This window comes from Mustelus asterias, unplaced genomic scaffold (assembly GCF_964213995.1).
Source record: "Mustelus asterias unplaced genomic scaffold, sMusAst1.hap1.1 HAP1_SCAFFOLD_2413, whole genome shotgun sequence".
Classification (NCBI taxonomy): Eukaryota; Metazoa; Chordata; class Chondrichthyes; order Carcharhiniformes; family Triakidae; genus Mustelus; species Mustelus asterias.
In genome coordinates, this window is record NW_027592358.1 from 1 (window position 1) to 56,788 (window position 56,788).

At 54.8% G+C, this 56,788-nt stretch overlaps 1 protein-coding gene across 1 annotated transcript; it reads right to left on the reverse strand.

Annotated features, from left to right (window-relative positions):
- Positions 1-7,450: 7,450 nt before the first annotated feature.
- On the reverse strand, positions 7,451-38,370 carry dpp3 (dipeptidyl-peptidase 3; the record flags this gene model as incomplete). The annotated part of the gene is given in 11 exon segments (XM_078207520.1): positions 7,451-7,617; positions 7,620-7,695; positions 9,872-9,932; positions 11,395-11,525; positions 14,749-14,879; positions 17,848-17,941; positions 20,024-20,098; positions 22,265-22,402; positions 27,164-27,253; positions 36,073-36,378; positions 38,301-38,370. Coding segments are annotated over 10 exon segments (1,233 nt in total), but the record flags the coding sequence as incomplete, so codon positions are not given.
- Positions 38,371-56,788: the final 18,418 nt, after the last annotated feature.

Consider the following 56,788-nt stretch of genomic DNA (forward strand, 5'->3'; position numbering starts at 1 on the left):
GTAACAGGTTCGAGAAGAGGGGCTGAATGGCCTCCTCCTGTCCCTGTGTAACAGGCTGGAAAGAGGGGGGCTGAATGGCCTCCTCCTGTTCCTGTGCAACAGGCTGGGAGAGAGAGAGAGGGGCTGAATGGCCTCCTGTTCTGTGTAACAGGCTCGTGGGAGGGGGGCTGAATGGCCTCCTCCTGTTCCTGTGTAACAGGCCGGGAGAGAGAGGGCTGAATGGCCTCCTCCTGTAACTGGCGGGAGGAGAGGGGCTGAATGGCCTCCTCCTGTTCCTATCCCACGCAGAATGTGAATCTCATCCAGGCTGACAGACTGATTTAACCCCCTGGGAGGGGCCCAGAGGTGAGCGAGTGCCAGGCTGAAGCAGGGTGGGGGGGTCACAGTGTCTGAGCTGCTGAGGGACAGAACGGGCGGGTCCGGGAGAGAGCAGCCGTCACAGAAACATTGCCAACCTCCCAGTTATTGACACAACCTTTCAGTGTAACTCTGCGCAGCTGTCTCAATGCTGCTCTATTCCAGAGCCCCGCTTGGTTTCACTCCACCTCACATTGTACTGTTCCCAGAAACTCTCCCCTTTCACTTTCATTACAGGCTCAAAGCACGAGGTGATTTGATATCCGTGGGAATCATTAACCCGTCCAGACTCGGCTGCTGTAGTTACCCTGCTCCCTCCTGTGGGTTCACTCTGAGACAGTGCAGCGCTCCCTCAGCACTGACCCTCCCACAGTGCGGCGCTCCCTCAGCACTGACCCTCCCACAGTGCGGCGCTCCCTCAGCACTGACCCTCCCAGTGCGGCGCTCCCTCAGCACTGACCCTCCCACAGTGCGGCGCTCCCTCAGCACTGACCCTCCCACAGTGCGGCGCTCCCTCAGCACTGACCCTCCCACAGTGCGGCGCACCCTCAGCACTGACCCTCCCACAGTGCGGCGCTCCCTCAGCACTGACCCTCCCACAGTGCGGCGCTCCCTCAGCACCGACCCTCCCACAGTGCGGCGTTCCCTCAGCACTGACCCTCCCACAGTGCGGCGCTCCCTCAGCATGGACCCTCCCACAGTGCGGCGCTCCCTCAGCACTGACCCTCCCGCAGTGCGGCGCTCCCTCAGCACTGACCCTCCCGCAGTGCGGCGCTCCCTCAGCACCGACCCTCCCGCAGTGCGGCGCTCCCTCAGCACCGACCCTCCCACAGTGCGGCACTCCCTCAGCACTGACCCTCCCACAGTGCGGAGCTCCCTCAGCACTGACCCTCCCACAGTGCGGCGCTCCCTCAGCACTGACCCTCCCACAGTGCGGCGCTCCCTCAGCACTGACCCTCCCACAGTGCGGCGCTCCCTCAGCACTGACCCTCCCACAGTGCGGCGCTCCCTCAGCACTGACCCTCCCACAGTGCGGCGCTCCCTCAGCACCGACCCTCCCACAGTGCGGCGCTCCCTCAGCACCGACCCTCCCACAGTGCAGCGCTCCCTCAGCACTGACCCTCCCACAGTGCGGCGCTCCCTCAGCATGACCCTCCCACAGTGCGGCGCTCCCTCAGCATGACCCTCCCACAGTGCGGCGCTCCCTCAGCACTGACCCTCCCACAGTGCGGTGCTCCCTCAGCACTGACCCTCCCACAGTGCGGTGCTCCCTCAGCACTGACCCTCCCACAGTGCAGCGTTCCCTCAGCACTGACCCTCCCACAGTGCAGCGTTCCCTCAGCACTGACCCTCCCACAGTGCGGCGCTCCCTCAGCACTGACCCTCCCACAGTGCGGCGCTCCCCAGCACCGACCCTCCCACAGTGCGGCGCGCCCTCGGCACTGACCCTCCCACAGTGCGGCGCTCCCTCAGCACTGACCCTCCCACAGTGCGGCGCTCCCTCAGCACCGACCCTCCCACAGTGCGGCGCTCCCTCAGCACCTACCCTCCCACAGTGCGGCGCTCCCTCAGCACTGACCCGCCCACAGTGCGGCGCTCCCTCAGCACTGACCCTCCCACAGTGCGGCGCTCCCTCAGCACCGACCCTCCCACAGTGCGGCGCTCCCTCAGCACCTACCCTCCCACAGTGCGGCGCTCCCTCAGCACTGACTCTCCCACAGTGCGGCGCTCCCTCAGCACTGACCCTCCCACAGTGCGGCGCTCCCTCAGCACTGACCCGCCCACAGTGCGGCGCTCCCTCAGCACCGACCCTCCCAGAGTGCGGCGCTCCCTCAGCACTGACCCTCCCACAGTGCGGCGCTCCCCTCAGCACTGACCCTCCCACAGTGCGGCGCTCCCTCAGCACGGACCCTCCCACAGTGCGGCGCTCCCTCAACACTGACCCTCCCGCAGTGCGGCGCTCCCTCAGCACCGACCCTCCCGCAGTGCGGCGCTCCCTCAGCACTGACCCTCCCACAGTGCGGCGCTCCCTCAGCACCGACCCACCCACAGTGCGGCGCTCCCTCAGCACTGACCCTCCCACAGTGCGGCGCTCCCTCAGCACTGACCCTCCCACAGTGCGGCGCTCCCTCAGCACTGACCCTCCCACAGTGCGGCGCTCCCTCAGCACTGACCCTCCCACAGTGCGGCGCTCCCTCAGCACTGACCCTCCCACAGTGCGGCGCTCCCTCAGCACTGACCCTCCCACAGTGCGGCGCTCCCTCAGCACTGACCCTCCCACAGTGCGGCGCACCCTCAGCACTGACCCTCCCACAGTGCGGCGCTCCCTCAGCACTGACCCTCCCACAGTGCGGCGCTCCCTCAGCACCGACCCTCCCACAGTGCGGCGTTCCCTCAGCACTGACCCTCCCACAGTGCGGCGCTCCCTCAGCATGGACCCTCCCACAGTGCGGCGCTCCCTCAGCACTGACCCTCCCGCAGTGCGGTGCTCCCTCAGCACTGACCCTCCCGCAGTGCGGCGCTCCCTCAGCACCGACCCTCCCGCAGTGCGGCGCTCCCTCAGCACCGACCCTCCCACAGTGCGGCACTCCCTCAGCACTGACCCTCCCACAGTGCGGAGCTCCCTCAGCACTGACCCTCCCACAGTGCGGCGCTCCCTCAGCACTGACCCTCCCACAGTGCGGCGCTCCCTCAGCACTGACCCTCCCACAGTGCGGCGCTCCCTCAGCACTGACCCTCCCACAGTGCGGCGCTCCCTCAGCACTGACCCTCCCACAGTGCGGCGCTCCCTCAGCACTGACCCTCCCACAGTGCGGCGCTCCCTCAGCACTGACCCTCCCACAGTGCGGCGCACCCTCAGCACTGACCCTCCCACAGTGCGGCGCACCCTCAGCACTGACCCTCCCACAGTGCGGCGCTCCCTCAGCACTGACCCTCCCACAGGGCGGCGCTCCCTCAGCACCGACCCTCCCACAGTGCGGCGTTCCCTCAGCACTGACCCTCCCACAGTGCGGCGCTCCCTCAGCATGGACCCTCCCACAGTGCGGCGCTCCCTCAGCACTGACCCTCCCGCAGTGCGGCGCTCCCTCAGCACTGACCCTCCCGCAGTGCGGCGCTCCCTCAGCACCGACCCTCCCGCAGTGCGGCGCTCCCTCAGCACCGACCCTCCCACAGTGCGGCACTCCCTCAGCACTGACCCTCCCACAGTGCGGAGCTCCCTCAGCACTGACCCTCCCACAGTGCGGCGCTCCCTCAGCACTGACCCTCCCACAGTGCGGCGCTCCCTCAGCACTGACCCTCCCACAGTGCGGCGCTCCCTCAGCACTGACCCTCCCACAGTGCGGCGCTCCCTCAGCACTGACCCTCCCACAGTGCGGCGCTCCCTCAGCACTGACCCTCCCACAGTGCGGCGCTCCCTCAGCACCGACCCTCCCACAGTGCGGCGCTCCCTCAGCACCGACCCTCCCACAGTGCAGCGCTCCCTCAGCACTGACCCTCCCACAGTGCGGCGCTCCCTCAGCATGACCCTCCCACAGTGCGGCGCTCCCTCAGCATGACCCTCCCACAGTGCGGCGCTCCCTCAGCGCTGACCCTCCCACAGTGCGGCGCTACCTCAGCACCGACCCTCCCGCAGTGCGGCGCTCCCTCAGCACCGACCCTCACACAGTGCGGCGCTCCCTCAGCACTGACCCTCACACAGTGCGGCGCTCCCTCAGCACTGACCCTCCCACAGTGCGGCGCTCCCTCAGCACTGACCCTCCCACAGTGCGGCGCGCCCTCAGCACTGACCCTCCCACAGTGTGGCGCTCCCTCAGCACTGACCCTCACACAGTGCGGCGCTCCCTCAGCACTGACCCTCCCACAGTGCGGCGCTCCCTCAGCATGACCCTCCCACAGTGCGGCGCTCCCTCAGCATGACCCTCCCACAGTGCGGCGCTCCCTCAGCGCTGACCCTCCCACAGTGCGGCGCTACCTCAGCACCGACCCTCCCGCAGTGCGGCGCTCCCTCAGCACCGACCCTCACACAGTGCGGCGCTCCCTCAGCACTGACCCTCACACAGTGCGGCGCTCCCTCAGCACTGACCCTCCCACAGTGCGGCGCTCCTCAGCACTGACCCTCCCACAGTGCGGCGCGCCCTCAGCACTGACCCTCCCACAGTGTGGCGCTCCCTCAGCACTGACCCTCCCACAGAGCGGCGCTCCCTCAGCACTGACCCTCCCACAGTGCGGCGCTCCCTCAGCACTGACCCTCCCACAGTGCGGCGCGCCCTCAGCACTGACCCTCCCACAGTGCAGCGTTCCCTCAGCACTGACACTCCCACAGTGCAGCGTTCCCTCAGCACTGACACTCCCACAGTGCAGCGTTCCCTCAGCACTGACCCTCCCACAGTGCAGCGTTCCCTCAGCACTGGACCCTCCCACAGTGCAGCGTTCCCTCAGCACTGACCCTCCCACAGAGCAGCGTCCCTCAGCACTGACCCTCCCACAGTGCAGCGTTCCCTCAGCACTGACCCTCCCCACAGTGCAGCGTTTCCCTCAGCACTGACCCTCCCACAGTGCGGCGCTCCCTCAGCACTGACCCTCCCACAGTGCGGCGCTCCCCAGCACCGACCCTCCCACAGTGCGGCGCGCCCTCGGCACTGACCCTCCCACAGTGCGGCGCTCCCTCAGCACTGACCCTCCCACAGTGCGGTGCTCCCTCAGCACCGACCCTCCCACAGTGCGGCGCTCCCTCAGCACCTACCCTCCCACAGTGCGGCGCTCCCTCAGCACTGACCCGCCCACAGTGCGGCGCTCCCTCAGCACTGACCCTCCCACAGTGCGGCGCTCCCTCAGCACCGACCCTCCCACAGTGCGGCGCTCCCTCAGCACCTACCCTCCCACAGTGCGGCGCTCCCTCAGCACTGACCCTCCCACAGTGCGGCGCTCCCTCAGCACCGACCCTCCCACAGTGCGGCGGCTCCCTCAGCACTGACCTCCCGCAGTGCGGCACTCCCTCAGCACCTACCCTCCCACAGTGCGGCGCTCCCTCAGCACTGACCCTCCCACAGTGCGGCGCTCCCTCAGCACGGACCCTCCCACAGTGCGGCGCTCCCTCAACACTGACCCTCCCGCAGTGCGGCGCTCCCTCAGCACCGACCCTCCCACAGTGCGGCGCTCCCTCAGCACTGACCCTCCCACAGTGCGGCGCTCCCCTCAGCACTGACTCTCCCACAGTGCGGCGCTCCCTCAGCACGGACCCTCCCACAGTGCGGCGTTCCCTCAGCACTGACCCTCCCACAATGCAGCGTTCCCTCAGCACTGACCCTCCCACAGTGCAGCGTTCCTCAGCACTGACCCTCCCACAGTGCGGTGCTCCCTCAGCACTGACCCTCCCACAGAGCAGCGTTCCCTCAGCACTGACCCTCCCACAGTGCGGCGCTCCCTCAGCACTGACCCTCCCACAGTGCGGCGCTCCCCTCAGCACTGACCCTCCCACAGTGCGGCGCTCCCTCAGCACGGACCCTCCCACAGTGCGGCGCTCCCTCAACACTGACCCTCCCGCAGTGCGGCGCTCCCTCAGCACCGACCCTCCCGCAGTGCGGCGCTCCCTCAGCACTGACCCTCCCACAGTGCGGCGCTCCCTCAGCACCGACCCACCCACAGTGCGGCGCTCCCTCAGCACTGACCCTCCCACAGTGCGGCGCTCCCTCAGCACTGACCCTCCCACAGTGCGGCGCTCCCTCAGCACTGAGCCTCCCACAGTGCGGCGCTCCCTCAGCACTGACCCTCCCACAGTGCGGCACTCCCTCAGCACTGACCCTCCCACAGTGCGGCGCTCCCTCAGCACTGACCCTCCCACAGTGCGGCACTCCCTCAGCACTGACCCTCCCACAGTGCGGCGCTCCCTCAGCACTGACCCTCCCACAGTGCGGCGCTTCCTCAGCACTGACCCGCCCACAGTGCGGCGCTCCCTCAGCACCGACCCTCCCACAGTGCGGCGCTCCCTCAGCACTGACCCTCCCACAGTGCGGCGCTCCCCTCAGCACTGACCCTCCCACAGTGCGGCGCTCCCTCAGCACGGACCCTCCCACAGTGCGGCGCTCCCTCAACACTGACCCTCCCGCAGTGCGGCGCTCCCTCAGCACCGACCCTCCCACAGTGTGGCGCTCCCTCAGCACTGACCCTCCCACAGTGCGGCGCTCCCCTCAGCACTGACCCTCCCACAGTGCGGCGCTCCCTCAGCACGGACCCTCCCACAGTGCGGCGTTCCCTCAGCACTGACCCTCCCACAATGCAGCGTTCCCTCAGCACTGACCCTCCCACAGTGCAGCGTTCCCTCAGCACTGACCTCCCACAGTGCGGTGCTCCCTCAGCACTGACCCTCCCACAGAGCAGCGTTCCCTCAGCACTGACCCTCCCACAGTGCAGCGTTCCCTCAGCACTGACCCTCCCACAGTGCAGCGTTCCCTCAGCACTGACCCTCCACAGTGCGGCGCTCCCTCAGCACTGACCCTCCCACAGTGCGGCGCTCCCCAGCACTGACCCTCCCACAGTGCGGCGCTCCCTCAGCACTGACCCTCCCACAGTGCGGCGCTCCCTCAGCACTGACCCTCCCACAGTGCGGCGCAGCCTCAGCACTGACCCTCCCACAGTGCGGCGCAGCCTCAGCACTGACCCTCCCACAGTGCGGCGCTCCCTCAGCACCGACCCTCCCACAGTGCGGCACTCCCTCAGCACCGACCCTCCCACAGTGCGGCGCTCCCTCAGCACTGACCCTCCCACAGTGCGGCGCAGCCTCAGCACTGACCCTCCCACAGTGCGGCGCTCCCTCAGCACTGACCCTCCCACAGTGCGGCGCTCCCTCAGCACCGACCCTCCACAGTGCGGCGCTCCCTCAGCACTGACCCTCCCACAGTGCAGCGCTCCCTCAGCACCGACCCTCCACAGTGCGGCGCTCCCTCAGCACCGACCCTCCCACAGTGCGGCGCTCCCTCAGCACTGACCCTCCCACAGTGCGGCGCTCCCTCAGCACCGACCCTCCCACAGTGCGGCGCTCCCTCAGCACTGACCCTCCCACAGTGCGGCGCTCCCTCAGCACTGACCCTCCCACCGTGCGGCGCAGCCTCAGGGTGGCAGCAGCTGCAGGAATCCGGCGGTGCTTACAGTTTGGGATGTTAATCCCAGCGGGAATGCCGCTTCCTGCGAACGTCAGCACGTCCAGTGAGGTGAAGTCCGGCTTCAGGAAGCGATCCTTCTCGAATTCCTTGGGCCAGGGAGTTCTGGGAGCAGGCGTTCCGCAGACGCCACCAGCTGGGCAAACTTGGCACTCATATCCTTATTCACCACGGCCACGAACCTGGGGTTGGGGGTGTGGGGGTAGAGACATAGTAGTCAGCCATTCAGCCCTTCGAGCCTGCTACCCCCATTCATTTTGATCATCGAATTCAATATCCTGATCCCCCGCCTTCCCCCCCCCCCAAAATCCCTCGATCCCATTAGCCCCAAGAGCGAGATCTAATTTCTTCCTGAAATCACACAACGTTTTGGCCTCAACTACTTTCTGTGGGAGTGAATTCCTCCACCCTCTGGGGGAAGAAATTTCTCGTCACCTCAGTTGGAACAAAGAAAGTTACAGCACAGAAAAGGCCTTTCGGCCCCTCCAAGCCTGCACCGACCATGCTGCCCACGACTGAACTAAAACCCCCTACCCTTCCGGGGACCGTATCCCTCCATTCCCATCCTATTCATGTACTTGTCCAGACGTCCCTTAAAAGTCACCATCGTATCCGCTTCCGCTACCTCCCTCGGCAGCGAGTTCCAGGCACCCACCACCCTCTGTGTAAAAAATCTGCCGCGTACATCTCCTTTAAACCTTGCCCCTCGCACCTTAAACCTGTGCCCCCCAGCAATTGACTCTTCCACCCTGGGAAAAAGCTTCTGACGATCCACTCTGTCCATGCCTCTCATAATCTTGTAGACTTCTATCAAGGCCTCCCCTCAACCTCCGTCGTTCAAGTGAGAACAAACCAAGTTTCTCCAACCTCTCCTCATAGCTAATGCCCTCCATACCAGGCAACATCCTGGTAAATCTTTTCTGTACCCTCTCCAAAGCCTCCTTCTGGTAGTGTGGCGACCAGAATTGAACACCATATTCCAAGTGCGGCCTAACTAAGGTTCCATAAGGTTTACCCATTATCCTCAAACTATGACCCCTAGTTCTATGACCTTTATCCTCAAACTGTGACACCATTGGGAACATTCTTTCTGAATCTCCCTGTCTAACCCTGTTAGAATTTTATAAGTTACTATGAGATCCCCTCTCACTCTTCTAAACTCCAGTGAATATAACACTGATCCAGAACTAACAACCACTGCCTAATCCCTGGGAAACAGCAGGAATCTCGCAAAGCCAAGAGAACCCATCGCCATTCTACCCCCCTCTCCAGCCCAATAGTCCCCCCTCCGTCACTGTGGACTGGGGCAGGACCACCGCGACCTGGGCTGTGCAGAAAGCTGCGACCCCCCATCCCACATACCACCATCCCCCCCCCCCCCACCGACCCACATCTCTCCCGCTCCTATCCCTCCCTCAGGACATCCCAAAGTGAAACACAGACCCCTCCCCCCCAGCCCCTCTCCCTCAGGACGTCCCAAAGTGTGTCGCACACAATGAAGGAGTTTTGTTTGAAGTCTGCTCACTGTTGTAATGTGGGAAAGGCAGCAGCCAATTTACACACAGCAAGATCCCACACACAGTAATGATCACATGACCGCACAGTGGCACTGCGGTTAGCGCTGCTACCTCACAGCGCCAGGGACCCGGATTCAATTCCCAGCTTGGGTCACTGTGTGAGGAGTTTGCACATTCTCCCCGTATCTGCGTGGGTTTCCTCCGGGCGCTCCGGTTTCCTCCCACACTCCAAAGATGTGCGGGTTAGGTGGATTGGCCATGCTAAATTGCCCCTTAGTGTATAAAGATGTGTGGGTTAGATGGATGGCCGTGCTAAATTGCCCCTTAGTGTCCAAAGATGTGCAGGTTAGGTGGATTGGCCATGCTAAATTGCCCCTTAGTGTATAAAGATGTGTGGGTTAGATGGATTGGCCGTGCTAAATTGCCCCTTAGTGTCCAAAGATGTGCAGGTTAGGTGTATTGGCCATGCTAAATTATCCCTTAGTGTCCAAAGATGTGCAGGTTAGGTGGATTGGCCATGCTAAAATTGCCCCTTCGTGTCAGAGGGACTAGCGACGGTAAAGCATGAGATTATGGAGTAGGGTCTGGATGGGATTCTTGTCAGTGTAGATTTGATGGGCTGAATGGCCTCCCTCTAGATCATCTGTTTTTAGTGATGTTGGTTTGAGGGAGAAATATTGCCCCGGGACACTGGGGAGATGTCCCCCCCCCCGCCCGGGCTCTTCTTCCAATAGTGGCTGTGGGATCTTTGACCTCCTGCCCCGAGAGGGCAGACGGAGCCTCGGTTTAATGTCTCATCCCGAGAGACAGCCCCTCCCCGACAGCGCTGACCAGACCATTACCTTCAAACTCTCCCCGCGAGCCGTACGGGTCTCGATAACTTTCGATGAACCCGATGTAGCTGTGGAAACAATGGAAGAGGAGAAATGGGTTAAGATGACCCTTGGCCAACAACGTCTCCCTTGTGCCACCTGCCTCATCTGTGCCCCACTCTGCCCCCCCATCACTGCTCGTTACCCCCACATTTATCCCCCTTCAACCGCCCCCCCCCCCCCCCCCCCCCCCTCCAGCACCAACGCCTGGCAGAGTTATCAATGCACAAATACAGAGATTTACAGCACGGAAACAGGCCCTTCGGCCCAACTTGTCCATGACGCCCTTTTTTTTAAGCCCCTAAGCTAATCCCAATTGCCCGCGTTTGGCCCATATCCCTCTATACCCATCTTACCCATGTAACTATCTAAAGGCTTTTTAAAAGAACAAAACTGTACCCGCCTCTACTACTACCTCTGGCAGCTTGTTCCAGACACTCACCACCCTCTGTGTGAAACAATTGCCCCTCTGGACACTTTTGTTTCTCTCCCCTCTCACCTTAAACCTACACCCTCTAGTTTTAGACTCCCCTACCTTTGGGAAAAGATGTTGACTATCTAGCTGATCTGAGCCCCTCATTATTTTATAGACCTCTATAAGATCATCCCTCAGCCTCCTACGCTCCAGAGAAAAAAAGTCCCAGTCTATCCAGCCTCTCCTTATAACTCAAACCATCAAGTTCCGGTAGCATCCTAGTAAATCTTTTCTGCGCTCTTTCTAGTTTAATAATATCCATTCCATAATAGTGACCAGAACTGTACACAGTATTCCAAGTGTGGCCTTACCAATGTCTTGTCCAACTTCAACAAGACGTCCCAACTCCTGTATTCAATGTTCTGACCAATGAAACCAAGCATGCCGAATGCCTTCTTCACCACTCTGTCCACCTGTGACTCCACTTTCAAGGAGCTATGAACCTGTTCCCCCAGATCTCTTTGTTCTGTAACTCTCCCCAGAAGACCATAAGACATAGGAGTAGAATTAGGCCACTCGGCCCATCGAGTCTGCTCCGCCATTCAATCATGGCTGATATTTTTCTCATCCCCATTCTCCTGCCTTTTCCCCATAACCCCATATCCCCTAATTAACAAGAACCTATCTATCTCTGTCTTAAAGACACTCATTGACCCGGCCTCCACAGCCTTCTGCGGCAAAGAGTTCCACAGATTCACCACTCTCTGCCTGAAGAAATTCCTCCTCATCTCTGTTTTAAAGGATCGTCCCTTTACCCCGAGGTTGTGCCCTCTGGTTCTAGTTTTTCCTACTAGTGGAAACATCCTCTCCACGTCCACTCTATCCAGGCCTCGCAGTATCCTGTAAGTTTCAATAAGATCCCACCCCCTCATCCTTCTAAACTCCACGGGTACAGACCCAGAGTCCTCAACCCCAAGGCTCAACGTGCAAAGCCCGCCCCAGTTGAACATCTCGTCTGCCAGATACCCGTGAGGTGATACAGGAGCCGCCAGAGGAAGCATGGGGCAATAGCTCACCTTTCCACGATGGGCCCTGCGTCTTTAATCCAGTGCTTGGAACCCTCTTTGTGAGCCTCGATGGAACCAGTGTTGAAACTTTGTATGTACCGCTCCAACATGGCCGCCACGTTGGGGGAAGCAGCGTGGTTCTGTTGAGATAACAGGCCGCAAGATAAAGCTGGGCAAACCACAGTGTTCACCCCACCCCTCCCTGACATGGCAGCTCAGAGCACCGGGCAGTCGCAGGAATCCGCACAAGCAGAGGGGAAAAGGCAGCTAATCCCACACCCGACATGGTGACAGTGGGTTAGCACTGCTGCCTCACAGCGCCAGGGACCCGGTTCGATTCCCAGCTTGGGTCACTGTCTGTGTGGGAGTCTGCACATTCCCCCCGTGTCTGCGTGGTTTTCCTCCGGGTGCTCCGGTTTCCTCCTACAGTCCAAAAGATGTGCGGGTTAGGTGGATTGGCCATGCTAAATTGCCCCTTAGTGTCAGGGGGACTAGCTGGGGTAAATGCATGGGGTTATAGGGATAGGAACTGGGTGGGATTGCGGTCGGTGCCGATCGATGGGCCGAATGGCCTCCTTCTGCACTTTAGGATTCTGTGATTCCCACAGCGCCAGGGACCCAGGTTCAATTCCCGGCTTGGGTCACTGTCTGTGCGGAGTCTGCACGTTCTCTCCCCGTGTCTGCGTGGGTTTCCTCCGGGTGCTCCGGTTTCCTCCCACAGTCTGAAAGACGTGCTGGTTAGATGCATTGGCCGTGCTAAATTCTCCCTCAGTGTAACCGGAACAGGCGCCGGAGTGTGGCAACTAGGGGATTTTCACAGGAACTTCACTGCAGTGTTAATGTAAGCTGACTTGTGACACTAACAAAATGAACTAAAAAAAACAGAATTGTACAGCTCACAAAACTCAGAATATCTCAAGTCCTCACAAGGGAGGGGGAATGTCTGTGGGACAGAGTGGGGAGCCAACATTTGGGGAGAGGGGCGAGAGAGACGCACAGACGGGGGGGACCAACATCTTGGGGGGGGGGGGGGAGGGGGGGGAGAAGAGAGATGCACAGATGGGGGGACCAACATCTGGCTGGGGGGGGAGACCTACAGATGGGGGGACCAACATCTGGCTGGGGGGGGGGGAGACCAACATCTGGCTGGGGGGGAGACCTACAGATGGGGGGACCAACATCTGGCTGGGGGGGTTGGGAGGAGGGAGAAGAGAGATGCACAGATGGGGGGACCAACATCTGGGGAAAGGTCGTAGAGGGACGCACAGATGGGGGGGGGGGGAACTAACATCTGGGGGGGACGGAGGAGAGAGAGACGCACAGATGGGGGGGACAAACATCTTTGGGGGGGGGGGAAGAGAACTAACATCTGGGGGGACGGGGGGGGACCAACATCTTAGAACATAGAACATTACAGCGCAGAACAGGCCCTTCGGCCCACGATGTTGCACCGACCAGTTAAAAAAAAACTGTGACCCTCCAACCTAAACCAATTTCTTTTCGTCCATGAACCTATCTACGGATCTCTTAAACGCCCCCAAACTAGGCGCATTTACTACTGATGCTGGCAGGGCATTCCAATCCCTCACCACCCTCTGGGTAAAGAACCTACCCCTGACATCGGTTCTATAACTACCCCCCCTCAATTTAAAGCCATGCCCCCTCGTGCTGGATTTCTCCATCAGAGGAAAAAGGCTATCACTATCCACCCTATCTAAACCTCTAATCATCTTATATGTTTCAATAAGATCCCCTCTTAGCCGCCGCCTTTCCAGCGAAAACAATCCCAAATCCCTCAGCCTCTCCTCATAGGATCTCCCCTCCATACCAGGCAACATCCTGGTAAACCTCCTCTGCACCCTCTCCAAAGCCTCCACATCCTTCCTGTAATGTGGGGACCAGAACTGCACACAGTACTCCAAGTGCGGCCGCACCAGAGTTGTGTACAGTTGCAACATAACGCTACGACTCCTAAATTCAATCCCCCTACCAATAAACGCCAAGACACCATATGCCTTCTTAACAACCTTATCTACTTGATTCCCAACTTTCAGGGATCTATGCACACATACACCTAGATCCCTCTGCTCCTCCACACTATTCAAAGTCCTCCCGTTAGCCCTATACTCAACACATCTGTTATTCCTACCAAAGTGAATTACCTCACACTTCTCCGCATTAAACTCCATCCGCCACCTCTCGGCCCAACTTTGCAACCTGTCTAAGTCTTCCTGCAAACTACGACACCCTTCCTCACTGTCTACCACACCACCGACTTTGGTGTCATCAGCAAATTTGCTAATCCACCCAACTATACCCTCATCCAGATCATTAATAAATATTACAAACAGCAGTGGCCCCAAAACAGATCCCTGAGGTACACCACTTGTAACCGCACTCCATGATGAATATTTACTATCAACCACCACCCTCTGTTTCCTATCCGCTAGCCAATTCCTGATCCAATTTCCTAGATCACCCCCAATCCCATACATCTGCATTTTCTGCAGAAGCCTACCATGGTGAACCTTGTCAAACGCCTTACTAAAATCCATATATACCACGTCCACTGCCTTGCCCCCATCCACCTCCTTGGTCACTTTCTCAAAAAACTCAATAAGGTTAGTAAGGCACGACCTACCTGCCACAAAACCATGCTGACTATCACCTATCAATTCATTACTCTCCAAATAACTATAAATCCTATCCCTTATAATTTTTTCCAACATCTTGCCGACAACAGAAGTGAGACTCACCGGTCTATAATTCCCGGGGATGTCTCTGTTCCCCTTCTTAAACAATGGGACAACATTCGCTAACCTCCAATCTTCTGGTACTATACCAGAGGCCAACGACGACCTGAAGATCAGAGCCAGAGGCTCTGCAATCACTTCTCTTGCCTCCCAGAGAATCCTTGGATAAATCCCATCCGGACCAGGGGATTTATCTATTTTCAGACCCTCCAGAATATCCTGCACATCCTCCTTATCAACTGTAATCTTGGGGGAGGGGGGAGAGAGACGCACAGACGGGAGGAACTAACATCTGGGGGGGACGGAGGAGAGAGAGGCGCACAGATGGGGGGGACAAACATCTTTGGGGGGGGGGCGAAGGGGGAAGAGAGACCCACAGACAGGGGGACCAACATCTGGGGGAGGGGACAGAGGAGAGAGAGATGCACAGGTGGGAGGACCAACATCTGGGGGGAGAGAGACCCACAGATGGGGGGAACCAACATCTGGGGGGCCAGAGGAGAGAGAGAGAGACGCACGGGGTTGTGGGGGGAGTGACTTTGCTTCTCCAGTCACAGATGCCCCCCGGCACACTGAATTTTTCCGGAATATTCTCTACGGCCCAGCGCACCTTGGCTTTCTCCAGACTCTCCACAACTTTCTTCATCAGCGGAGCGTAATCACCTCTGACCACGCGGAACGTGACTCCATCAAACTCGAAAACTCCACACTTGTGATCCGCCTCTCCCTCCTGCGGGGCGTCTATCAGAGAGAGTACTTCAAAATCATTCAAAAAAACACAGACCACAGGACAAGAGGAGCACAAAAGATTCCCCCGGAATGGGGAAACCAGGACTAACAAGATCCAATCCTTACACAGAGAAAAGGTTCAGAAAATTAAACACAATAGCACGCAGTGGCAGACCTGTATAACACTGGGGTACAGTACTGGTGGGGACGGGTCTGTCACTGTCGAACACTGGGGTACAGTACTGGGGGGACGGGTCTGTCACTGTATAACACTGGGGTACAGTACTGGTGGAGACGGGTCTGTCACTGTATAACACTGGGGTACAGTACTGGTGGGGACGGGTCTGTCACTGTATAACACTGGGGTACAGTACTGGTGGGGACGGGTCTGTCGCTGTATAACACTGGGGTACAGTACTGGTGGGGACGGGTCTATCGCTGTATAACACTGGGGTACAGTACTGGTGGGGACGGGTCTGTCGCTGTATAACACTGGGGTACAGTACTGGTGGGGACGGGTCTGTCGCTGTATAACACTGGGGTACAGTACTGGTGGGGACAGGTCTGTCACTGTATAACACTGGGGTACGGTACTGGTGGGGACGGGTCTGTCACTGTATAACACTGGGGTACAGTACTGGTGGGGACAGGTCTGTCACTGTATAACACTGGGGTACAGTACTGGTGGGGACGGGTCTGTCACTGTATAACACTGGGGTACAGTACTGGTGGGGACAGGTCTGTCACTGTATAACACTGGGGTACAGTACTGGTGGGGACAGGTCTGTCACTGTATAACACTGGGGTACGGTACTGGTGGGGACGGGTCTGTCACTGTATAACACTGGGGTACAGTACTGGTGGGGACAGGTCTGTCACTGTATAACACTGGGGTACAGTACTGGTGGGGACGGGTCTGTCACTGTATAACACTGGGGTACAGTACTGGTGGGGACGGGTCTGTCACTGTATAACACTGGGGTACTGTACTGGTGGGGACGGGTCTATCACTGTATAACACTGGGGTACAGTACTGGTGGGGACAGGTCCGTCACTGTATAACACTGGGGTACAGTACTGGTGGGGACGGGTCTGTCACTGTATAACACTGGGGTACAGTACTGGTGGGGACGGGTCTGTCACTGTATAACACTGGGGTACAGTACTGGTGGGGACGGGTCTGTCACTGTATAACACTGGGGTACAGTACTGGTGGGGACGGGTCTGTCACTGTATAACACTGGGGTACAGTACTGGTGGGGACGGGTCTATCACTGTATAACACTGGGGTACAGTACTGGTGGGGACGGGTCTGTCGCTGTATAACACTGGGGTACAGTACTGGTGGGGACGGGTCTATCACTGTATAACACTGGGGTACAGTAGTGGTGGGGACGGGTCTGTCGCTGTATAACACTGGGGTACAGTACTGGTAGGGACGGGTCTGTCACTGTATAACACTGGGGTTCAGTGCTGGTGGGGACAGGTCTGTCACTATATAACACTGGGGTACGGTACTGGTGGGGACGGGTCTGTCACTGTATAACACTGGGGTACAGTACTGGTGGGGACAGGTCTGTCACTGTATAACACTGGGGTACAGTACTGGTGGGGACAGGTCTGTCACTGTATAACACTGGGGTACAGTACTGGTGGGGACAAGTCTGTCACTGTATAACACTGGGGTACAGTACTGGTGGGGACGGGTCTGTCACTGTATAACACTGGGGTACAGTACTGGTGGGGACGGGTCTGTCACTATATAACACTGGGGTACGGTACTGGTGGGGACGGGTCTGTCACTGTATAACACTGGGGTACAGTACTGGTGGGGACAGGTCTGTCACTGTATAACACTGGGGTACAGTACTGGTGGGGACAGGTCTGTCACTGTATAACACTGGGGTACAGTACTGGTGGGGACAAGTCTGTCACTGTATAACACTGGGGTACAGTACTGGTGGGGACGGGTCTGTCACTGTATAACACTGGGGTACAGTACTGGTGGGGACGGGTCTGTCACTGTATAACACTGGGGTACAGTACTGGTGGGGACGGGTCTGTCACGGTATAACACTGGGGTACAGTACTGGTGGGGACGGGTCTGTCACTGTATAACACTGGGGTACAGGACTGGTGGGGACAGGTCTGTCACTGTATAACACTGGGGTACAGTACTGGTGGGGTCAGGTCTGTCACTGTATAACACTGGGGTACAGTACTGGTGGGGACGGGTCTGTCACTGTATAACACTGGGGTACAGTACTGGTGGGGACGGGTCTGTCACTGTATAACACTGGGGTACAGTACTGGTGGGGACGGGTCTGTCACTGTATAACACTGGGGTACAGTACTGGTGGGGACGGGTCTGTCACTGTATAACACTGGGGTACACTACTGGTGGGGACGGGTCTGTCACTGTATAACACTGGGGTACAGTACTGGTGGGGACGGGTCTGTCACTGTATAACACTGGGGTACAGTACTGGTGGGGACGGGTCTGTCACTGTATAACACTGGGGTACAGTACTGGTGGGGATGGGTCTGTCACTGTATAACACTGGGGTACAGTACTGGTGGGGATGGGTCTGTCACTGTATAACACTGGGGTACAGTACTGGTGGGGATGGGTCTGTCACTGTATAACACTGGGGTACAGTACTGGTGGGGACGGGTCTGTCACTGTATAACACTGGGGTACAGTACTGGTGGGGATGGGTCTGTCACTGTATAACACTGGGGTACAGTACTGGTGGGGACGGGTCTGTCACTGTATAACACTGGGGTACAGTACTGGTGGGGACGGGTCTGTCACTGTATAACACTGGGGTACATTGCGAGTACAGAGTAATGGTCCATCTCGGTGTAACTTTGTGTGTGTCCCATTCAGCACACACTGCGGCACTTGTCCACAACAGTCCAGCATGAAGGGGAGGGAAGTCAGTGGAAGAGAAAGTCACTCCATCTGTAAACACCTTACCATCCTTAATTGCGGAGGCCAGCCTGACCTCGTAGACGGGTTTTCCGTTAGGTCCCGCTGTTTTAAACAGACGAGTGTTGTACGCACTGATGCCCTGAGAGTAGAGAGAGAAAAATAAAATCAATCAACACTCCTTCTAGTCCCTCGGACTGGGGGAAGGAGCAGAGGGGGGAGTGGGCAAACGAGAGAGGGGCGCACATTCACAAGCGCGCACAGTGGGATGTTTGAGCAGTGGCACAGCGGGTTAGCACTGCTGCCTCACAGGGACCCGGGTTCGATTCCCGGCTTGGGTCACTGTCTGTGCGGAGTCAGCACGTTCTCCCCGTCTCTGCGTGGGTTTCCTCCCACAGAACAAAGAACAGTACAGCACAGGAAACAGGCCCTTCGACCCTCCAAGCCTGGGCCACTCCTTGGTCCAACTCGACCATTCGTTTGTATCCCTCCATTCCCAGGCTGCTCATGTGACTATCCAGGTAAGTCTTAAACGATGTCAGCGTGCCTGCCTCCACCACCCTACTTACATAAGAACATAAGAACAAAAGAAATAGGAGCAGGAGTAGGCCATCTAGCCCCTCGAGCCTGCCCCGCCATTCAATAAGATCATGGCTGATCTGACGTGGATCAGTACCACTTACCCGCCTGATCCCCATAACCCTTAATTCCCTTACCGATCAGGAATCCATCCATCCGCGCTTTAAACATATTCAGCGAGGTAGCCTCCACCACCTCAGTGGGCAGAGAATTCCAGAGATTCACCACCCTCTGGGAGAAGAAGTTCCTCCTCAACTCTGTCTTAAACCGACCCCCCTTTATTTTGAGGCTGTGTCCTCTAGTTTTAACTTCCTTACTAAGTGGAAAGAATCTCTCCGCCTCCACCCTATCCAGCCCCCGCATTATCTTATAAGTCTCCATAAGATCCCCCCTCATCCTTCTAAACTCCAACGAGTACAAACCCAATCTCCTCAGCCTCTCCTCATAATCCAAACCCCTCATCTCCGGTATCAACCTGGTGAACCTTCTCTGCACTCCCTCCAATGCCAATATATCCTTCCTCATATAAGGGGACCAATACTGCACACAGTATTCCAGCTGCGGCCTCACCAATGCCCTGTACAGGTGCATCAAGACATCCCTGCTTTTATATTCTATCCCCTTCGCAATATAGGCCAACATCCCATTTGCCTTCTTGATCACCTGTTGTACCTGCAGACTGGGCTTTTGCGTCTCATGCACAAGGATCCCCAGGTCCCTTTGCACGGTAGCATGTTTTAATTTGTTTCCATTGAGATAATAATCCCATTTGTTATTATTTCCTCCAAAGTGTATAACCTCGCATTTCTCAACGTTATACTCCATTTGCCATATCCTCGCCCACTCACTCAGCCTGTCCAAATCTCTCTGCAGATCTTCTCCGTCCTCCACACGATTCACTTTTCCACTTATCTTTGTGTCGTCTGCAAACTTCGTTACCCTACACTCCGTCCCCTCCTCCAGATCATCTATATAAATGGTAAACAGTTGCGGCCCGAGTACCGATCCCTGCGGCACGCCACTAGTTACCTTCCTCCAACCGGAAAAACACCCATTTATTCCGACTCTTTGCTTCCTGTCGGATAGCCAGTCCCCAATCCACTTGAACACACTACCCCCAACTCCGTGTGCCAGCGCATTCCAGGCCCCCACCTCCCTCTGTGTAAAAAAACGTCCCTCTGATATCTGAGTTATACCTCGCCCCTCTCACCTTCGCCCCTCTCACCTTGAGCCCGTGACCCCTTGTGATCGTCACCTCCGACCTGGGAAAAAGCTTCCCACTGTTCACCCTATCTATACCCTTCATAATTTTGTACACCTCTATTACAAAGAACAATACGGCACAGGAACAGACCCTTCGGCCCTCCAAGCCCGTACTAAAGTCCATATAGACGACATCCATTATTAGGTCTCCCCTCATTCTCCGTCTTTCCAAAGAACAAAGAACAGTACAGCACAGGAAACAGTCCGAAAGACGTGCTGGTTAGGGCGCTAAATTCTCCCTCGGTGTAACCCGAACAGGCGCCGGAGTGTGGCGACTAGGGGGATTTTCACAGTAACTTCACTGCAGTGTTAATGTAAGCCTTACTTGTGACACTAATAAATAAACTTTACTTTTATGTTCCTTCCCGAAAAAGTCACCCACCTTGGAATCCAGGAATTTCTGCGCCAGCTCCGCATCCTTCAGCTCACAGTTACCCGAGAAGTAGGTGGTGATGCCCTGGGGGGGGGGTGGGGGGGAAAGGAGAATGTTATGAGGCTCGGAGAGTGTAGCTACATTGCAGGCAGCTGGTTATACACCTCGCCCAAACATCACACTTTCTCGACACAACGCCATCAGACTGCCAACAGAGATAAGGAGGGGGTGTAGGGGCTGGAGGAGGTTACAGAGATAGGGAGGGGGTGTCGGGGCTGGAGGGGGTTACAGAGATAGGGAGGGGGTGTAGGGGCTGGAGGAGGTTACAGAGATAGGGAGGGGGTGTGTGGGCATCTCTGCACCTCGGGAAACATATCCAAGGCAATTCACGGCGAGAGAATTTTGATTCAAAAACCAACACCGAGACACGGGGAGATATTAGATTCAAATCTTGTTCAAAGCAGTAGGTTCGATCGCATCTTGATCAATAGGAGAGGATTAAGGGATGGAATTAGAGCTCCACCCCCCCAGGCAGCTGAAGGCACGGCCGCCAATGGCGGAGCGATGGGAATCGGGGGATGCTCGAGAGGCCGGAATTGGAGGAGCGCAGAGATCTCGGAGGGTTGTAGGGGGCTGGAGGAGGTTACAGAGAAAGGGAGGGTGTGTCGGGGTCTGGAGGAGGTTACAGAGAAAGGGAGGGTGTGTCGGGGTCTGGAGGAGGTTACAGAGATAGGGAGGGGGGTGTAGGGGCCTTGAGGAGGTTACAGAGATAGGGAGGGTGTGTCGGGGGCTGGAGGAGGTTACAGAGATAGGGAGGGCGATGTAGGGGCTGGAGGAGGTTACAGAGATAGGGAGGGGGGTGTACGGGGCTGGAGGAGGTTACAGAGATAGGGAGGGGGTGTAGGGGCTGGAGGAGGTTACAGAGATAGGGAGGGCGATGTAGGGGCTGGAGGAGGTTACAGAGATAGGGAGGGGGCGCAGGGGCTGGAGGAGGTTACAGAGATAGGGAGGAGGGTGTAGGGGCCTTGAGGAGGTTACAGAGATAGGGAGGGTATGTCGGGGGCTGGAGGAGGTTACAGAGATAGGGAGGGGGTGTAGGGGGGGCTGGAGGAGGTTACAGAGATAGGGAGGGGGGTGTACGGGGCTGGAGGAGGTTACAGAGATAGGGAGGGGGTGTAGGGGCTGGTGGAGGTTACAGAGATATGGAGGGGGTGTAGGGACTGGAGGGGGTTACAGAGATAAGGAGGGGGTGTAGGGGCTGGAGGGGGTTACAGAGATAGGGAGGGGGTGTAGGGGCTGGAGGAGGTTACAGAGATAGGGAGGGGGTGTGTGGGCTGGAGGAGGTTACAGAGATAGGGAGGGGGTGTAGGGGCTGGAGGCGGTTACAGAGATAAGGAGGGGGTGTAGGGGCTGGAGGGGGTTACAGAGATAGGGAGGGGGTGTGTGGGCTGGAGGAGGTTACAGAGATAGGGAGGGGGTGTAGGGGCTGGAGGAGGTTACAGAGATAGGGAGGGGGTGAAGGGGCTGGAGGGGGTTACAGAGATAGGGAGGGGGTGTAGGTGCTGGAGGAGGTTACAGAGATAGGGAGGAGGTGTAGGGGCTGGAGGGGGTTACAGAGATAGGGAGGGGGTGTGTGGGCTGGAGGAGGTTACAGAGATAGGGAGGGGGTGTAGGGGCTGGAGGAGGTTACAGAGATAGGGAGGGGGTGAAGGGGCTGGAGGGGGTTACAGAGATAGGGAGGGGGTGTAGGGGCTGGAGGAGGTTACAGAGATAGGGAGGAGGTGTGTAGGGGCTGGAGGAGGTTACAGAGATATGGAGGGGGGTATCGGGGCTGGAGGTGGTTAGGGAGATAGGGCGGGGAGTTGGGGCCACAGGTCAGAGGGCGTTGGGTGAGGGTGGTGTTGGGGGGAGGGGGGGCTTCAATGGGCAAGGATTCCACAGCTTCACCAGTGAAGAAAGTTCTCCTCACCTCAGCCCTAAATAGTTTTCCCACCCCGCCCCCCTTGTTCTCGGCCCCCCCAGCCAGAGGGAACAATATCCCTGCATCCAGCCTGAATCTTATAGGGTGTCCCCTTTTATTCTCCTAAACCCGTGAATACAGGCCCGGTCGACCCAATCTCTCTTCCGTGACGCTCCCGCCATCCCAAGGAATCAGACCGCTGTACCTCCGCTGCCCTCCCTCTCTGGCGAGTATAATTCTTGACCCCCGATGTAGGAAACCAGCGGACGGTCGGTTAAAAACCGCCTTACCTTCGTCCCGAGGCCTAGCTGTTTCTGCCTGTCGTCCAGGGAGTACATGAGCTGGCCGCACACCTTCCACAGGCTCTCCACCTCTTCCGGCTTCTGCTTGTAGGCCGCACTCTGCCACACCAGATCTTTCAGCTTCTCCTGCGGGACAGGGAGAGAACGGCCATTAGAGGGTGGGGGGAAAAACCCTCACCGGCGCGGAGACGGTTGCACAACCCACACAGCTTAAATAGTCCACGGACTGAGACAGGAGGAGGCTATATTGACAGTATCCAAAATGGCCGACGCCTTGGCTTGACAAGGTGGCTCTTTCTCCACTCCACCCTGTGCTGAAGCCTCCCCAGCGGTGAGGGGTGGTGTGTGTGTGTGTGTGTGTGTGTGTGTGGGGAGGGTGGCGCGGTTAACATTAACCTCATCAAGCTTCTTGAAAGTGGAGTCACAGGTGGACAGAGTGGTGAAGAAGGCATTCGGCATGCTTGGTTTCATCGGTCAGAACATTGAATACAGGAGTTGGGACGTCTTGTTGAAGTTGTACAAGACATTGGTAAGGCCTCACTTGGAATACTGTGTGCAGTTCTGGTCACCCGATTATAGAAAGGATATTATTAAACTAGAAAGAGCGCAGAAAAGATTTACTAGGATGCTACCGGGACTTGATGGTTTGAGTTATAAGGAGAGGCTGGATAGACTGGGACTTTTTTCTCTGGAGCGTAGGAGGCTGAGGGGTGATCTTATAGAGGTCTATACAATAATGAGGGGCACAGATCAGCTAGATAGTCAATATCTTTTCCCAAAGGTAGGGGAGTCTAAAACTAGAGGGCATAGGTTTAAGGTGAGAGGGGAGAGATACAAAAGTGTCCAGAGGGGCAATTTTTTCACGCAGAGGGTGGTGAGTGTCTGGAACGAGCTGCCAGAGAGAGTCATAGAGATTTACAGCATGGAAACAGGCCCTTCGGCCCAACTTGTCCATGCCGCCCTTTTTTAAAAAACTTCTAAGTTCGTCCCAATTGCCTGCGTTTGGCCCATATCCCTCTATACCCGTCTTACCCATGTAACTGTCCAAAGGCTTTTTAAAAGACAAAAGTCTACCCAGACTCTCCTTATAACTCAATCCATCAAGTCCTGGTAGCATCCTAGTAAATCCTTTCTGCACTCTTTCTAATTTAATAATATCCTTTCTATAATAGGGTGACCAGAACTGTACACAGTATTCCAAGTGTGGCCTTACCAATGTCTTGTACAACTTCAATAAGACGTCCCAACTCCTGTATTCAATGTTCTGACCGATGAAACCAAGCATGCCGAATGCCTTCTTCACCACTCTGTCCACCTGTGACTCCACTTTCAAGGAGCTATGAACCTGTACCCCTCGATCTCTTTGTTCTGTAACTCTCCCCAATGCCCTACCATTAACTGAGTAAGTCCTGCCATGGTTCAATCTACCAAAATGCATCACCTCGCATTTGTCTAAATTAAACTCCATCTGCCATTCGTCAGCCCACTGGTCCAATTGATCAAGATCCCGCTGCAATTGGAGATAACTTTCTTCACTGTCCAGTATGCCACCAACCTTGGTATCATCTGCAAACTTACTAACCATGCCTCCTATATTCTCATCCAAATCATTAATATAAATGACAAACAACAGTGGACCCAGCACTGATCCTTGAGGCACACCACTGGTCACAGGCCTCCAGTTTGAAAAACAACTCTACAACCACCCTCTGGCTTCTGTCAAGAAGCCAATTTTGTATCCATTTCGATACCTCACCCTGGATCCCGTGAGATTTAACCTTATGCAACAACCTACCATGTGGTACCTTGTCAAAGACCTTGCTAAAGTCCATGTAGACAACATCAACTGCACTGCCCTCATCTACCTTCTTGGTTACCCCTTCAAAAAACTCAATCAAATTTGAGAGACATGATTTTCCACTCACAAAGCCACGCTGACTGTCCCTAATCAGTCCTTGCGTCTCTAAATGCCTGTAGATCCTGTCTCTCAAAATACCTTCCAACAATTTACCCACCACAGATGTGAGGCTCACCGGCCTGTAGTTCCCAGGCTTTTCCCTGCAGCCCTTTTTAAACAAAGGCACAACATTTGCCACTCTCCAATCTTCAGGCACCTCACCCGTGACTATCGATGATTCAAATATCTCGGCTAGGGGACCCGCAATTTCCTCCCTATCCTCATGTCCTGGGATACACTTCATCAGGTCCCGGGGATTTATCTACCTTGATGCGCTTTAAGACTTCCAGCACCTCCTTCTCTGTAATATATACACTCCTCAAGACATCACTATTTCCGCAAGTTCCCTAACATCCATACTTTTCTCAACAGTAAATACTGATGAGAAATATTCATTTAGGGTCTCACCCATCTCTTGTGGATCCGCACATAGATGACCTTGTTGATCCTTAAGAGGCCCTACTCTCTCCCTTGTTACTCTTTTGCCCTTTATGTATTTGTAGAATCTCTTTGGATTCTCCTTTGCCTTATCTGCCAAAGCAATCTCGTGTCCCCTTTTTGCCCTCCTGATTTCTCTAACTCTACTCCTACATCCCCTGTACTCTTCAAGGGATCCACTTGATCCCAGCTGTCTATGCATGTCATGTGCCTCTTTCTTCTTCTTGACCAGGGTCTCAATATCCCGAGTTATCCAAAGTTCCCGACTTCTGCCAGCCTTGCCCTTCACTCCAAGAGGAATGTGTTTACCCTGAACCTTGGTTAACACACTTCTGAAAGCCTCCCACTTACCAGACGTCCCTTTGCCTTCCCACAGACTCCCCCAATTAACTTTTGAAAGTTCCTGCCTGATACCATCAAAATTGCCTTTGCCCCAATTTAGAATTTTAACTTTTGGGCCAGACCCATCATTCTCCATAGCTATCTTAAAACTAATAGAATTATGGTCACTGGTCCCAAAGTGATCCCTCACTAACACTTCTGTCACCTGCCCTTCCTTATTTCCCAAGAGGAGGTCAAGTTTTGCCCCCTCTCTAGTTGGGCCATCCACATACTGAATGAGAAATTCCTCCTGAACACACTCAACAAATTTCTCTCCATCCAACCCTCTAATACTATGGCTGTCCCAGTCAATGTTGGGAAAGTTAAAATCTCCGACTATTACCACCCTGCTTTTCTTGGAGTTATCTATAATCTCCTTACATATTTGCTCCTCAATTTCCCACCAACTATTTGGGGCTCTCTAGTACAACCCTATCAAAGTGATTTCCCCCTTCTTATTTCTCAGTTCTACCCATATAGACTCAGTGGCCAAACCCTCAGATATATCCCCCCTCAGTATAGCCCCAGTCTACTCACTCAGTCTCCTCATAAGCCAACCCTCTCAACTCCGGAATCAACCTCGTGAATCTCCTCTGCACCCCCTCCAGTGCCAGTATATCCTTTCTCAAGTAAGGAGACCAAAACTGTACACAGTAACTCCAGGTGTGGCCTCACCAGCACCTTATACAGCTGCAACATAACCTCGCTGTTTTTAAACTCCATCCCTCTCGCAATGAAGGACAAAATTCCATTTGCCTTCTTAATTCCCTGCTGCACCTGCAAAACAACCTTTTGTGATTAATGCACAAGGACACCCAGGTCCCTCTGCACAGCAGCATGCTGTAATTTTTTACCATTTAAATAATAGTCCATTTTGCTGTTGTTCCTACCAAAATGGATGACCTCACATTTACCAACATTGTACTCCATCTGCCAGACTGAGTCACAGAGGTTTACAGCTTGGAAACAGGCCCTTCGGCCCAACTTGTCCATGCCGTCCTTTTTTTAATGACTAAGCTAGCCCCAATTGCCCGCGTTTGGCCCATATCCCTCTATACCCATCGTACCCATGTAACTGTCTAAACGCTTTTTAAAAGACAAAATTGTATCCGTCTCTACTACTACCTCTGGCAGCTCGTTCCAGACACTCACCACCCTCTGTGTGAAAGAATTGTCCCACTGGACCCTTTTGTATCTCTCCCCTCTCACCTTAAACCTATGCCCTCTAGTTTTAGGCTCCCCTACCTTTGGGAAAAGATATTGACTATCTAGCTGATCTGTGCCCCTCATTATTTTATAGACCTCTATAAGATCATCCCTCAGCCTCCCACGCTCCAGAGAAAAAAGTCCCAGTCTATCCAGCCTCTCCTTATAACTCAATCCATCAAGTCCTGTATCCCTGCAGCATCCTCTACACACTTTGCTCTGCCACTCATCTTATGGCATTCAAATTTTGACACACTACACTTGGTCCCCAACTCCAAATCATCAATGTAAATCGTAAACAATTGCGGTCCCAACACTGATCCCTGAGGCACACCACTAGTCACTGATCGCCAACCAGAAAAACACCCATTTACCCCAACTCTTTGCTTCCTGTTAGTTAACCAACCCTCTATCCATGCTAATACATTACCCGTAACACCGTGCACCTTTATCTTATGTAGCAGTCTTTGGTGCGGCACCTTGTCAAATGCCTTCTGGAAATCCAGATTCACCACATCCACAGGTTCCCCACTGTCCACTGGGCACGTAATGTTCTCAAAGAATTCCACCAAAGTAGTCACGAACCTCGAACTGCCCTGAACTCGTGAACTGCCCCCTCTGAAATGGCCTTGCGAGACACTCCGTTCGAGGGGCAGCTAGGGATGGGCAATAAATGCTGGACCTCGCCCAGTGACGCCCAGGTTCCCCACGGAAGATTAAAGAAAAGGTGGCGGAGGGTGCCAACTCGAATTGGGGCAGTCCGGTTAGGGTGGTTGTGCCCACACCGAGGGATGCTGAGCTCAACAAGACAGGATGACCCCCACTCGAGAGGCGAAGGATATTAGACGGGGGTGGGGGGGGGGGGGGGGGGGGGTTTGATTTTGTGGATATCTTTAATACTTTACCTGAGGTAAGTTTGGGACAAACTTGGTGTCTCCAAAGGACTTGTAGTTTCCCATGTTGGAATACACTCCAGCTGCATAAATGAGGAATGCCTGGAACAGAACAGAAACAACTCATAAGTTCACAAGATATAGGAGCAGAATGAGGCCATTCGGTCCATCGAGTCCGCTCTGCCATTCGATCATGGCTGATATGCTCCTCATCCCCATTTTCCTGCCTTCTCTCCATAACCCTTCAACCCCTATTCCCAATTAAAAATCTGTCTAACTCCTCCTTAAATTTACTCACTGTCCCAGCTCCCACCACACTTTGGGGGAGTGAATTCCACAGATTCACAACCCCTTTGGGAGAAGTAGTTTCTCCTCCAACTCTGTTTTAAATTTGCTGCCCCTTATCCTAAGACTATGACCTCTCGTCCCAGAATGCCCCACAAGAGGAAGCATCCGCTCCACGTCTACTTTATCCACACCTTTTATCATCTTGTAGACCTCAATTTGATCTCCCCTCATTCTTCTAAATTCCAGAGAGTGTCGGCCTAAACTGTTCAATCTCTCTTCATACGACAAACCCCTCATCTCTGGAATCAATCTAGTGAACCTCCTCTGAACTGCCTCCAATGCCACTGCATCTTTCCTCCAATAAGGGGACCCAAACTGTGCGCAATACTCCAGGTGCGGCCTCACCAATGCCTTGTATAGTTGCAACTGGAGGGGAGGCGATGGCCCAGTGGTATTATCGCTAGACTATCAGCTAATGTTCTGGGGACCCGGGTTCGAATCCCGCCACAGCAGATGGTGGAATCTTAATTCAACAAAAAAATATCTGGAATTAAGAATCGGAGGGTCAGTGTTGAGGGAGTGCCGCACTGTGGGAGGGTCAGTGCTGAGGGAGCGCCGCACTGTGGGAGGGTCAGTGCTGAGGGAACGCCGCACTGTGGGAGGGTCAGTGCTGAGGGAGCGCCGCACTGTGGGAGGATCAGTGCTGAGGGAGCGCCGCACTGTGGGAGGGTCAGTGCTGAGGGAGCGCCGCACTGTGGGAGGGTCAGTGCTGAGGGAGCGCCGCACTGTGGGAGGCTCAGTGCTGAGGGAGTGCCGCACTGTGGGAGGGTCAGTGCTGAGGGAGCGCCGCACTGTGGGAGGGTCAGTGCTGAGGGAGCGCCGCACTGTGGGAGGGTCAGTGCTGAGGGAGCGCCGCACTGTGGGAGGGTCAGTGCTGAGGGAGCGCCGCACTGTGGGAGGGTCAGTGCTGAGGGAGCGCCGCACTGTGGGAGGGTCAGTGCTGAGGGAGCGCCGCACTGTGGGAGGGTCAGTGCTGAGGGAGCGCCGCACTGTGGGAGGGTCAGTGCTGAGGGAGCGCCGCACTGTGGGAGGGTCAGTGCTGAGGGAGCGCCACACTGTGGGAGGGTCAGTGCTGAGGGAGCGCCACACTGTGGGAGGTGCAATCTTTCAGGATGAGACATTAAACCGAGACTCAGGGTGGAGGGGGAATCTCCCCGGTGTCAATATTTCTCCCTCAACCCAACATCACGAAAAACAGATGATCTGGGTGACGGGCTGTGTGGGAGATCTTGCTGTGCCATTGTCGGAAAAACCCATCTGGTTCCCTTTAGGGAGGGAAATCTGCCGTCCTTACCCCGGTCTGGCCTACATGTGACTCCAGAATGTGGTTGACTCTCAACTGCCCTCTGAAATGGCCCAGTGAGACACTCAGATCAAGGGCAACTAGGGATGGGCAATAAATGCTGTAGTAAGAAGTCTCACAACACCAGGTTAAAGTCCAACAGGTTTATTTGGTAGCACGAGCTTTTGGAGTGTCACTCCTTCTTCAGGTGACTCACCTGATGAAGGAGCGGCGCTCCGAAAGCTCGTGATTCCAAATAAACCTGTTGGACTTTAACCTGGTGGTTGTGAGACTTTTTACTGTGTTTACCCCAGTCCAACACCAGCATCTCCACATCAATAAATGCTAGCCTAGCCAGCGATGCCCATGTCCCAGGAATGAATAAAAAACAATATTTCCTTACCTTTATATTCTATTCCTTTAGCTCTAAATGCCCACATTCTGTTCACTTTCTTTATTATCTGCTGTACCTGCGTGCTAGTTTTCTGTGACTCATGAACAAGGACACCCAGATCCCTCTGCACCGGAGCACCCCGAAGTCTCTCCCCATTTAGCTAATAAGTCGCCTTCCCATTTTTGCAACCAAAATGCACAACCTCACACTTCTCCACGTTAAACTCCATCCGCCACGTTTTGGCGCGCTCAGAATAAAATAATTCGACTTCCTGTCTCAGTGGAGCTCTCTGTTAAACACACGCCATCACAGCGGGGCGGCACGGTGGCACAGTGGGTTAGCGCTGCTGCCTCACAGCGCCAGGGACCCGGGTTCGATTCCCGGCTCGGGTCACTGTCTGTGTGGAGTCTGCACGTTCTCCCCCCGTGTCTGCGTGGGTTTCCTCCGGGTGCTCCGGTTTCCTCCCACAGTCTGAAAGACGTGCGGGTTAGGGTGCTAAATTCTCCCTCAGTGTAACCCGAACAGGCGCTGGAGTGTGCGGCGACTAGGGGATTTTCACAGTAACTTCATTGCAGTGTCAATGTAAGCCGACTTGTGACACTAATAAACAAACTTTACACCGTTGCTAGCTGAAAGCAAAATGCGTGACCGGACTTATAGATTGGTTACAGGAGGCCATTCAGCCCATCGGGTGCGCACCAGCTCCCAGCAAGAGCAACTCAGCCGATCCCACTCGCCCACCTTCTGCCTCCTATTCCGGAAAATCGTTGCGCCTCAGGTAACGTCCTCCCCCCCAAGTCTCTGGGAAGCCCCGATGGAAACTGCCTCCGCCACACTCTGGGTGATCCAGACCCAAGAGCAGGCAGAGACACAGAGGGACGGAATGGCCTCTCTCTGTGTTGTAACTATCCCAGCATCCGGTGGCCACATCAGCGAGCCAGAGTCAATCGCCGTGTCCCAGCCATTCCATTGCCCATTTCTATTCTTCCCCGGGATGTGGGTGTCGCTGGCTAGGCCAGCATTCACTAACTGCCCCTTTGAGGAGATACTTTACCTCTGGCCCCTCATTGCTTGACGGTCGACGTTAGAATAGCCAATTGGGTGTTGGGATTGTGTTTAGAAGGCACACCGTCGCTGGGGGGGGGGGGGATGAACCCTGAAACTTGATGGGATTGAGAGGCAGAGTTTGAACAGGTTAATCATGGAAACCCTGCAGTGCGGAAGGCCATTTCAGTCCATCGGGTTTGCACCCACTCGCCAACAAAGCATCCCAACCAGGCCCCAACCTGTGCCATTCCCATACTTCCAAGTATCTAACCAGTCAATCCCCCTAATCTGCACATCTTTGGACACTAAGGGACAATTTAGCATGGCCAATCCACCTAACCTGCACATCTTTGGACACTAAGGGGCAATTTAGCATGGCCAATCCACCTAACCTGCACATCTTTGGACACTAAGGGGCAATTTAGCATGGCCAATCCACCTAACCTGCACATCTTTGGACACTAAGGGGCAATTGAGCACAGCCAATCCACCTAACCTGCACATCTTTGGACACTAAGGGGCAATTTAGCACAGCCAATCCACCTAACCTGCACATCTTTGGACACTAAGGGGCAATTTAGCATGGCCAATCCACCTAACCTGCACATCTTTGGACACTAAGGGGCAGTTTAGCATGGCCAATCCACCTAACCAGCGCATCTTTGGACACTAAGAGGCAATTTAGCTTGGCCAATCCACCTAACCTGCACATCTTTGGACACGAAGGGGCAGTTTAGCACAGCCAATCCACCTAACCTGCGCATCTTTGGACACTAAGGGGCAGTTTAGCACAGCCAATCCACCTAACCTGCACATCTTTGGACACTAAGGGGCAGTTTAGCACAGCCAATCCACCTAACCTGCGCATCTTTGGACACTAAGGGGCAGTTTAGCACAGCCAATCCACCTAACCTGCGCATCTTTGGACACTAAGGGGCAGTTTAGCACAGCCAATCCACCCAACCTGCACATCTTTGGACACTAAGGGGCAATTTAGCATGGCCAATCCACCTAACCTGCACATCTTTGGACACTAAGGGGCAGTTTAGCACAGACAATCCACCTAACCTACACATCTTTGGACACAGAGGAGCAGTTTAGCACAGCCAATCCACCTAACCTGCACATCTTTGGACACAGAGGAGCAGTTTAGCATGGCCAATCCACCTAACCTGCACATCTTTGAAGTGTGGGAGGAAACCGGAGCACCCGGAGGAAACCCACGAGGTCACGGGGAGAGAATGTGCAAACTCCGCACAGACAGTGACCCAAGCCGGGAATCGAACCGGGAATCGAACCGCACTGCCTCTGGGAGTGTGAAGCCACAGGAGGGAGCAGGGTAACGACAGCAGCCGAGTCTGGACGGGTTAATGATTCCCACGGATATCAAATCACCTCGTGCTTTGAGCCTGTAATGAAAGTGAAAGGGGAGAGTTTCTGGGAACAGTACAATGTGAGGTGGAGTGAAACCAAGCGGGGCTCTGGAATAGAGCAGCATTGAGACAGCTGCGCAGAGTTACACTGAAAGGTTGTGTCAATAACTGGGAGGTTGGCAATGTTTCTGTGACGGCTGCTCTCTCCCGGACCCGCCCGTTCTGTCCCTCAGCAGCTCAGACACTGTGACCCCCCCACCCTACTTCAGCCTGGCACTCGCTCACCTCTGGCGCCTTCCTCTTGGTTAAAGGCCAAGTGTCGGGGCCAACTGAGCTCCGCACTGTGGGAGGCTCAGTGCTGAGGGAGCGCCGCACTGTGGGAGGGTCAGTGCTGAGGGAGCGCCGCACTGTGGGAGGGTCAGTGCTGAGGGAGCGCCGCACTGTGGGAGGCTCAGTGCTGAGGGAGCGCCGCACTGTGGGAGGCTCAGTGCTGAGGGAGCGCCGCACTGTGGGAGGCTCAGTGCTGAGGGAGCGCCGCACTGTGGGAGGCTCAGTGCTGAGGGAGCGCCGCACTGTGGGAGGCTCAGTGCTGAGGGAGCGCCGCACTGTGGGAGGCTCAGTGCTGAGGGAGCGCCGCACTGTGGGAGGCTCAGTGCTGAGGGAGCGCCGCACTGTGGGAGGCTCAGTGCTGAGGGAGCGCCGCACTGTGGGAGGCTCAGTGCTGAGGGAGCGCCGCACTGTGGGAGGCTCAGTGCTGAGGGAGCGCCGCACTGTGGGAGGGTCAGTGCTGAGGGAGCGCCGCACTGTGGGAGGCTCAGTGCTGAGGGAGCGCCGCACTGTGGGAGGCTCAGTGCTGAGGGAGCGCCGCACTGTGGGAGGCTCAGTGCTGAGGGAGCGCCGCACTGCGGGAGGCTCAGTGCTGAGGGAGCGCCGCACTGCGGGAGGCTCAGTGCTGAGGGAGCGCCGCACTGCGGGAGGCTCAGTGCTGAGGGAGCGCCGCACTGCGGGAGGCTCAGTGCTGAGGGAGCGCCGCACTGCGGGAGGCTCAGTGCTGAGGGAGCGCCGCACTGTGGGAGGCTCAGTGCTGAGGGAGCGCCGCACTGCGGGAGGCTCAGTGCTGAGGGAGCGCCGCACTGCGGGAGGCTCAGTGCTGAGGGAGCGCCGCACTGTGGGTGGCTCAGTGCTGAGGGAGCGCCGCACTGTGGGAGCGCCGCACTGTGGGAGGCTCAGTGCTGAGGGAGCACCGCACTGTGGGTGGCTCAGTGCTGAGGGAGCGCCGCACTGTGGGAGGCTCAGTGCTGAGGGAGCGCCGCACTGTGGGTGGCTCAGTGCTGAGGGAGCGCCGCACTGTGGGAGGCTCAGTGCTGAGGGAGCGCCGCACTGTGGGAGGGTTGGTGCTGAGGGAGCGCCGCACTGTGGGAGGGTCAGTGCTGAGGGAGCGCCGCACTGTGGGAGGGTCAGTGCTGAGGGAGCGCCGCACTGTGGGTGGCTCAGTGCTGAGGGAGCGCCGCACTGTGGGTGGCTCAGTGCTGAGGGAGCGCCGCACTGTGGGAGGGTCAGTGCTGAGGGAGCGCCGCACTGTGGGAGGCTCAGTGCTGAGGGAGCGCCGCACTGTGGGAGGCTCAGTGCTGAGGGAGCGCCGCACTGTGGGAGGCTCAGTGCTGAGGGAGCGCCGCACTGTGGGAGCGCCGCACTGTGGGAGGCTCAGTGCTGAGGGAGCGCCGCACTGTGGGAGGCTCAGTGCTGAGGGAGCGCCGCACTGGCGGAGGTGCTGTCTTTCAGGATGAGACATTAAACCGAGACTCAGGGTGGAGGGGGAATCTCCCCGGTGTCAATATTTCTCCCTCAACCCAACATCACTAAAAACAGATGATCTGGGTGACGATCACATTGGGATCTTGCTGTGCGTGAACTGGCTATCTGGCACAGTGGGACGCCCTGTCGACAGCGCTGCTTGCAAAGGGAAAACGATTTTAAAAATTGCTCGGGCACCTTGCAGGGCAGAGGGTGCCAAAAAGCAGAATGTTACAAACACTAACTAGCTGCCGTAAGACAGTTATGCCCATGGGGATTTTTACAACCTACAATTCCCTTCAGCACAAAGGAAAACAAGCAGACCGCTGCCTGCACCCTGGGACAGAACACATTTTGGCAAATAGCTCAGGGCAGGGTCACTGTACAAAGCGCATCGCAGGACGTGAGGCGCTGCAGAGAGATCACTGAATGGTGTCCACTCGGACTTCACAGCACTCAGACACATGTCAGCTACGACTCTCACCAACTTTTACAGACGCCCCATAGAAAGCATTCTTTCTGGTTGTATCACAGCTTGGTATGGGGCTCCTGCTCTGCCCAAGACCGCAAGGAACTACAAAAGGTCGTGAATGTAGCCCAATCCATCACGCAAACCAGCCTCCCATCCATTGACTCTGTCTACACTTCCCGCGGGGAAAAGCAGCCAGCGTAATCAAGGACCCCCACGCACCCCCGGACATTCTCTCTTCCACCTTCTTCCGTCGGGAAAAAGCAGCCAGCATAATCACGCACCCCCACGCACCCCGGACATTCTCTCTTCCATTGGGAAAAAGATACAAAAGTCTGAGGTCACGTACCGACCGACTCAAGAACAGCTTCTTCCCTGCTGCTGTCAGACTTTTGAATGGACCTACCTCGCATTAAGTTGATCTTTCTCTACACCCTAGCTATGACTGTAACACTACATTCTGCACCCTCTCCTTTCCTTCTCTATGAACGGTATGCTTTGTCTGTATAGCGCGCAAGAAACAATACTTTTCACTGTATCCCAATACATGTGACAATAATAAATCAAATCCAATGGGTGCAATCTCTATCTCTCGTTATTGATGTGTTAACGTAGGGGCAGTAATCCATTTGATTATTTTAAATCATTTTATAACTTGATTTCTTTTCCGTTTTAGTCGTGTTCCTTTACTTCACAAAAGCCTGACCTCGACACAAGGCCCTGAAATACTTCTGGCCAGTCCCCACGTCACAGGGAGGTGGAGAGAGAGTGGGGATGTTGCTGATCTCACTGCGGAGTTTAAAGTTTCTGTCACGAGTAAGGCTTACGTTAACGCCGCAACGAGGTTACTGTGAAAATCCCCTAGTCGCCACACTCTGTAGCCCGAACAGGCGCCACTGAGGGAGAATTTAGCGCCTAACCAGCACGTCTTTCGGACTGTGGGAGGAAACCGGAGCACCCGGAGGAAACCCACGCAGACACGGGGAGAACGTGCAGACTCCGCACAGACAGTGACCCGAGCCGGGAATCGAACCCGGGACCCTGACGCTGTGAGGCAGCAGCGCTAACCCACCGTGCTGAGACTGGATAGGCTTGGATCATTTTCTCTGGAGCAGAGAAGGCTGAGTGGGGGTGGGGGGGACATGGTTGAGGTGTGGAAGATTGTGAGGAGTACTGGACAGGGTGAGGGGGGGGAGCAGCTGTTCCCCTGGGTGGAGGGGTCAGTCACGAGGGGGCAGAGCGGGTTCTGCGTGGGTTTCAAAGAACACTACAGCACAGGAAAAGGCCCTTCGGCCCTCCAAGCCCGTGCCGCTCCCTGGTCCAAACTAGACCATTCTTTTGTATCCCTCCATTCCCACTCCGTTCATGTGGCTATCTAGATAAGTCTTAAACGTTCCCAGTGTGCCCGCCTCCACCACCTTGCCCGGCAGCGCATTCCAGGCCCCCACCAACCTCTGTGTAAAATACATCCTCCTGATATCCGTGTTAAACCTCCCCCCCCTCACCTTGAACCTATGACCCCTCGTGAACGTCACCACCGACCTGGGGAAAAGCTTCCCACCGTTCACCCTATCTATGCCTTTCATAATTTTATACACCTCTATTAGGTCACCCCTCATCCTCCGTCTTTCCAGTGAGAACAACCCCAGTTTACCCAATCTCTCCTCATAACTAAGCCCTTCCATACCAGGTAACATCCTGGTAAACCTCCTCTGCACTCTCTCTAAAGCCTCCACATCCTTCTGGTAGTGTGGCGACCAGAACTGGGCGCAGCATTCCAAATGCGGCCGAACCAACGTTCTATACATCTGCAACATCAGACCCCAACTTTTATACTCTATGCCCCGTCCTATAAAGGCAAGCATGCCACATGCCTTCTTCACCACCTTCTCCACCTGTGACGTCACCTTCAAGGATCTGTGGACTTGCACACCCAGGTCCCTCTGCGTATCTACACCCTTTATGGTTCTGCCATTTATCGTATAGCTCCCCCCTTTCTCCGGGTGCTCCGGTTCCCTCCCACACTCCGAAAGACGTGCTGGTTAGGGTGCTAAATTCTCCCTCAGTGTAACCCGAACAGGCGCCGGAGTGTGGGCCACTCGGGGATTTTCACAGTCGGGGGGAGGAGGGGTGCGGGCGGTAGGGAGAGAGCCAGAGTTTTTTGCAGGGCAGTGTTGAGGGAAGCGAGGGAGTCGTCGGGGGGGGGGGTTTTACCTGGTACTCCTCGGGAGTCACGCCTACGGCTGTGGCCGTGCCCTGCAGCTCCGAGGGGGTTTGAGCCCGGAACAGCTTCATCAGCAGCACGTAGATGGCGGGGGACTCCGGGGAGGTCTGCAGCAGCACCGCCAGGCCCCCGTACCAGGACGCCCGGGAGATGTAGTGAGCGTACAGCTTCTCATCCTTGGACAGCAGCTGGAAGGCGTCGCAGCAGTCCAGCAGCGAGATGCTGGTGTCGTTCGGCAAGATGTACTGGGAGTCAACCATCTTCACACTTGGGTCTGTCGTTCGAGGATGTGAAATCTGTGAACGGAAGGGCATTAATCAGATTCAACACAGCACCAGGGACACGAGGCCATTCAGCCCCTCGGGCCTGCTACATCATTCTATATCATCGCTGATTTAACCGCAACTCCAGTTCCCCCCCCCGCCACAGAACCTTCAACTCCCTCAGCCATCTAACGCCAGACAATCCTTACAGTGCAGAAGGAGGCCATTTGGCCCATCAAATCTGCACTGACTCTCCAAAAGAGCATATTACCCAGGCCCACGCTATCCCAGGAACCCTACACACTTAGTATGGCCAATCCACCTCACCTACGTATCTAACTGACAGTGCGGCGCTCCCTCAGCACCGACCCTCCCACAGTGCGGCGCTCCCTCAGCACCGACCCTCCCACAGTGCGGCGCTCCCTCAGCACCGACCCTCCCACAGTGCGGTGCTCCCTCAGCACTGACCCTCCCACAGTGCGGCGCTCCCTCAGCGCTGACCCTCCCACAGTGCTGCGCTCCCTCAGCACTGACCCTCCCACAGTGCGGCGCTCCCTCAGCACTGACCCTCCCACAGTGCGGCGCTCCCTCAGCACTGACCCTCCCACAGTGCGGCGCTCTCTCAGCACTGACCCTCCCGCAGTGCGGCGCTCTCTCAGCACTGACTCTCCCCCAGTGGGGCGCTCCCTCAGCGCTGACCCTCCGAGGAAGTGCTGCACTTGGGGTCCCAGCACAGATCCCGGCAGAATCCCACTGCCTGCCAATCAGAAAAAGACGCGACCCTAATATTAAGCGGGGTTGATTTCACCCCTAATATTAAACGGGGGTAACCGTACCCCTAATATTAAACGGGGGTAACCTTACCCCTAATATTAAACAGGGGTAACGTTACCCCTAATATTAAACAGGGGTAACCTTACCCCTAATATTAAACAGGGGTAACCTTTACCCCTAACATTAAACGGGGGTAACCTTACCCCTAATATTAAACGGGGGTAACCTTACCCCTAATATTAAACGGGGGTAACCTTACCCCTAATATTAAACGGGGGTAACCTTACCCCTAATATTAAACAGGGGTAACCTTACCCCTAATATTAAACAGGGGTAACCTTACCCCTAATATTAAACAGGGGTAACCTTACCCCTAATATTAAACAGGGGTAACCTTACCCCTAATATTAAACAGGGGTAACCTATACCCCTAATATTAAACAGGGGTAACCTTACCCCTAATATTAAACAGGGGTAACCTTACCCCTAATATTAAACAGGGGTAACCTTACCCCTAATATTAAACAGGGGTAACCTATACCCCTAATATTAAACAGGGGTAACCTTACCCCTAATATTAAACAGGGGTAACCTTACCCCTAATATTAAACAGGGGTAACCTATACCCCTAACATTAAACAGGGGTAACCTTTACCCCTAATATTAAACAGGGGTAACCTTACCCCTAATATTAAACAGGGGTAACCTTACCCCTAATATTAAACAGGGGTAACCTTACCCCTAACATTAAACAGGGGTAACCTTACCCCTAATATTAAACAGGGGTAACTTTACCCCTAATATTAAAGGAGGGGTCATTTTACCCCAATATTAAACAGGGGTAACCTTACCCCTAATATTAAACAGGGGTAACTTTACCCCTAATATTAAAGGAGGGGTCATTTTACCCCAATATTAAACAGGGAGTAATGCACCCCTAATAGTAAATATGGGTAATGTACTCCCAATGATAAATTGGGGGTAACATACCACTAATGTTAAATAGGGGGAATCTTACCCCTAATATTGATGGGGGGAATTTTACCCCTAATGCTAAATGGGGGTAATGAATATTCCACCCCATGCCTACAATGGGGAACTTTCTGCAGCTAAATCTGCACAGATCTTTTTGCATCCACACACAGACAGACAGAGCAGCTGAATTGCCCCATTTCCCTCACCAGCAGCAGCACTCCTCCCCCTTCTCCTCCTCCACCGGCCGCCGCGGCGCACTGAGACCCTCGCCCAGCCTGAGCGACTCTCCAGCGTGCCGGTGTGTCCCGCCCCCCCAGCGGCCTCCACCAATCACACCTCTGCCCGCCCCCTCCCTGACTGACAGCACGGTCTCCCAATCACCTTCGTGCCCTTGTCTTGACGGACAGATGGGTAGACCAATCGGCGGGAGGGGGCCGGCCGACTGCCGGTGCCCTCCACCAATCAGGGATGCGCCCGCCCCGGCTTGGCTGACAGGTATGCGGCCCAATCAGCTTCCGCTACTTGTCTTGTTTGGCAGCGGCATTGACCAATAGAATGTGGGCTTCCATCGACTTCCGGGTCGTTCCACCAATCAGGTCGGAGGAGGGGGGCGGGACAGCGCTGCGCGTGGGGGGAGGCGGGACAGCCTTTCGAATCAATCACGTGGTCCCAACGGCCAACGGCAGCGCGCGACTCTTTATTTTAACCCCGGCGCCCCTTTTGTAAAATCAAACATTATGATGAGTGAAGGATGGGGAAGAGCCTTCAGAATATTCGGGCGAAATGTAAAAATAAATTCGGGGAACAAAAATAGATGTTGACCTTCTCTGACCTTCCAGTCTGGATTGACGTGCCGCTGCACCAATCAGAGGGCGGGATCGCAGATTGACAGCTGGGCAATCCAATCAGGGCGAGGAGAAGGCGGGACATGACAAGGTGAGGGGTCAACGATGTCAAGTTTGTTTAATAATCAAATCAAATCCCGTTTAAAATGTGTTCTAAGTATATATTTATTACTCTTACTCACCAAAAAATGATTTTGTGTCACTCAGTTCAATTTCTTGAAATGAATCTCTTATTTTTGGTGGGGCGGAACCAATCCCCGAGCCCTCCCACTTCCGGTCCGACAGGTGGGGGACGGTCTAAAGCCGGACGCCGCTCGCGGTCAAACTGTCCGTCCCCGAGGAAGGTTCCGGGTGGATTTTTGCTTCATGGGGCCTCCTGCTCCTGCTGCCGCCGCGCTGAAGGAGTGCTGGGGCTGCCGGCTGGTGTGCGGGGCCGGCCTGCTGGGGGCAGGCGGCTATGTGCTGGCCGCGGCCCGCAGGGTGATGAAGAGCCGGGGGGCGCCGCCTGGCGTGGGCACGGTGGCGCAGATCGTCTTCGGCGTGGGTGGGTAATGGGGGCGGAGACCCCCCAGACTCCACCCACCCCTCCCCCCCCCCACCCAGACCCCCCCCTCACCCCAGACCTCCCCCTCCAACCCCAGACTCCACCCCCCCCACCCCAGACCTCCCCCTCCCCCAAACCCCCCCCCCCACCCAGACCCCCCCCTCCCCCACCCCCCCCAAACACTCCCCCCCCCCCCCCCACCCCAGACCTCCCCCTCCCCCCCCACCCCAGACCTCCCCCTCCCCCAAACCCCCCCCCCACCCAGACCCCCCCCCCTCCCCCCACCCCCCCCACACCCCCCCCCACCCCAGACCTCCCCCTCCCCCACCCCCTCCAACCCCAGACTCCACCCCCCCCCACCCAGACCCCCCCCTCCCCCAACCCCCCCCCCACCCAGACCCCCCCCCCTCCCCCAAACCCACCCCCCACCCACCCCAGACCTCCTCCAACCCCAGACCCCACCCCCCAGACCCCCCCCAACCCACCTCCCACCCCCCAGACTGTCCCGGACCACCCCAGCCAGACTGTCCCGGACCACCCCAGCCAGACTGTCCCGGACCACCCCAGCCGGACTGTCCCGGACCACCCCAGCCGGACTGTCCCGGACCACCCCAGCCGGACTGTCCCGGACCACCCCAGCCGGACTGTCCCGGACCACCCCAGCCGGACTGTCCCGGACCACCCCAGCCAGACTGTCCCGGACCCCCCCCCCCAGCCAGACTGTCCTGGATCCCCCAGCCCAGAGGGACCCCCCCCCCCCCCCCCCTGCCCAATCTCTGCCAGATCGTCTCGCACCCTCCTCAGTGCTGCCCCGAACCCCCTCCCTGCCTGGCGTCCCCACCTCACCCGTCCACCCTGCTGCCACCATGTTACATTGGATTCTCCCACGTTATATCAACCTCCACCGCCTCTGCCAGACCGTCCCGCACCCCCTGCCTCAGCCCCCTCGCTGCTCCCCCGAACCCCCTCCCTGCCTGGTGTCCCCACCTCGCTCGCCCACCCGGCTGCCACCATGTGATGTTAGCTTCCACTGCATTATATTAACCTCCACTGCGTCCCCACCTCCATTATTATTGTCACATGTATTGGGATACAGTGAAAAGTATTGTTTCTTGCGCGCTCTACAGACAAAGCATACCGTTCATAGAGAAGGAAAGGAGAGAGTGCAGAATGTAGTGTTACAGTCACAGCTAGGGTGTAGAGAAAGATCAACTTAATGCGAGGTCGGTCCATTCAAAAGTCTGACAGCAGCAGGGAAGAAGCTGTTCTTGAGTCGGTTGGTGCGTGACCTCAGACTTTTGTATCTTTTTCCCGACGGAAGAAGGTGGAAGAGAGAATGTCCGGGGTGCGTGGGGTCCTTAATTATGCTGGCTGCTTTTCCCCGAGGCAGCGGGAAGTGTAGACAGAGTCAATGGATGGGAGGCTGGTTTGTGTGATGGGATTGGGCTACATTCACGACCCTTTTGTAGTTCCTTGCGGTCTTGGGTAGAGCACCTCGCTCATCTACCCTGCTGCCACCGTGTTACGTTAGAATTCACCCCCCCGCCCCCCCTCCCCAAAGCTGAGGCTCCCCTTCCGATCTGCTGCCCGTCCCCACATGTCGGGTTGTGCTGTGGTCTGAGGCACCACAAGCTCCACACCCTGTCGTTATACCCCCACCCCACCCATCCACCCACCCAATTTTGTGGATGATCTCGATTTGTATCATGCTCATCCTTATTTTCATCTTACTCCTCACTGCCCTGGAGTGGCTGCAACTTCCTCCAGTCCCTATCATAGAATCCCTACAGGCCATTCAGTCCATCGAGTCTGCACCGACCACAATCCCATCCAGACCCTACCCCGGAACCCCACATATTTACCCTGTTAATCCCCCTGACACTAGGGGGCAATTTAGCACGGCCAAACCCCCGAACCCACACATCTTTGGACTGTGAAGTTTATTTATTTATTAGTCACAAGTAAGGCTGACATTAACACTGCAATGAAGTTACTGTGAAAATCCCCCAGTCACCACACTCGGGGATCTGTTCGGGTTACACTGAGGGAGAGTTTAGCACCTAACCAGCACATCTTTTAGACTGTGGGAGGAAACCGGAGCACCCGGAGGAAACCCACGCAGACACGGGGAGAACGTGCAGACTCCGCACAGACAGTGATCCGAGTCGGGAATCGAACCCGGGTCCCTGGCGCTGTGAGGCAGCAGTGCTAACCCACTGTGCTGTCCTCCCTATCTCTGTGACCTCCTCCGACCCTACACCCGCTCCCTATCTCTGTAACCTCATCCAGCCCTACACCCCCTCCCTATCTCTGTAACCTCCTCCAGTCCCTCCGAGACCTCTGTGCTCCTCCAATTCCGGCCTCTTGAGCATCCCCCGATTCCCATCGCTCCGCCATTGGCGGCCGTGCCTTCAGCTGCCTGGGGGGCCCCAAGCTCTGGAATTCCCTCCCTAAACCTCTCCATCTCTCTCTCCCTCTCTCTGTATTACTTTGAAGACACCCCTCGCCTGTCCCAATGGCACTTTGGGCTTTGTACCCCTTTTGCCACCCCCCCCCTGCTCCGAATGCCGTGGTGTTGGCAAACTGAATTTTTAAAGATCTGATTGGTTATTTTATTTGCTATTTAAAATCTGTTTGGCCACACGTGGGAATTGAACCTGACGTCAGCTGGGTGATAGTTTGCTTGTTTTCGATTTTGTTTCCCTCCTGGTTTATCCTGCTGACTGGAATCTCTTCAGACTTGTTGGCTTTGATCCTGTGGGTAGCACAGTGGGTTAGCACTGCTGCCTCACAGCTCCAGGGACCCGGGTTCGATTCCCGGCTCGGGTCACTGTCTGTGTGGAGTTTGCACATTCTCCTCGTGTCTGCATGGGTTTCCTCCGGGTGCTCCGGTTTCCTCCCACAGTCTGAAAGACGTGCTGGTTAGGTGCTAAACTCTCCCTCAGTGTAACCCGAACAGGCAACTGAGTGTGGGCGACTGGGGGATTTTCACAGTAACTTCATTGCAGTGTTAATGTAAGCCTTACTTGTGACACTAATAAATAAACTTAAAATCCCTCGGTAATCCTGGGTCTGGGCACTGCAATTGGAAACTTAAACGCTCTTATCACCCCTCTGTCCGCACCCTCAACTCTGACTGTCAGGGGGACTAGCAGGGTAAATGCATGGGGATAGGGCCTGGGGGGGTGGATTGTGGTCAGTGCAGACTCGATGGGCCGAATGGCCTCTTTGTGCACTGTAGGGATTTTATGGTTTCCCACTTGAGGAGAATGCACCGCACTGTCGGGCAGTCCGCGATCCCCCCCCCCCGCCCCTCCCCGCCAAAGTCGGATAAGACATCGGAGCAGAATGAGGCCACTCGGCCCATCGAGTCTGCTCCGCCATTCAATCATGGCTGATATTTTTCTCATCCCCATTCTCCTGCATTTTCCCCGTAACCCCTGACCCCCTTATTCATCAAGAACCTATCTATCTCTGTCTTAAAGACACTCAATGACCCGGCCTCCACAGCCTTCTGTGGCAAAGAGTTCCACAGATTCACCACTCTCTGACTGAAGAAATTCCTCCTCGTCTCTGTTTTAAAGGATCGTCCCTTCAGCCTGAGGTTGTGCCCTCTGGTTCTAGTTTTTCCCACTCGTGGAAACATCCTCTCCACGTCCACTCTATCCAGGCCTTGCAGTATCCTGTAAGTTTCAATAAGATCCCCCCCCTCATCCTTCTAAACTCCCAACGAGTACAGACCCAGAGTCCTCAACCGTTCCTCATCCGACAAGCTCTTCATTCCAGGGATCATTCTTGTGAACCTCCTCTGGACCCTTTCCAAGGCCGGCACATCCTTCCTTAGATACGGGGCCCAAAACTGCTCCCAATACTCCAAATGGGGTCTGACCAGAGCCTTATACAGCCTCGGAAGAATAACCTGTCGACACCAGTGCTGATGGAGCACGAGAGCGGCAACATGCTTCAGAAGAGGGCAAAGAACTTTCCAGAAAGGTTCGGCAAGATCTGTGGGGTGTGGGGCAGAAGCAAATTGAACAGCGAGGAGGAGGGGTTGGGAGAGTAGGCAGAGTGGGTCGAATGGCCTCCTGCCCTCCCATTCCAGTGCCTAATCTTTACCTCTCTTTCTCCCCGGCAGGTTTGGCTTCCTGGGGGGTGGTGGTCTTAGTTGACCCAGTGAACAATACACAGCTGAAGTCGCCGGGACGCTGACACTAAAACACACCGGTCGCAGGACGGGGGCAGGACATGTTAACCCCTTCTCCCCCACTCCCTGAACCTTCAATGTGAATACAAACCATCAGGACTTTGCCCCGACAGCCCAGAAGAACAGTACAGCACAGGAACAGGTCCTTCGGCCCACCAAGCCTGCGCCAACACATGGCACCTTTCTAATCTAAAGACCTTTTCCCTGTACGCGGTCCGTATCCCTCTAAACCCGGCCTATTCATGTATCTCCCGAGATGCCTCTTGTTGCTATTGTATCTGCTTCTACCACCTCTTCTGGCAGCGCCTTCCAGGCACCCTCCGTCCTCTGTGTACAAAAAACCTTGCCTCTCACAACTCCTTTAACCCTTTCCCCGTTTTAAACTTTCCCCTTTTGGGTGGCACAGTGGGTTAGCGCTGCTGCCTCACAGCGCCAGGGACCCATGTTCGATTCCTGGCCTCAGGTCACAGAGTCTGTGCGGAGTATGTACGGTTCTCCCCGTGTCTGCACATTCTCCCCGTCTCTGCGTGGGTTTCCTCCGGGAGCTCCGGTTTCCTCCCACAGTCTGAAAGACGTGCTGGTTAGGTGCTAAATTCTCCCTCAGTGTAACCCGAACAGGCGCCGGAGTGTGGGCGACTAGGGGATTTTCACAGTAACTTCATTGCAGTGTTAATGTAAACCTACTTGTGACACTAACAAATGAACTTTGAGATGTGCAAGTTAGATAGATTGGCTGTGCTAAATTGTCCCTTAGTGTCCAAAGATGTGCAGGTTAGGTGGATTGGCCATGCTAAATTGTCCCTTAGTGTCCAAAGATGTGTAGGTTAGGTGGATTGGCCATGCTAAATTGCTCCTTAGTGTTCAAAGATGTGTAGGTTAGGTGGATTGGCCATGCTAAATTGCCCCTTGGTGTCAGGGGGATTAGCAGGGTAAATATGTGGGGTGATGGGGATAGGACCTGGGTGGGGTTGTTATCGGTGCAAGCGCAATGGGCCGAATGGCCTTTTTCTGCACCATAATGATTCTATGATTTGACCGTAAACCTACAGTCGTTGATATTTCTGATCTTTGGGTGGGGTGGGGTGGAGACTCCAACCTCCCGTTCTATTCATGCCACTCATCATTTTGTAAAGTTCTACCAGGTCGCCCCTGGGCCTCGGACTGCTCCCGAGGGGACTGTGGGGGGAGGGAGGGGAGTTCCGAGTGGAAATCATAGAAGAAATCATAGAAACCCTACAGTGCAGAAGGAGGCCATTCGGCCCATCGAGTCTGCACCGACCACAATCCCACCCAGGCCCTACCCCCACATATTTACCCGCTAATCCCTCTAACCTACGCATCTCAGGGGCAATTTTAACCTGGCCAATCAACCTAACCCGCACATCTTTGGACTGTGGGAGGAAACCGGAGCACCCGGAGGAAACCCACGCAGACACGAGGAGAATGTGTAAACTCCACACAGACAGTGACCCGAGCCGGGACTCGAACCCGGGACCCTGGAGCTGTGAAGCAGCAGTGCTAACCACTGTGCTACCGTTCCGCAGTGCAGAGGAAACCCATTCTCAGCTCACCTGTCCAGGGAGTGTGAAGAGGAATGGTTTTGCATTGAATGAAGGTGAACTTTAGTCTGGTTCCGTGTACATGTCTAATCACTGTTTGTGTGCAACTTAAACCTGGTTCCCCTCACTGTAAAAAAAAATAAATCACTGATATTATTAAAATGTCACCCTGATTGTGGAGAACCTTGTAACGGCTGCGCACCCTTTGTTCCGATCTGGGGCGTGAACCAACATGAATGAGTTCCAGGAGACCCACCCTCCTCAATGTCGAGGGAGTGCCAGAGAAACCGGATACAAGACTCCCCTCCTAACCTCGAGTGGGTTAGTTCCACGGAAATTCGCCCATGCACTGACTCCCCCACACTCAGCTCCAGATAATATCCTTGGAAAAACCTACACTGTGAAAAGCTAGTGAAATTAATGTTAAACTGCATCATTTATATACTTACAACTGATTGGGTGGGTGAGGAGGAGAGTGGGATTAGACTGGGTGGGATATTAAAGGGAGTGGGGGAGAGTGGGATTGGACTGGGTGGGATATTAAAGGGTGCGGGGAGTGAGGGGGAGAGTGGGATTAGACTGGGTGGGATATTAAAGGGTGCAGGGAGTGAGGGGGAGAGTGGGATTAGACTGGGTGAGATATTAAAGGGTGCGGGGAGTGAGGGGGAGAGTGGGATTAGACTGGGTGGGATATTAAAGGGTGCAGGGAGTTAGGGGGAGAGTGGGATTAGACTGGGTGGGATATTAAAGGGTGCGGGGAGTGAGGGGGAGAGTGGGATTAGACTGGGTGAGATATTAAAGGGTGCGGGGAGAGTGGGATTAGACTGGGTGGGATATTAAAGGGTGCAGGGAGTGAGGGGGAGAGTGGGATTAGACTGGGTGGGATATTAAAGGGTGTGGGGAGAGTGGGATTAGACTGTGTTCGACTTTAAAGGGTGTGGGGAGAGTCGGATTAGACTGGGTGGGATATTAAAGGGTGCGGGGAGTGAGGGGGAGAGTGGGATTCGACTGGGTGGGATATTAAAGGGTGCAGGGAGTGAGGGGGAGAGTGGGATTAGACTGGATGGGATATTAAAGGGTGTGGGGAGTGAGGGGGAGAGTGGGATTATACTGGGTGGGATATTAAAGGGTGAGGGGGAGAGTGGGATTAGACTGGGTGGGATATTAAAGGGTGAGGGGGAGAGTGGGATTAGACTGTGTGGGATATTAAAGGGTGTGGGGAGTGAGGGGGAGAGTCTAATCCCACTCTCCCCCTCACTCCCCACACCCTTTAATATCCCACCCAGTCTAATCCCACTCTCCCCCACCCTTTCATATCCCACCCAGTCTAAACCCACTCTCCCCCTCACTCCCCACACCCTTTAATATCCCACCCAGTCTAATCCCACTCTCCCCCACCCTTTCATATCCCACCCAGTCTAATCCCACTCTCCCCCACCCTTTCATATCCCACCCAGTCTAATCCCACTCTCCCCCTCACTCCCCACACCCTTCATATCCCACCCAGTCTAATCCCACTCTCCCCCTCACTCCCCGCACCCTTTAATATCCCACCCAGTCTAATCCCACTCTCCCCCTCACTCCCCACACCCTTCATATCCCACCCAGTCTAATCCCACTCTCCCCCTCACTCCCCACACCCTTTAATCCCACCGAGTCTAATCCCACTCTCCCCCTCACTCCCCACACCCTTTAATATCCCACCCAGTCTAATCCCACTCTCCCCCACCCTTTCATATCCCACCCAGTCTAATCCCACTCTCCCCCTCACTCCCCACACCCGTCATATCCCACCCAGTCTAATCCCACTCTCCCCCTCACTCCCCACACCCTTTAATCCCACTGAGTCTAATCCCACTCTCCCCCTCACTCCCGGCTGGATGGGATATTAAAGGGTGCGGGGTGTGAGGGGGAGAGTGGGATTAGACTGGGTGGGATATTAAAGGGTGAGGGGGAGATTTGGATTAGACTGGGTGGGATATTAAAGGGTGCGGGGAGTGAGGGGGAGAGTGGGATTAGACTGGGTGGGATATTAAAGGGTGAGGGGGAGAGTAGGAATAGACTGGGTGGGATATTAAAGGGTGCGGGGAGTGAGGGGGAGAGTGGGATTAGACTGGGTGGGATTATTAAAGGGTGAGGGGGAGAGTGGGATTAGACTGGGTGGGATATTAAAGGGTGCAGGGAGTGAGGGGGAGAGTGGGATTAGACTGGGTGGGATATTAAAGGGTGCGGGGAGTGAGGGGGAGAGTGGGATTAGACTGGGTGGGATATTAAAGGGTGTGGGGAGTGAGGGGGAGAGTGGGATTAGACTGGGTGGGATATTAAAGGGTGCGGGGAGTGAGGGGGAGAGTGGGATTAGACTGGGTGGGGTATTAAAGGGTGCGGGGAGTGAGGGGGAGATTTGGATTAGACTGCGTGGGATATTAAAGGGTGCGGGGAGTGAGGGGGAGTGGGATTAGACTGGGTGGGATATTAAAGGGTGTGGGGAGTGAGGGGGAGAGTGGGATTAGACTGGGTGGGATATTAAAGGGTGCAGGGAGTGAGGGGGAGAGTGGGATTCGACTGGGTGGGATATTAAAGGGTGCAGGGAGTGAGGGGGAGAGTGGGATTCGACTGGGTGGGATATTAAAGGGTGCAGGGAGTGAGGGGGAGAGTGGGATTCGACTGGGTGGGATATTAAAGGGTGCGGGGAGTGAGGGGGAGAGTGGGATTAGACTGGGTGGGATATTAAAGGGTGCGGGGAGTGAGGGGGAGAGTGGGATTAGACTGGGTGGGATATTAAAGGGTGCGGGGAGTGAGGGGGAGAGTGGGATTAGACTGGGTCGGATATTAAAGGGTGAGCGGAGCGCGGTTTAATTTGCTCAGTGAAGTGGTTTAGAATTGGGTTATTCAAATATTGAAATATCTTTATTTTTAAAAAATGTATTTGCCCTGATTTTTGGCAAGGAATATTAGAATTGAGCGCTGAGATTGAATCATTTTCTGTGTACAGGGAAGTAGATACTCAAGACAGCCGTACGTCACAAGGATGTGGGCACGTTCTACCGGATGGTGGGATTAGAACGGGAAGCAGAATATTATACTTCTCGGCTGACACAGTCACGATGGGCTGAATGGCCTCTGTTGCAGTTGTGTGATGATTTAAATTCCTGATCACCCTCCCATGGATGTGGGGAATGGAGGGACACAGGCGGTGAGGTAATGTGTCGTAACCCAGACCCACCATCTGGGCAGATACTGGGCTTGATAACTTCCCCGACCAACACTCTTCAGTGCTGAGGGAGTGCCACACTGTCAGGGCCTGCTCGAGCGTATCTGGCACCAAGGAAGATGGCCGTGGTGGCTGGAGCTCAGTCATCTCAGCCTTCTTATTTTATTAATTTATGGGACATGGGCGTCGCTGGCTGGGCCCAGCATTTATTGCCCATCCCTAGTTGCCCCTTGAGAAGGTGGTGGTGAGCTGCCATCTTGAATCGCTGCAGTCCACGTGCTGTGGGTTGACCCACAATGCCGTTAGGGAGGGAATTCCAGGATTTTGACCCAGCGACTGCGAAGGAACGGCCGATATATTTCCAAGTCAGGATGGTGAGTGGCTCGGAGGGGGGACTTGCAGGTGGTGGTGTTCCCCATGTATCTGCTGCCCTTGTCCTTCGAGATGGAAGTGGTCGTGGGTTTGGAAGGTGCTGTCTAAGGATCTTTGGTGAATTGCTGCAGTGCATCTTGTAGATGGTACACACTGCTGCTACTGAGCGTCGGGGGTGGAGGGAGTGAGTGTGGTTAGCGTGTCGATCGAGCGGGGCTGCTTTGTCCCGGATGGTGTCGAGCTTCTTGAGTGTTGTTGGAGCCGCACCCATCCAGGCGAGTGGGGAGTGTTCCATCACACTCCTGACTTGTGCCTTGTAGACGGTGGACAGGCTTTGGGGAGTCAGGAGGTGAGTTACTCACTGCAGGATTCCCAGTGGACAGGCTTTGGGGAGTCAGGAGGTGAGTTACTCACTGCAGGATTCCCAGTGGACAGGCTTTGGGGAGTCAGGAGGTGAGTTACTCACTGCAGGATTCCCAGTGGACAGGCTTTGGGGAGAGTCAGGAGGTGAGTTACTCTCCGCAGTATTCCCAGCCTCTGACCTGCTCTGGTAGCCACTGTGTTTATGTGGCTCCAGTAGTTCCTCAATGTTAAGTGTCCAAGACCCAACTGTTTGACATCAGGGCCGCATTCGACCGAGTGTGACATCACTCGAGCAAAACTGGAATTAATGGGTATCAGGGGGCAAACTCTCCGCTGGTTGGAGTCATACCTGGTACATAGGAAGATGGTTGTGGATGTGCAGGATCAGTCATCTCAGCTCCACGACATCTCTGCAGGAGTCCCCCAGGGTAGTGTCCTCGGCCCAACAATCTTGAGCTGCTTCATCAATGACCTTCCCTCCATCATAAGGTCAGAAATGGAGGATTGCACAATGTTCAGCACCCTTCGCGACTCCTCAGATACTGAAGCAGTCCATGTTCAAATGCAGCAAAATCTGGACAGTATCCAGGCTCGGGCTGACAAGTGGCAGGTAATGACCATCTCCAATAAGAGACACTCTAACCACCGCCCCTTGACATTCAATGGTGTAGCCATCACTGAATCCCCACCACATGGGGAGCTTGCAGGTGGGGGTGTTCCCCATGTGTCTGCTGCCCCCCCCCCTTGTCCTTCTAGATGGGAGAGGTGGTGGGTTTGGAAGGTGCTGTGGAAGGAGCCTTGGTGAGTCGCTGCGGTGCATCTTGTAGACGGTTCACACGGCTGTCACTGTGCGTCGGGGGTGGAGGGAGTGAGTGTTTGTGGTTGGGGTGCTGATTAAGCGAGTTTGATTTATTGTCACGTATTAGTATACAGTGAAAAGTATTGTTTCTTGCGCGCTGTACAAAGCATACCATTCATAGAGAAGGAAAGGAGAGGGTGCAGAATGTAGTGTTACAGTCATAGCTAGGGTGTAGAGAAAGATCAACTAAATGCGAGGTAGGTCCATTCAAAAGTCTGACAGCAGCAGGGAAGAAGCTGTTCTTGAGTCGGTCGGTACGTGACCTCAGACTTTTGTATCTTTTCCCTGACGGAAGAAGGTGGAAGAGAGAATGTCCGGGGGTGCGTGGGGTCCTTGATTATGCTGGCTGCTTTCCCCCGAGGCAGCGGGAAGTGTAGACAGAGTCAATGGATGGGAGGCTGGTTTGCGTGGTGGATTGGGCTAGATTCATGATCTTTTGTAGTTCCTTGCGGTCTTGGGCAGAGCAGGAGCCCCATACCAAGCTGTGATACAACCAGAAAGAATGCTTTCTATGGTGCATCTGTAAAAGTTGGTGAGAGTCGTAGCTGACATGCCAAATTTCCTTAGTCTTCTGAGAAAGTAGAGGCGTTGGTGGGGCTTTCTTAACTATAGTGTCGGCATGGGGGGGACCAGGACAGGTTGTTGGTGATCTGGACACCTAAAAACTTGAAGCTCTCGACCCTTTCTACTTCCTCCCCGTTGATGTAGAGGGGGCATGTTGCTTTGTCCTGGATGGTGTCGAGCTTCTTGAGTGTTGTTGGAATCGCACCCTCCAGACAAGTGGAGAGTATTCCATCACACGCCTGAACTGAACTGGACCCAGCTATATAAATACTGTGGCTACCAGAGCAGGTCAGAGGCTGGGAATCCTGCGGAGAGTAACTCACCTCCTGACTCCCCAAAGCCTGTCCACCATCTACAAGGACACAAGTCAGGAGTGTGATGGAATATTCTCCACTTGCTTAGATGGGTGCGGCTCCAACAACACTCAAGAAGCTCAACACCATCCAGGACAAAGCAGCCCCGCTCAATTGCCATCACATCCACAAACATACTGGCACTGGAGAGGGTGCAGAAGAGATTCACTGGGTTGATTCCGGAGTTGAGAGGGTTGGCGTTTGAGGAGAGGCTGAGTAGACTGGGGCTATACCCATTGGAATTCAGAAGAATGAGGGGAGATCTTATCGAAACATATAAGATTATGAAGGGAATAGATAAGATAGAAGCAGGGAAGTTGTTTCCACTGGCGGGTGAAACTAGAACTAGGGGGCATGGCCTCAAAATAAGGGGGAGCAGATTTAGGACTGAGTTGAGGAGGAACTTCTTCACACAAAGGGTTGTGAATGTGTGGAATTCCCTGCCCAGTGAAGCAGTTGAGGCTACCTCATTGAATGTTTTTAAGGCAAGGATAGATAGATTTTTGAACAGTAAAGGAATTGAGGGTTATGGTGAGCGGGCGGGTAAGTGGAGCTGAGTCCACGAAAAGATCAGCCATGATCTTATTGAATGCCAGAACAGGCTCGAGGGGCCAGATGGCCAACTTTTAAAAAAAGGTTTATTTATTAGTGTCACAAGTAGGCTTACATTAACACTGCAATGAAGTTACAGTGAAAATCCCCCAGTCGCCACACTCCGGCGCCTGTTCGGGTTACACTGAGGGAGAATTTAGCACGGCCAATGCACCCTAACCAGCACATTTTTTTGGATTGTGGGAGGAAATATCATAGAATCCCTACAGTAAGGAGGAGACCATTCGGCCCATCGCGTCTGTACCGACCACAGTACCACCCAGACCCTACCCCCGTAACCCCACATATTTACCCTGCTAATCCTCCTGACACTAGGGCTAATTTAGCATGGCCAATCCACCTAACCTGCACATCTTTGGACTGTGGGAGGAAACCGGAGCACCCGGAGGAAACCCACGCAGACACGGGGGGAGAACGTGCAGACTCCGCACAGACAGTGACCCAAGCCGGGAATCGAACCCGGGTCCCTGGCGCTGTGAGGCAGTGGTTAGTAAGTTTGCGGACGACACAAAGTGATTAGTAAGTTTGCAGATGACACAAAGGTTGGTGGATTTGCGGATAGCGATGAGGACCATCAGAGGATACAGCAGGATATAGATCAGTTGGAGACTTGGGTGGAGAGATGGCAGATGGAGTTTAATCTGGACAAATGTGAGGTAATGCATTTTGGAAGGTCTAATACAGATAGGAAATATACAGTTAATGGCAGAACCCTTAGGAGTATCGATAGGCAGAGGGATCTGGGTGAACAGGTACACGTCACTGAAAGTGGCAACGCAGGTGGAGAAGGTAGTCAAGAAGGCATACGGCATGCTTGCCTTCATCGGCCGGGATATTGAGTTTAAAAATTGGCAAGTCATGTTGACGCTTTATAGAACCTTAGTGAGGCCGCACTTGGAATATAGTGTTCAATTCTGGTCGCCACACTACCAGAAGGATGTGGAGGCTTTGGAGAGGGTACAGAAAAGATTTACCAGGATGTTGCCTGGTATGGAGGGCATCAGCTATGAGGAGAGGTTGGAGAAACTTGGTTTGTTCTCACTGGAGCGACGGAGGTTGAGGGGGCGACCTGATAGAAGTCTACAAGATTATGAGAGGCATGGACAGAGTGGATAGTCAGAAGCTTTTTTCCCCCAGGGTGGAAGAGTCAATTACTAGGGGGCACAGGTTTAAGGTGCGAGGGGCAAGGTTTAAAGGAGATGTACGAGGTAAGTTTTTTTACCCAGAGGGTGGTGGGTGCCTGGAACTCGCTGCCGGGGGAGGTAGTGGAAACAGATACGATAGTGAGTTTTAAGGGGCGTCTTGACAAGTACATGAATAGGATGGGAATAGAGGGATATGGTCCCCGGAAGGGTAGGGGGTTTTAGTTCAGTCGGGCAGCATGGTCGGTGCAGGCTTGGAGGGGCCGAAGGGCCTGTTCCTGTGCTGTAATTTTCTTTGTTGCTAACCAATTGTGCCACCTTGCGTCTCCTGCTCCGAGTTCTTACTCCCTCCATCACCGACGCATTGTACCAGCCGGGTGTACCGTCTACAAGATGCACTGCAGCGACTCACCAAGGATCGTGAACACAGACCTTTGGGATGTCTTGTTGAAGTTGTACAAGACATTGGTAAGGCCACACTTGGAATACTGTGTGCAGTTCTGGTCACCCTATTATAGAAAGGATATTATTAAACTAGAAAGAGCGCAGAAAAGATTTACTAGGATGCTACCGGGACTTGATGGCTTGAGTTCGAAGGAGAGGCTGAATAGACTGGGATTTTTTTCTCTGGGGCGTAGGAGGCTGAGGGGTGATCTTATAGAGGTCTATAAAATAATGAGGGGCACGGATCAGCTAGATAGACAACATCTTTTCCCAAAGGTGGGGAAGTCTAAAACTAGAGGACATAGGTTTATGGTTGCGGCACGGTGGGTTAGCGCTGCTGTTTCACAGCGCCAGGGACCCGGGTTCGATTCCCGGCTCGGGTCACTGTCTGTGTGGATTCTGCACGTTCTCCCCGTGTCTGCGTGGGTTTCCTCCGGGTGCTCCGGTTTCCTCCCACAGTCCGAAAGACGTGCTGGTTAGGGGTGCATTGACCCGAACAGGCGCCGGAGTGTGGCGGCTAGGGGGAATTTCACAGTAACTTCATTGCAGTGTTAATGTAAGCCTTGTGACTAATAAATTAACTTTGTGAGGGGAGAGATACAAAAGGGTCCAGAGGGGCAATTTTTTCACACAGAGGGTGGTGAGTGTCTGGAACGAGCTGCCAGAGGTAGTAGTAGAGGCGGGTACAATTTTGTCTTTTAAAAAGCGTTTAGACAGTTACATGGGTACGATGGGTAGAGAGGGATATGGGTCAAACGTGGGCAATTGGGATTAGCTTTGGGGTTTAAACAAAAAAGGGCGGCATGGACAAGTTGGGCCGAAGGTCCTGTTTCCATGCTGTAAACCTCGATGACTTTAAGACCAGCAACACCTTGTCGAGGGAGGGAAGGGGAGAGGGAAGGAGGGAGGGGAGGGGAAGGAGGGAGGGGAGGGGAGGGAAGGAGTGGGTACCAGTCGACAGAAAGGTGGGTTGAAGTGTGTCTACTTCAATGCAAGGAGCATCCGGAACAAGGTAGATGAACTTGGGGCGTGGATTGGTACGTGGGCCTACGATGTTTTGGCCATTACGGAGACATGGGTAGAACAAGGACAGGAATAGTTGTTGGGACGTTCCGGGGTATAGATGTTTCATAGAAGTGTAGGGAAGCTGGTAAAAGAGGTGGTGGAGTAGCATTGTTAATCAAGGATAGTTTAACGGCTGCGGAAAGGCAGTTCGAGGGGCTTCTGCCTACTGAGGTAATATGGGCTGAAGTTAGAAATAGGAAAGGAGCGGTCACGTTGTTAGGAGTTTACTATAGGCCCCCCAAATAGTAATAGAGATGTGGAGGAAGAAATTGCTAAGCAGATTATGGATAGGTGGGGGGTCAGAGGGTAGTTGTCATGGGGGACTTTAACTTTCCAAATATTGATTGGAACCTTTGTAGGTCGAATAGTTTGGATGGGGCAGTTTTTGTGCAGTGTGCGCAGGAGGGTTTCCTGACACAATATGTGGATAGGCCGACAAGAGGTGAGGCCACATTGGATTTGGTACTGGGAAATGAACCGGGCCAAGTGTTAGATTTTGTTGTGGGAGAGCACTTTGGAGATAGTGACCACAATTCGGTGTCTTTTGTTATTGCAATGGAGAGGGATAGGGCCATACGGCAGGGCAAGGCTTACAATTGGGGAAGAGGTAATTATGATGCGATTAGGCAAGAATTAGGGGGCATCAGATGGGAACAAAAACTGTCAGGGAAAGGCACTAATGAAAAGTGGAACTTTTTCAAGGAACAAATAGTGTGTGTCCTTGATAGGTATGTCCCTGTCAGGCAGGGAGGAAATGGCCGAGTGAGGGAACCATGGTTCACAAAAGAGGTGGAATGTCTTGTAAAAAGGAAGAGGGAAGCTTATGTAGGGATGAGGAAACAAGGTTCAGATGGCTCGATTGAGGGTTACAAGTTAGCAAGGAATGAGCTGAAAAAGGGGCTGAGGAGAGCTAGGAGGGAACATGAGAAGTCCTTGGCGGGTCGAATCAAGGAAAACCCCAAGGCTTTTTACTCTTATGTGAGGAATAAAAGAATGAACAGGTTGAGGTTAGGGCCGGTCAAGGACAGTAGTGGGAACTTGTGTATGGAGTCAGTAGAGATAGGAGAGGTGATGAATGAATACTTTTCTTCAGTGTTCACCAAGGAGAGGGGCCATGTTTTTGAGGAAGAGAAGGTGTTACAGGCTAATAGGCTGGAGGAAATAGATGTTCGGAGGATGTACTGGCAGTTTTGAATAAACTGAAGGTCGATAAGTCCCCTGGGCCTGATGAAATATATCCTAGGATTCTTTGGGACGCAAGGGATGAGATTGCAGAGCCTTTGGCTTTGATCTTTGGGTCCTCACTGTCCACGGGGATGGTGCCAGAGGACTGGAGAGTGGCGAATGTTGTTCCTCTGTTTAAGAAAGGGAATAGAAATGACCCTGGTAATTATAGACCGGTTAGTCTTACTTCGGTGGTTGGTAAGTTGATGGAAAAGGTCCTTAGGGATGGGATTTACGACCATTTAGAAAGATGTGGATTAATCCAGGATAGTCAGCACGGATTCGTGAAGGGCAAGTCGTGCCTCATAAATTTGATAGAATTTTTTGAGGAGGTAACTAAGTGTGTTGATGAAGGTAGGGCAGTTGATGTCATATACATGGATTTTAGTAAGGCGTTTGATAAGGTCTCCCATGGTCGGCTTATGATGAAAGTAAGGAGGTGTGGGATAGAGGGAAAGTTGGCCGATTGGATAGGTAACTGGCTGTCTGATCGAAGACAGAGGGTGGTGGTGGATGGAAAATTTTCGGACTGGAGGCAGGTTGCTAGCGGAGTGCCACAGGGATCAGTGCTTGGTCCTCTGCTATTTGTGATTTTTATTAATGACTTAGAGGAGGGGGCTGAAGGGTGGATCAGTAAATTTGCTGATGACACCAAGATTGGTGGAGTAGTGGATGAGGTGGAGGGGTGTTGTAGGCTGCAAAGAGACATAGATAGGATGCAAAGCTGGGCTGAAAAATGGCAGATGATGTTTAACCCTGATAAGTGCAAGGTGATTCATTTTGGTAGGACAAATTTGAATGTGGATTACAGAGTCAAAGGTAGGGTTCTGAAGACTGTGGAGGAACAGGGAGATCTTGGGGTCCATATCCACAGATCTCTGAAGGTTGCCACTCAAGTGGATAGAGCTGTGAAGAAGGCCTATAGTGTGTTAGCTTTTATTAACAGGGGGTTGGAGTTTAAGAGCCGTGGGGTTATGCTGCAACTGTACAGGACCTTGGTGAGACCACATTTGGAATATTGTGTCCAGTTCTGGTCACCTCACTATAAGAAGGATGTGGAAGCGCTGGAAAGAGTGCAGAGGAGATTTACCAGGATGCTGCCTGGTTTGGAGGATAGGTCTTATGAGGAAAGGTTGAGGGAGCTAGGGCTGTTCTCTCTGGAGCGGAGGAGGTTGAGGGGAGACTTAATAGAGGTTTATAAAATGATGAAGGGGATAGATAGAGTGAACGTTCAAAGACTATTTCCTCGGGTGGATGGAGCTATTACAAGGGGGCATAACTATAGGGTTAATGGTGGGAGATATAGGAAGGATATCCGAGGTAGGTTCTTTAC